Here is a 72,089-nt window from a genome sequence, read left to right as displayed (position 1 = left end):
TTTTTGGGTGAACTAATAGCCATTACCTCAAGGAAACAGAAATGATTAATGTTAGTTCACCTCTCGATTCTTCGGGTCTGAATGGTTCGTACATTTGTCACGTTACGTGACAGACTTGACGTCTTGTATACAGAAATGAGTGTAATTTCCAATCTTCCTTACAAACAAGTGCGTAGTTAGTTTTTTTTACTCTTACAGTTACGTGATGTGTTCTTACAATTTATAAATTTGTGAGCTGCCAGTGTTAATATATATATATATATATACTTTTTTTTTTTTTCTGGAGACCTAAAGATTCAATATCAGACAGTTTGCTTCTGCCAAGAAATAATGTAGAGTAAATGGAACCATAAAGTGATTTTGCAGCCTGATGGAACATGGCCAGACTGGATCTTTAATTTAAGGAGGTGCTCATTGTATATTTTTCGGGGAAAACCTTCTTCTGTAATCTTTATAATGGGTTGAAGTTTTTGCAGATAAGCAATTTGTGATGATGCATTAGAATAATTGGTCTTCCGTACGTAAATCACACTGCTTAGGGGAGCCAGCCAACACAGAGAGACTGCTGACTCCAAGTCTAACCCTCCTATTCGTCTTATTTAAAAAAACAAACAAACAAAAAAACACTCATTCATATGCATTTCACAAATCTAATGATGCATCCATCTAATATTGCAGTGAAAAGCTAGATAATGACCTTATTTAAAACATATGACAGTAAAATGCACTCTGGATAATGATTCTTTCCACTGCCACAGTCAACAAGCCTCAACCCCACTGAAGAGGCAGTAATTCATCAGCATCTGTTAAATATGATCATTCAATGCAACTATGCTACTTAATATATGAACAGATATCAAGTTAGGTTGCGTAAGTTTGTCCTGCATCATAAACACCGTTTGAGAGATCAAAATGACTCAAAAGGTTTCAGCATGCACTTCCCACATTCTGCATGAATGCCGAGAAAAACTTCTGCTGCATGTTTGGAATTCCGAGCCATGAGTTCTTATCGTGAGAGGAATGCTGACTCACTGCTTCCTGTTTCAGCTGCGGACTGGCAGGCAGGAAACCACAGGAGCAGCTCTTGGGTGGTGGTTGCGTTCTCACTCACTTATCTCCAAACATATAAAAACCCCAGGGGTGAGTTTAAGGATGGCCATTTCTCATATTCATCTGAGCAACCAGAACCACAGAGTTACACTGTGAAACAGGAGAGACGAGCACCAAAGCATTTTAAATTAAAATATCAGTTTTAAAGTCTATAATTACATTCTTTCAAGAGAACATTTTGAAAAACATGCATTCTTAATAGCTTTCCAGAACTATTTGGATATTATGTACTTATGAAATTGCAATATTTTTCCTCAGGATGAACACATTTCATTATATGATGATCAAACTAATGCTATACACTACACTTAAAGTTGGATTTTATTACTTTATTTTATTCAATTTTGAAAGAAATCAATGCTTTTATTCTGCAAGGATGCATTAAAATATTCTAAAATGGCAGTAAACACATTTATAATGTCATTTTAAGCAGCACAACAGTTTTCAACATTTATAATAAATGTTTCTCGAGCATCAAATCAGCATATTAGAATGATTTCTGAAGGATCATGTGATGCTGAAGATTGATGTGATGCTGAAAATTCAGCTACATGAATAAGTGTCATTTTAAAATATATTAAAATAAACCGCTATTTGAAATTGTAATAATATATCACAATATTACTGTTTTTACTGCATATATTTGATCAAATGAATACAGCCTTGGTGAACATAGGAGAGTTTTTCAATAGCATTAAAAACCTTTGAACAGTATTCTATGATCAGATAATCACAAACTACTTCACTGTGTTATCTAACTCTTTAATCTATTCCTGATTAACGGAACATTCACAGTCCGTTATCTCAGGAGGAAGTCTAACTAATGGCTATGCTCATTTTATGGTTTCCTGTAGTCAGTTTATTTAAAGCACATTCACATCACTTCAGAGTGTAATGTGCAATAATAATGTTAAATATATGTGCATGGTTTGACTGAAACTTCATATAAGAATATTTCGTTTACTGACAGTAAAAAGCAAATGTGTCATAATTTTTCGGAATTTTCCAAAAGCTTTATCGGAGATTTTTTTAATTAGTGTAATTTCTGTGTGACTAGCATCAGCAAATTTAATTGCATAATAATAAAGTGTAAAACACCCTGTCTTCAAAATGATTGGATAAACATAGCTCCGCCCCAGTCTCATGCCATTGGTTGAGCCAGTGCTCAAACAAATAGAGCAATGTTTTTACAGCACCACAGTTCATATTTTTTGGAATTAAACAAATGGCTTACAGTTTTATATTAGGATGTGATAGTTTTTTGCATTGAAAAAGGTACACACTTCTCCTTTAAAGTTGGCATGAAATGGAATTTGCTTCCCTATACATCCAAGTGAAACAGTTTCATGAACAAGAACAAATTGTTCAAATATGATCCAAACAAATATGATTGGATCATAGTGGTTTGCTATTTGTGTGATGTCACGTGAGTGACAGGTTGCCCCGCCCTCGCGCACATCATCAGAGAAAAGAAGTCGTTGCAAGAGGAATGGGATGTTATTTTGATTAAAGATTACGAGGGCACAATAATAATATGTGCAGGAAAAATCATTTATAATAAATACTGCAATATTCCAAAAAATAATAAGAATTGTCCATTTTGATTTCATGGTGACTTATAAAATAAACTAAGACAACAACAAAACAAAACACTTGAAGGATGACAACATTGATATAAGTGTAAAAAACATATTTACAGATACACAATCTTGTTGTTGCTCTAGTACAGGGTTCAGCACTAATCAAACACACCTGAACCAGACAATCGAGGTGTTCAAGGTTTAAAGGCCCGTTCACATTAAGGACCATAACTAGAACGATAAAGATATAGTTCCAAAAATCTAAATACAAGAGAATAGCAGAGTTCACACCACAACTTTAACAATATAGAGGAATGACAGGCCTATTATTGGGATCACTTTCAGAACGATTTTTTTCCAGCTGTTGAATGATTAAACACTGTTTATGTCACAAGCTTCTAATCGGAATTGATTTTTTGACATGCACACAATTTCAGTCAGATCGAGCTCGATCGGATTGATTAAGATGTTTACATGAAGGTTTTTCAGTCCGATTAAGCAGTCAATCCAACTACGGATTATGCCATGAATGAAAATGAAATGAAAAATGAGTAGAATAGATAAATAGATGAATAACAAGAGTTCAGTACATGGAAATGACATACAGTGAGTCTCAAACTCCATTGTTTCCTCCTTCTTATGTAAATCTCATTTGTTTTTTGTTTGAAAAACAGGCGAATCTCAACATACAGTAACACCGACTGTTATGTAACAGTCGGGATCATTAATATGTACGCCCCCAATATTTCCATATGCCAGCTCATGTTCAAGGCATTAGACAAGGGCAGCCAGTATTAACGTCTGGATCTGTGCACAGCTGAATCAACAGACTAGGTAAGCAAACAAGGACAACAGCGAAAAATGGCAGATGGAGCAATAATAACTGACATGATCCATGATAACATGATATTTTTAGTGATATTTGTAAATTGTCTTTCTAAATGTTTCGTTAGCATGTTGCTAATGTACTGTTAAATGTGGTTAAAGTTACCATCGGTTATTACTGTATTCACGGAGACAAGACTGTCGTTATTTTCATTATTAAACACTTGCAGTCTGTATAATTCATAAACACAACTTCATTCTTTATAAATCTCTCCAACAGTGTGTAATGTTAGCTTTAGCCACAGAGCACTATCAAACTCATTCAGAATCAAATGTAAACATCCAAATAAATACTATACTCACAGGAATCGATGCATGCATGCAGCATGAATGACGAACACTTTGTAAAGATCCATTTTGAGGGTTATATTAGCTGTGTGAACTTTGTTTCTGCTGGTTAAGGCAGTCGAGAGCTCGGGGGCGGGGAAGCGCGAGATTTAAAGGGGCCGCAGCCTGAATCGGTGCATATATAATTATGGCTCAAAATAGGCAGTTAAAAAAATTAATTTAAAAAAATCTATGGGGTATTTTGAGCTGCAACTTCACAGACACGTTCAGGGGACACCTTAGACTTACATTACATCTTGTTAAAACTGGTTCTAGGGCACCTTTAATTGCATGTAGCCACAGCCAATCAGAATCCATTGTAATGTAGGGGCTCGTGCATTTAAAATTGCAGACGACATTGCCGAGGTCCAAAAAAAAAAAAAAAAAACACTGTTTGACAAGTCAAACCCCCTTTTACAGGATACTTTTAAAGAAAATGAACATATGGAAAACATAAAATTACCTCAGGTTTCCAGCGCTAGTTTCAACAACATTGTCTTACGTCCTTTGAAGTTGCTGTGAAAAACACTAGGTGTTGTTTTTATTCCACTATATTGACTTCTTCAGCTAAATTCACTGTTAGATTAGATCGATTACACTAGCTATTCACTCGAAACATAGCATGCTGAGGACATCTGCTGGATAAAGCTGTGTAAATGCAACAAGAACCCAAATGACATGTTGTACACACTTTGAAACTGCAGCGCATGAGCAAATATAGTTATAGATATAGCCCTATTTTGTGTTTGCAAACAGCAATGATGTGTTTTGTGGGCGGAGCCTATCTGGTGGCAAAAAATGACAGTCAATTTCGGAAAAAAAAGTTAATTTCGAGTTTATATCTCACAATTCTTCCCCCTAGCAAATCCGAGTTTATATCTCACAATTTTTAGAAGGAAAAACGGAATAGTTATTCTGTCCTTTTTCCTCATAATTGCGAGTTTATATCATGCAATTCTGACTTTTTTCCCCTCAAAATTGTGATATAAACTCACAAATGCGAGTTATAAAGTCCAAACTGGGGCATATAAAAATGCAAATGCAAGAAAAAAAGTCAGAATTGTCAGATAAATAAGTTATCTATGTAAAATGTTACATTATTTCATTCTTTAACTGTCCCCCTATGTGACTATTATGTAGACTTATAGTACTAATAGTAGACTAGGCTTCATCAGTCCAGTCTGTGACTTAATGAACATCTGCGTTTAGCTTCAAAGGGCATCTTCAACGATGGTATTCTATAAAAATGGAGATTATATTTTTTGCATTCCGATTCTGACATCCAAAGGCACAACAAAACATTTTTCTCTTATTCTGTGGATTTTGCCCATTTTCCTCCACTTGTTACTGCTGTTTTTACCGCTGACGTCTGCTCCAAATTGGTCTGTAATCTTTATAGTTATCGTTCTTGGTGTGAACGGGCCTCAACAGGCTGGATTGGAAGTGAATTCAGGAAGGGGTTGGCTACCCCTGCTCTTAGCATATTCCCCATAATCCATGGTCCGGGGTTTAGTCCTTTCATTCCAATGTGTTTTTAGTAAATCCCCTTTATAGTTCATCTATTCATTCGCACAGTTTCTGAATGGAGGTTATGGTTGCATCTCATACTGGCCCTCAGTAGCAATGAAAAAGTCATTGAGTGTGTCCTGCAGGTGCTCAAAGGTGGGCCTGTCCTCAGGCCTTTCCTTCCAGCACTTCAGCATGATGTCATAGAGCTCTTCTGGACATCCATCCGGACACGGCATTCTGTAGCTCCTGTCGAGGTTACGGATCACCTCCGGATTCGTCATGCCTGAAATTGCGAGGAAAGCACAGCCAGGTTGTTAAAGATCTACCCATCTATCCTTCACAGCTCTGAATGGGAAGAGAAACCCAAGAGGGAAGAACCCATTACCTGGATACGGTACTCTGCCATATGTGACAATCTCTGTCAGAAGAACTCCAAAGGACCAGACGTCTGACTTGATGGTGAAAGTACCAAAGTTGATGGCCTCAGGGGCCGTCCACTTAATAGGGAACTTTGCACCTGATTGGTAAATAAACACACAATGACAGGCGACGGTAAACGTGATGTGGATGTAGAGAGGCATGCATGGAAAACTAATTCATAATTTGATGGTATCAGCTACCAAAAATGACTATAAATAAAGCCTCGGGGACAGAAAATTCTGCCTTCAAGTGGTAAAAGTGGCAAATTTCAACACGGAAACAAGCTATTTTTGAACGTCAGCAGCTCGCACCCAACATTAAAGGTCAGATATGTCAGTTAGAAACGCTGACTGGTGCCAATTCATTTGCGGTAGTGGAAAAAGCACTGCACTGTGGGAATAAATGAGTGTACTCACCTTCCTGTGCGGTGTATTCAGATTCGATGATCCTGGCGAGGCCGAAGTCTGCTATTTTACAGTGCAGGGTCTCCGAGACGAGAATATTAGCGGCACGCAGATCTCTGTGAATGTAGTTTTTCCTCTCTATGTAAGCCATGCCCTCCGCAATCTGTTACAAAGAGAGAGTTAAGTGTGGATAACAATATTTGCCGTTATAATCATCATTTTTTTTAATATATATATATATATATATATATATATATATATATATATATATATATATATATATATATATTTATTAGGGATGCATGATATATCTGGGTCACCATATTAAACTTTTGTTTTCGTAATCAGGCTCTCAAAATTATATAAAAACTTTGATTTAGATTTATCGGCCAATATATCGGTTATCGGCTTTCAAATAGCTATAAAGAATTATCGGTTATCATATCGGCCAAAATGTTCGTATCAGTGAATCCCTAACATATATATATATATATATATATATATATATATATATATATATATATATATATATATATATATGACAACAAAACAATATATATATATATATATATCTATGTGACCCTGGACAACAAAACAATTTTTAAATTTTTACAAGATTTATATATCATCTGAAAGCTGTTTTTTCGGTTTTACGTTTAAATAATTTATGTGCGTTTTATTTTCTCCGAATTGACTGTTTGTGTGTGCCTGTAAGTCTACGAGTACTCCTCCCCGTGAGTAAATATTCAATCACTATGCTCTAAAGTTAGGGGCGCTGAACCATCATTCCACACTAACATGGCGAGCGGCGGGGAATGAGGCTACAGTACGAGGAGCGCCGGCGTCTTTCAAATCCGTGGTGTAGAGACATTTCGGTTTTGCCGTTGAGTATAATCAAAGACTATATAATAACACAAGACGCGTCACTCGTATGTTTTGAATGGGAGAAAGTGAAACGCGCAATATGGTGGAATAAGTCCCGCCTTCTAAATAAGAGCCAATGCTGACTGAAAAGTCATCGCGTCACTGCAGCGGCCGTTAGAAGCACCGGTTTCTATAGAAACAGCCAGACGAGTGTCTCCGAAATGAGAGACGCGCATTTAGGTCTGCGCATGCGCATTAGCTTGATCCAGCCTGAAAAGTACAGATTTTTTGTCATGATTCCAGCGTTTGAGAAAAAAAATAAAATAAAATGAGGCAGTTGTTGTCAGATTTTATTGGTGATTTCAAATATTAAATTTAATCGAAAGCTTGGTAAACAGCTTTGGAGAATGTACAGTTTGTACATGGGCTCCACAGCTGTGAGAGTCAATGAAATTACAATACACTAGAAACTAGTGGACTTTTCTTTGCTTTTAAATAAAATAAAGGATATGCAATAAATTTACTTTTTCTACTAACCTCTTACTGTTCCTATCATAGAATAAATACTGTGGTTAAAAAACCGAGGTATGTATGAACCGTGGGCTAACTGTATTGTTGCATCCCTAATATATATATCCATGTACAGTGGCATGAAAAAGTATGTGAACCCCTTGCAGAATCTGTGAAAATGAGAATTATTTTAATAAAATAAGAGGGATAATAAAAAAAAAAATGCATTTTATTTTTTATTTAGTACTGTCCTGAGTAAGATATTTTACATAAAAGATGTTTGCATTTAGTTCACAAGACAAAACAATAGCTGAATTTATTAAAATAACCCCATTCATAAGTATGTGAACCATTGATTCTCAATACTGTGTGTGGTCACCTGATGATCCACGACTGCTTTTATGTTTTGTGATGGTTGTTCATGGTTGAGTCTCTTGTTTGTCCTGAGCAGTTAAACTGAGCTCTGTTCTTCAGAAAAATCCTTCCAGCTCCTGCAGATTCTTCAGTTTTCAAGCATTTTTGCATATTTGAACCCTTTCCAGCAGTGACTGAAGGATTTTGAGATCTGTGTTTTCACACTGAGGACAACTGAGGGACTCAAACTCAAACTATTAAAAACAGGTTCAAACATTCACTGATGCTCCAGAAGGAAACACGATGCATTAAGAGTCGGGGGTGAAAACTTTTGAACAGGATGAAGATGTCACAATTTTTCTTATTTTGTTTAAATATCATTGCTTTTCATTTAGTACTGCCCTTCGGAAGCTACAGAAGATACTTGCATGTTTCCCGGCAGAAAAATTAAGTACAATTTACCTTGATATTTGAATTCAAAAGTTTTCACCCCTCGGCTCTTAATGCATCATGTTTCCTTCTGGAGCATCACTGAATGTTTGAACCTTTTTTAATAGTTGAGTTTGAGTCCCTCAATTGTCCTCAGTGTGAAAAGACGGATCTCAAAATCATTCAGTCACTGCTGGAAAGGGTTCAAATATGCAAAAATGCTTGAAAACTGATGAATCTGCAGGAGCTGGAGGATTTTTCTGAAGAACAGAGCTCAGTTTAATATAATTCTCATTTTAACAGATTCTGCAAGGGTTTCACATACTTTTTCATGCCACTGTGTATATATATATATATATATATATATATATATATATATATATATATATATATATATATAAGGAGTTTCTTACACAATTAAATACTGATTTAATAACTTTACTTTAAAAGCAAAAACTACAATAAGGTTTTATTGTCTATGATATTATTAAAATAAACCCCAAAATATTTTATTTATTCATTTATTTATTTGGTTGTTTCATGCCATATCAGCATAAAAAGGATAGAAACAGGATAGAAATTATTAGAAAACAAGTAAAATAAACATAAATTAGTTCACACTTTATTTTAAAGTGCATTTGTTACACAGTAATTATACAAATAAGTATATTATTTAGTATATAGTATATAGTTAGTTTTTGGTTTAGGGTTAGTTGATCGTAATAATTCATAATATAATGTTCTTACTATAGTATGCACATGTAAGTTGTGTAACAGTGACAAATTTATCTACACTGGATTTTTAGGTCTACTTCAGATTAAAATTCTAGAAGTTCTAGAAGAACTCAAAATTAACCTTAATGTGGCTTCGCTTTTCGAACACATACATAAAGCATTTTCATTTATATATCATTGGCAATGCAGACCATGAAAAACTGACAGCATCAACAAAGTGGTCTCTAACAGGAAGTTGTTTTTGCATAAAGAGCAAGATCACAGTCATGCACGGCAGGGGCTTCAGGTCGATGGAAAAACGTACGTAATATCCTGCCCGGAAGATATTAATCTAAATTTGTGGCGGTTGTTAGGAGTATTCAGATCTAAAAATGTTCAGACCATGAGCTTTCAAAACCAAAGACCGTTTCCTCTTCGTGTCCCTGAGAGTGCAAAACAGTTCTTAAAATAGTTACAGAAGTTGAAATCTGTGTACAGTAGGTGCGCACGTTTACATGCCCTGCGTTAACATGTATCCTGTTCCATAAAGCTACAAATCTACAAAAGTCCGGAGGGGATATGTATATACATAATTTATTTTCTTTTTTTAAATATGAGGGAGGAACAAAACATTAAACTGAACAAATTATTTGGGAAAACCATGCAAAAGAAAAAATCATACATTGAGTACATCATATTCAGTTATTAATATTTCATTGGTTCTTCTATCTTGCTTTTGGATGTATTCATAATTTCTTTGTATGACAGCCTGGTCAAAAATAATATCCGCACAAATTGGCATATTTCATTGCGTTATTATCACAAATTAAACAATTGACTCCGAGCACAACTATGCAATAGGCTTATAAAATTGTTTATAATATTTGGATAAGGGGTGAATATGTCAGTTTTCCCAGACCGGACATCGCTTTTGCAAAAGAAATATTAATTATTTTGGTCACACTTTAGATTAGGGTCCAATTCTCACTATTAACTCCAACTTTTAACTCCTAATCACTGCTTATTAATAGCTAGTAAGGTAGTTGTTAAGTTTAGGTATTGGTAGGATTATGGATTGTAGAATATGATCATGCAAAATAATGCATTAATATCTGCTTTATAAGAACTAATAAACAGCCAATATCCAGTAATATGCATGATAATAAACAACTAGTTAATAGTGAGAATTGGACCCTAAACTAAAGTGTTACCCTTAATTGCTACTATAAGCAATGAGGTCAATCAAGAGAAATCATAAAAATGCAATTATTCTTACTTGAGCACCCATATCAATCAGCTTGGGAAGTTTTAATTTATGTCCATCATCTGTCTTCAGAAAGTCTAACAAGCTTCCTTGAATAAGAAAAGAACGAATGTATGGTTTGCACAGTCACAACATAATTTCACTTTTAAAAAATGGTTATGTTATGTTAATACTAACCATTAGACATGTACTCTGTGACGATCAGGATGGGCTCTTTGGTGACGACGGCGTATAGTTTCACCAGTCTGTCGTGCTTGAGCTGCTTCATCAGATTGGCCTCCTGTAGGAAGGCCTCTGGCTCCATGGTGCCTTCCTTCAAAGTCTTGATGGCCACTTTCTGGCTGTTTTTATAATAGCCTACAATTAAGAGCCACAGGCAAACGCATTTTTATTAAAAAACCACATCGATATACGGCAGCTCAATGAACACAATTTTCATGACAGATATGCAATGGATATATGGTTAGATTCTTGAGAAAGGGCCTAGAATCAATAATTCATTATCAGATATGCTGTAAAAAAAACAGTATAATTATGTAAACATCTAGATACATTTGAGAAACAAAATTGTTGTTTTCAGAGAATATATCAGCTTGCAAACCATTTGTTCTTGTTTTAAGCACAAGCCTCGCTAAATATAATTATTTAAAACAATTAAAAACAATTTTAAATTGAATAAAAACAAAAAAATCAAAAAGATATATTGTAAGAAAACAAATATTATGTCCGTTCTTCTCAAATACACTGCGTTCCAAATTATTATGCAAAAGACAAATCAGTAAGAGTTCTGTACAATAAACATTCAGATTTTAGTTTTTCTAAGAAAATGTTTGTTTGTTTATTTATCCATGTCTTTTTAACTTCTTATCTTGATAACTGGTATCAATCTCAGACAAAATAATTTGCCAGATCTATGGAAACCCTACTTAGAGGTCACAGTTCTCATGCAATATGGGAGGAAGAAAGATCTTTCTGAAGATGAAAAGCATGAAATGGTCCAATTTTGTGCAAAAGGCGTGAAAACAACTAATATTGTGTGAAACTGAATGGAGATTATCGAATTATCATAAGATTTGTGAGTGATTTAGAGCACAGCAGAACTCGGTCAGATAAAGGCTTATTAATGAAAGTTCCTGTAAAAAAACTTAATTGCATTAAAAGGGCAGCTATAAAAAAGCCAGTGTTGAGCAGCAAACAGGTATCTGAAGCTGCTGGTGTCTCTGGAGTCTCAAGAAGCTCTCCATGCTGGCTGGCAGTTGTGCGTAAAGATGCATTTCAGCCATCACTAACCAAACCTCACAAAGAGAAACATTTACAGTGGGTTTAGAAATACATGAAGACTCATTTTTAAATAGTTTTATTCACTGACTAATGCCGTATTACAATGGATGGTCTAAATGGATGGATTTCTGGATGGTTGGTGAATGGCCACCACGTTCCAACAAGACTGCAACGTCAGCAAGGAACTGGTGGGTGATGATTTGGACTGGAATACTGGGAAGTGAGATGGAGGGTATTAAAATGACTTTTGCAAGATATGTGGAGTTCTTAACTGGCCATTTTCAGCTATGGTATAAAAACGAGGATAGTGCATAGTACAACGCACTATTGTACAATGCACTATGCACTATCCCATGCTGCAAAAAAACCTGACAGCAATAAAACTACTTGAAAATGTATTTCTACACCCACTGTAAATGTTTCTCTTTGTGAGGTTTGGTTAGTGGTGTCTAAAATGCATCTTTACGCACAACTGCCAGCCTGCATGGTGAGGCTCTCAATACTCCAGAGACACCAGCAGCTTCAAATACCTGTTTACTGCTCAACACTGGCTTTTTTATAGCTGCCCTTTTAATACAATACATTTTTTTGATAGGAACTTTCCTCAATAAGCCTTTATCTGACCGAGTTCTGCTGTGCTCTAAATCACTCACAAATCTTATGATAATTCGATAATCTCCATTCAGTTTCACACAATATTAGTTGTTTTCACGCCTTTTGCACAACATTGCAACATTTCATGCTTTTCATCTTCAGAAAGATCTTTCTTCCTCCCCATATTGCATGAGAACTGTGACTTGCTTAATAATGTGGAACGACCTCTAAGTAGGGTTTCCATAGATCTGGCAAATTATTTTGTCTGAGATTGATACCAGTTATCTAAAAAGACATGGATAAATAAACAAACAAACATTTTCTTAGAAAAACTGAAATCTGAATGTTTATTGTACAGAAATCTTACTGATATGTCAATTGCATAATAATTTGGAACGCAGTGTAAAGTTATAAGAAAGATTAAGAGAGAAATACAGGTTGTGAAGATTTGCAGAATCACAGATACAGTAGAGGAAATCAGGCCAGAGGTTTCTGAGTCTTCTGATTAATGTTGACTCTGGTGGTCAAAGCCCCAGTGAGATGCAAACAATTTATCATTCGTGTGGCTAAAATATGACAGTATCACACAAAGCCACATCACACACAGACACATGCCCATCAACAGACAAATTCAAGGCCAGTATAATTACAATTTTACCCTGAAGTGAGGAGAATACCAGGATATTTTCATTTTTTGTAAATTAAATCTTTGATTAAATTTAGTGCCTGATTAACTTACTTCCTGCAACATTGACTTCCACAAAGACGTGTGATGTCAGAATGCTAAAAACAGAACTGGCTTTAGATTCCATCTTAATGAAGTTTTAAATCAAAATACATATTTTAGAATTAGTGCTCCAGAACTCCAAATATTGTGCCATGCCAGATTTTTTTTTAAATGACCACCAGGGTGTAGTGTGACCAAACTTGCATTGGTTTAATCAAAGGTATCCCTTCATAATTATCAGTTTAATGATCGTCTTATCCAGGGCATCATCTTATAACTCTTTTGCTCACTGTGTCTAGTGGTTTTCCAAACTTTCTAGCCACTCAGCATTTCCACTGGCCACAATTTTGACATTGATACCATGGGGAAAAACTGCCATATAGATATTTTTAACATTATCTCATAATTTGGCAGCAGGTTTATTAGGCTGCTGTCACTTTAAGACAGTGTTGCCAAGTCTGTGGTTTTCCCACGGAAATGGGCTACTTTAACAGTGTTGCCGTGGGTTGTTTTTCATGTCCGTGTGTTGAAGCGACCCCAATAATGTGATATTTAGCCTCTGGAATGCGAATTTTACCAGGGGAACCGTGATTGTGCTAGTTTTGAATAGCAATTGGGTGGGTTTTGTTGTAAAAATCTGGCAACCCTGTGCACAGATCCATTATACTCTTACACATGTGCTTTCTTTCTCAACTGTTTACGTTCACTTAAAACATCAATGTGTTTACATGAAGACTCGCCAAGACCGGCATTATTTTGTGTGTATTTGACTGTTTAAGTGCAATAAATAGCAAAAAATAACTCAATTTAGTACAGAGAGGCGACTTTATGTGTGCGCACTTTGGGTGTGAGCACAACATCTGTGGGAATGAGTAAAATTATGTGCAATATGCGCAATCCCACACCGAAAAATCTATATTTTTGCACTTAATTTATCATTTCAGATGCCTTTTTAAAAGACTATAATTGAAAAATGTATATATTATATATAAAATTCAGCCCAGAGCGACTGCGTCCTGGTCTTTTATGATCAATGTGCTTGCAAAGGGAAGAATAAGGATTTTTTTCTTTACCCAAAGGCAACATTGCACAACTGAACTTTCTTCTGCTTCTTACCCATCCACACTTCTCCAAACTGGCCAGCACCAAGTTTATTGACCATCTTCAGAGTCTCTCTGGGAATCTCCCACTCATCTTGAGCCCAGGGTCTCTGAGGGGTGGTGGATTTACAGGGACTTCCCAGCCTCTGGCACAAACCATCCGCCGTCCCTATAGATACGATACAGAAGTTTGGGAAAAGAGCAAGAATGAAGAGTCAAAAACTAAGACTAGCATCACTGACAGAAATGAAACCATGCCCAAAAGCACAAGATGTGCCCAAACCAAAATGTGGAAAAAAGACTTTTGTTACTTGTAAACAGTTCTATAAAAAGAAACAACAAACCAAAATGGGGGCGAGGGTGTGGAATACGAACCGAGACCAAAGCTGACCTATTTATCTGGTGGTTGAAGCAACTGTTTGTCTCGTTTTCACAGCTACAACCACAGGACGCATACAGTGGAGGAAACAGACAGGGTCCGTGGTGCAGCAGCAGTACTTACTGGAGTAATACTTCACTAGATCCTGAAGAGAAGAAAAGGTCGTGGAGGGAGAGATGTAAAAGCCACCGTTATCGAGGGCTCGGATCTTATAGTGCTTGACCACATCGCTTTGCTCTGGAGTGGAGTCTCTTACAGACAGAGAGAAAGCACCTGCAGAGGATCATTCAGAGACGGCAGTCAGATAACACGGCTGATCATTATCAACCATCACAACCAGATAAAATCTACTTTGAGGTGCTGAAATAGTCTGCATACAATTTCCCCATGATCTGACAGGGCACACATGATTTCATCAAGTACAACATGTTCCTGGATCAACAATCCAATCAACCAATCAGATTTGAGGGACAAGTTTACGGTTTATGTCAAGTTTAGGCTTACAACAGGGTTAGGTGTTCTTCACCTGTCATTTCACTCTGATTTTAAGGATTAGTTATGGGTTAGGTTTAAGAGTAGGACAAAATTATTTTCAGACAGGAATGTTGTTCAGAAAAACATGCTGATCAGAGAAGAGCTTCACGCCTTTAAGAGAAACTGATCATTCTGAATGCTCGTGATTTCTCACATCAGGTTTTTGGAGGGCTGAAGAAAGTAAAATGGCACAGCACTTTAAAAAACAACTTATATATTTAAGAAACAATTAACAGATATTTTTAATTTATTTTCTTTTAGTACAGTGCCTTACTGTTCAAAAAGAAATTAATACTTTTATTTAGCAAACATGCATTAAATTGATCAAAAGTGACATCAAAGACATTTATAAAGCTTAAAATGCTGTAATAAATGCTGAAAAAATGTATCAGTTTCCATAAAAATATTAAGCATTAAAAACATATATTAAACTGTTTTCAATATTGATAATAATGATAAATGTTTCTTGAGCAGCAAATCATCATATCAGAATGATTTCTGAAGGATCATGTGACACTGAAGACTGGAGTAATGATGCTGAAAATTCAGCTTTGATCACAGGAATAAATTACACTTTACCATATATTCACATAGAAAATAGTTATTTCAAATTGTAATAATATTTCACAATATTGCAATTTTTACTGTATTTTTAACACATATTTAAAGCTTCTTTAAAAAGCATTACAAAATCCTTCCAAAAAATATCCAAATTTTTATCAATAGTATATACAGTATATATAAAAACAAGCTTAACAAATTTGAGTGTTAATGCTTCATGCTTATGGATCACACCAAATGAAGCATTACAAGGTTTACTCAGAAAGGTCTTAAAAGTTTCTGCGCTTCCCCTTGCTCTACATGTACACAGATAAAATAATAAAGGCTATTAATATCTCCTCTCATTCTCAGAGCAAAAGCACGTGCAGATCTCAGCAGATAGTCTGGCATTCATTTGCTCTTTCAGCTCTCTGCATGATGTGAACTTGAAAAAGAGCTGCAAAAGTTCAGGTTTGCACACTTTATCAGTTTTGTGGCTGTGGATCTTCAAATATTCATTTAATTTGACTTGACTGAGGCAAAACAAAAACTGAAAATACAGTAATAGTATATTATACCAACAACTGTTCTTTGGTTTTTCTTTTCTAATGCCATCTGCAGTTCTTGACGCACTACATCGTGGCTAGAAAAGTTAATAGTGATTTACTGAAGCAGTGGAATTGGTTGAAATGTTGTGTAATATTGTTAAGCGCCCTAAGTGAAATGCTGATGTAATTGCATTCAGTGATTGCATGAAACATATTGAAGGGACAGTGAGAGTTACTGGCATCTGACCTTTGGTTGTTTCACTTTCTCTCACAAGAAATGAACCAGGTTTGTTTCCTGGCGCCAACAGAAGACGCTCTGTGTCTCTGCGACTCATGCCCTTGAAAAACCATCTGGAACAGAAAACAGAGTCTTCATTATATCATTCTTCACAGATTCAGATTGCAAAGCAAATGTGGCAATCCGAGAATGCTGATATTATTAGGAACAGTTTAACAGCAGTGGATTGGATCTGGCTCCTCCCAGCTGACAAAAATAAGAACATTTTGCCAACTTTCACATCAGGTTATCAAAACGTGTGTGTGTTCTTTCTGGATTGTACGAATGTTAAGGGAACATTCCATTTTATAATTTTGCGAATATTATGGGAACGTTACTTTTCTGAAACAAGTTGTAACATTTAAAAAATGTTAGACGATAAAAGTTCCATGAATGATGTTTAAATAATGCTTTTATTCAAGACCAGATAACTTTGATCGAACCTTCTGTTAAATTTACCGGAAGAATATTTGTTCATAACTTTTGAGAAAACCTTGCCAGAACGTTAGCCATGTGATATTGCTTAAATATATGCATATTACAAAAATGCTGGGTTAAAAACAACCCAAGTTGGGTTGAAAATGGACAAACCCAGCGGTTGGGCTAAATGTTTGTCGAACCTGCTGGGTAGATTTATTTAACTCAAATATTGTTTAATAATGACTGTATTGCTCGCTTAAAATGAACTATGTTGGAAATTGACATTTATTAATAAGTTTAATGCATAATAATTAAACAATAAACATTTATTAAATTGCTTATTAATTTTGATTATTATTGTTGCATCTAGTAATTATGTGTCTGATTTTTAATTTACAACCTATTTTGGGTTCATTTTAAGCCAGCCGTATAGTCACTTTTAAACAAAAGTTGGGTTTGTCCATTTTCAACCCAGCATTTTTAGATAGTAATTATATATTTTCCTACCTCTCCACCTCCAACGTTTGCGCTCTTGCCACGTATGAACTTGGAATATATCCCTCATATCCTGTGTCCAAAGACTTCGCCAACCACCATTCACCGGTCCTGACAAAAACACGGGACATGTTAGTTAATGTAATCATTTGGTTCTTTAAAGTTTTCTTTTGTCTTATTTGTGTGTGTGTGTGTTTATATATTATTTTAGCTGACGTTTAGCATTTATCACTTTAAACTATAATTAATACAAATATGATCCACCTGGAACAAAGTGAGATAAAATGAGAGCAAAACGGATTGACGGATTTGCCCACTATGCATTCACACTTTTTCACAAAGTTCTAACCGATTTTAAGAACTGTGATTAAATACCCAAGTGGAGATCTTCTCTTAATTTATTTTAATTTTATACTCATATTACACAAAAAAAAAGTACTCACTCCTTAATAACCTTGAGTCTGTCCCCTTTTTTGAATTGAAGATCATGATCACTCGCAGGCTGGAAGTCATATTGAGCAATAACAATGTCTTCATCTGAAAAGAAAGTTAAATCTGTTCATATATGCAATTCAAACACATAATAAATCTCTTTCATCTGTAACATTTCCCTCTTTGGCATAACCATAACATGTTATGACAGTTTCTAGCCTTTTATTTTCTTTAAGGTTTTATTTGTTTTAGTTTGAACACAAGATCTGCACCCAGCAGGACTATGATTTTTGATCAACGCATAATTAGTGCTCAAAAAAAAAAACTTTCTCCTGATGCCCAATTCCACAACAACAAATTCATATGAATTACCTTGACTGCTGCTTTGCTTCCTGTGATCTCTTGACAACTGTAAATAAAAGTATTCATTTGCTTATTGACTAAGATCTTTTAAAAAAGATAACATAATAGAAATGTCTAAATTTGAATGAGCATAATATTCAAGCAATATAACACAGAGAGAAAACGATCTTGTTTTTCACAGTGAAGCTCAAATACTTACATGAGATGCGTTAGAGTTTGATGAATTATGATGTCCATGGCCTTTACTCTTTGAGTCTTTGCGATGTTTCGGGCCACTACAAGCACAACCCATCCTTAAAAAATGAAATGTAATAATCTTCTTAATCAGTGTTCACTGAGCTTTATTTCATACAAACTAATCAATTTGTTCATTGCAATCGCACCTATATTCACCGCTGTCAGTCTCCGCTGTTCTCGACTCGGTCAGTAATAGTCCAGAAGAATTTCAGAACGGTCCTCATACTGGGAGCTGATACAAGACCAAAACATTTCAAACTTATAATGATATCAGCACAGTTTGGTGGTTAATAACCTAATCAGTAATGTTTCCATTGGTATAAATAGATCACATGATGTGCTCCACTAGACAATCACTGACAAATGCAAATCTTAAACCAATCACACATATGAAATATAACATAAAGAGTGACTGCTTACCCTTGTGATATGAAAACAGATTCCATTGGATGAAAATATTCACTAGTGGGGAAAATAAACAAGATTTTTTGTGTGTGTGTGATTAGGAGGTTAAACTAAATCAAAGAAAACATTTTTAATACAATATGATGTTATCATATTGTCATTTTTCTTTTTAATTAATTGCACTCCAAAAAATGCTGGGTATGCTGGGTATCGAATATGGACAAACCTAACCGTTAGGTTTAAAAATATAATTTAAAAATTGAAACCAAAGGCTGGGTTTGTCCATATTTGATCCAAACATGCATTACAAATACAAGCATTTTCTGGAGTGTATTTCCATTTAGACACGGTCAAAGCATCATCATGTATTATGTATCTACACTGAAAAAAAGAATTGTCGGTTTAACTTAAAAAAAAAGTTACAATTTTGAGTTCATTGAAATTAAAATTGTAGTTAATACAATGAAGGCGATTGGTTTAATCAACATAAACTCAAAATATGATGTTATCTGAACTAGATTAAATTTCTAAGTTGATTTGACAAAAGAAAAAATGTTATGATAACAAATCATGAAAATAATTTTTTACAGTGTGAATTAATGTCAAAATATTTTTAGTTATAAAGAAGGAAAAACTACCAAATGTTACTACTATATAGTCAAAGCACATCTAAATGTAAAATATAAAAAAACGTACGTACTTACATTTTGTGTGGCCTATATATATTCAATAATCCAATTTCAGCAGATTCTGAACTAAATCAAGAGTACTTCTGTCTTTCAGACACACACAAAGACATATTCAGTCAGACCATCTCGCACACACACACACACACAATCTGCATTCGAGGCCCGTCATGTGCCCTTAGAGACCACATTAGTTGGACGAGATTAACAGAGATCAGTAGTTGTGTTTATTTAGCGTACCCCTCCCTCCCTTTCCTCTGTCAGTGCTTAATTCACAAACTGCAAATGCCTTAGCATGCATATGATGAGCATGTGATGCCAGACACTGAAGCTGTAGACAACGGCATGATTTAACATCCTCATTTTTAGTAAATGTTTCACTCAGACAAATTCATGAGGTGAATGTTATGCTATGCTGTTGGCGAATAAGGAAGCCTGAGCATTACTTAGAAATACAGAAATAACATTTCCGAGTATGTAAATGTGTTTCAAGAAATGAAACTTTCTTTGAAATCATTTAAATTAATGTGGAAAGTGTTTTAAATTTGGTTTTCTAATAATATGCATGGATCATAATGTTAAAAAAAAGTTGCTGAACCAGATGTAAGGGTAAATATTGAACGATACAGGAGACTGAGCTGTCGGCAGCAGCAGCAGCAGCGGGGTTGTCACAGGATGTTGTTGACTAGCCCCAAACAGACAGTGCTTCCCTTTCAGGCACTGTGGTTTTCTTCAGTTAAACTTCAGTTAATCTGATCTCTACGTTTTGCACGTTCATTTACTCTGCAGTTCTATCATATAACTCAACGTTTGGATTGTATGTGTTAACAAATCACATGATTTTGTAGTTCCAGTCTTGTTAAGTCTTAAAGACTCAAATAAAAATGTGTCTTTTAGTCTTAGAGCTCATTTATATGATAAAGTGCTCCTGAACTTTGATCAAATTCATGTTTACTAGACAGAATTTTGCTTTTTAGAATGAGAATGTCCCTCACCCAAATACCAAACACCAAAATTACCTAAATTGCTTAAAACTTTTGGAACACAGAGAATGATTTATTTGTTATTGCAATGATTGTGTGCAATATGTATGAAAAATAATAATGATTTGACTTTGGATTGAGACACCTGGAACAGCCGAGAGAAGCTCATCATGTCTTCTCACAATCTCTGTAACTAAGATAATTTATACAAGTTACTCTGAAATGTAATAAAATATATCATAATAAATAAGATAAAATACAGCAAGTAAAATGAAATATTTTATATTGTGGAGAATTTTCTCCTCCGTATATTATTAAAGATTATTAACACTAATACAATAAAATATAACACTGAGGTTTTAACTGAAATCATATGTTGTAAATGCTTTGTTGCACACTATAGCTGACCCTTTTCACATTTACAGGTTTCTCAGAAGCGGAAGTCCTCATAGTTCCATTAACTTTTATAGCGGTGAATGAGAAATATATTTTTTTTGTGTTTCCATTTTGCACAAGAAAAAATCCACAAGTGTTTTCACAACTTTCAAAAAGAGGAAAAAATAGAGAGCGGTTGATAATGGCAGTCAGAAGAGAGAAAGATGTCATTTTTACCGTCATATCCGCTGTATTAGAAACACCCTCAAAGCAGCATTAACTAGTTTTTTTGTAATTTGATGCAAAGGTAATATAATACAATGTATAGTGTTATAAATGTACATGCATTTTTTTTTAAAAAAAAATGAAAATGCAAAGTTTTTTATATTTTCTTTTTTTTTTTTTTAAATGCATGTACATTTATAACACTATACATTGTATTATATTACCTTTGCATATTTCACTGACGAATTAATCAGGAAATTAAGCAGCGCTGACGAATTAATCAGAAAAATAGTTTAACAACTTATAAGCTACATGACATTTCTCACCAGTGAGGTAATAACTGTGCGGTTCTTGAGGTAGATAAACTTAGGCCACGTTCATAGTTTCGCTATTAGTAGAGACACGACTGCTGAACACTGTTGACAGACGTACAGACTCAGGTAATATACTTGTTCTCTCTCTCTCTCTCACACACACACCCATAACTGCTTTAATAACTGTATTAGTATGCCATTAATAGCTCAATCCTCCATTACTAGTTCTGAAATGACGTTTTGGAATTAGTAACGGAGGCGTGGGATGAGATGCGTAAGAAATTAGTCCACACACAAGAGTGTTTTAAGGACAAAACCTGACAAATTTCTTGAAATGCAACATCTGAATAGTGTCTTGAAACCATAGCGTAAGCGGAATAATTGACTCCGGGCCGTTGAATAATAATTTGCGTCATGGCCGCATTACCACCTCGGGTGTGCATTATTTTCTAATAATTCAACGGCCCGGAGTCAGTTATTCCTTACTTAGACATTTATTGCAAATTATAAACCTATATGAGTTTTGTGTCAGTGAAATATTGGCAGGGCAGGTAAAACTGTTAGGCCTACTGTAAGTTTGAACTATGCAACTTTACTTGAAGACCGGAGGTGATGATTGTAATGCTCGAAATCTCCCCAATCCATCTGAATTAGGCCGCAACCGATGGGATTTAAGGTGTTATTCGCTCAAAACCTCAACTTCCGACCATTTAAATATGGTGGGAATGTTTTGTGCATGCCAGACACTCCTGTGCTGATAGTGTCAACACGGTCTGAATGTGTAAAAGTAAACAAGATTTGAGAACTAAAGGAGTCTCTTAAAATAAAAAAAATAAAAAAACTGAATAAAAATAAACTTAGACTTCTTATTGATGGTAATTTTTTACTCTATGGAGAAAACTAAGATAACATTTAATCTATGATAGGGTACTTCCAGAACCAAGCCTGCTGAAAACGAGGAAAGTCAATCGTAGAATTAAGAACCGCATACTAGTATTGTACTCTTACTAATTTTAGCATATCTTGTAATTCTAGTACAAATATAACAAATGTTTTGCTCTAATCGAATACATTTGTATAGGCCCTATTATGTATGTATAGAGAGACAAAGAGAGAGTTTATATTATATTATATATTAATTGTATTCCATATGTTGATAATGTCATAACTTAATTTCTTCAACTATAATTCTTCTGTAAATGCATTTGATATAGGCTATTTAGTCTATTCCTGTTCTGTGTCCGTCACTTGACAAGCTTCATTACAGGCTAATTATGAATCTCTGTACTTCACAGTCCCTCTACAGAAAAGCGGATATAACATGAGTAGGCCTGTGTTAAAATTGGCAAAATTGTGTCCATTACAAAACGCCCACTAGAGAGCAGCAAAGCTTATTTTTTTTAGACAATATTTCTTAAACATATTGGAAATGAAAATCAATGTGCAGTTAACACCGGAGAATGAGTGTTCCCTGAGACCTCAGTGAATTATTATATAACTATAATTAGATTATTATATAATTAGATTGTTATTTTTACAATTTTAATTAACCTCATTTAAATTTTGCTCATTTTTTAATTTTTTTCTTTTTTAAATAATTATCCTCATATATTCATGATTGCTTAATACAATAAATAATAAATTCTCTTATTAAACATACTACTTGAATATCAAAACCCAACCTAATATTAAGTTAGCTATTTTTTAAGTAAGCGGAAAGGTTTAACATTTATTGTTTTCTTTTTAATTTCCATTCCACCTAAGATCTTTTTCATCTTTACATTTGATTTTAATTATGATTGTTGTTTTGAATTTTTTTAATTCTGCTGGAAATTTGATTTTAAAGAATTTGTAGCGCATGTCAAAGACGTCAGAAACACTTTCTATACAGTATGAGTAAAATTCTCTGTTATATGACAATGCCGAGAATATGAGACTGAAAATGAGATCATTCCACTTGATCATTTGAAGAATTCTGAGTAACAAAGGAAATGAACGATCATAAACATCAAACAATAGGTTGTTGATTAATCATTTTATCCAAAGTAAACTCTGGTTTTCCCATATAATCAGGAAGACATCTATCATATTAATACGAGAACTACATAAACAATGATAACAAGGAAGTACAGTAAACTTTAAATCACTTCAAAGTTGTTTCCTCTCAGTTCCTGTTTTCCTGTCAGAATCACTCTTTGATTGCACATAAATGGAGAGTAACAATGTCACTCCGTGGCCATGTTTTTTGCGGACCACCTGTGTGTGTGATGTGGAGTCCTCGAGCCGCTCTGACATGCGGTGCAGGTGTGTGATGGGAGTTTGTTGAGGGTGTCCTGGTAACACATTCATCTTTTTCCCACTCTAGTTTTCCCAGAGATTGCGGATACTGCGTCCCCACAACCCAGGTCCCCAGACACTGCATCCTGTCCAGCAGTATAACCTGAATAACAGTGGAAACGAAGGAGCGGAGAGAGAGAGAACCTCTGTGCCCTGCCCATATTCACCATAATGTGCTAACCCTGCAAAATTCCTGCTGCACCATCTTATTGTGTTATGTGTGTGTGAATATACATACATGTGAAACGGGGGCTAGTTGTCACACTTTCCACTCTGGTGATAATCACGATATGAGTCAATATATTTCACAATAACGATATATTATATATATATCATGACAATATAGTTATTTTTGCTTTAAATGAGGTTTTTATATCAAAATTTTTGATACCATAAAATTTCATAATTATTGTCACAATTTTCAACATCACAAAAAACTAATACAGCTAAGTGTAAAAAATAAATTAATTATCAAGTTTACTGAAGACATAAAGAAAGAAGAAAGAAACTAATTACAAGCATATTGGAAAACAAACTACAATAGAACAAAGACACAAATGAAATAGACCTGAAAAAGGTCAAGCACTAGATTTTAGAAATAGCCTACTACATCAATTGTTAAGTAATCAAATGTATAATTGACACTGCACAGTCTTCACCTTCACCTAAATGTACATTCTTATTAAAGTTACAAAAGAGCAGTGAGAGATCTTCTCTTTTTTTGTTCGATTAACACAATATATTTAGATGCTGTCCCTTTAAGACTGACGTCATGGATTTAAATACTCGTGTGTTTTCTTTGTGCTTAATAGATAAGTGTCTGTTTACTTGCAAAGACTGTCCTTTTCAGACACATAAATGTTAAAGCGCTCAGATATAGCGAAATGAGTTGTCTTTCGCTGCTTATTGCGCATCAACGGGGTTAAAATCGCAAGCAAATGATAAGCTTCCATGACCGCGCAGCACAGCAACGTTACGTGAGCGTAACCGTGTTAGAGAAGATAGTCCAAAATCTCTACCGGTTGACAAATTTCTAATGGATACACAGAGTCCTAACCAGACGTGATGCTATAAGATTACAGCGACAAGCATTTTGTCTGTCCACACCAGACGCGATGCGACAAAATCAATCAAAAGCCACAGCGTGTCAAACCGCCAAACTGTTGAAATCACGTGACTTTCGCGCTCCGAACCGCTGATTCGACACAAAAGATTCATAAGGCTCCAAAGCTTCTTGAAGTGTTTTGAAATCGGCCATCACTATTTAAGTCGTTATTTTGTTTTTTTGGCGCATCAAACATATTCTCGTCGCTTTATATTATTAATATTGAACCACGTACTCACATGAACTGATTTAAATATGTTTTTAGTACATTAATGGATGTTAGAGGAAATGTCATTGCTCCCTATGAAGGCCTCATGAGCCATCGGATTTCAACAAAAACATCTTAATTTGTGTTCTGAAGATGAATGAAGGTCTTACGGGTGTGGAATGACATGAGGGTGAGTAATTAATGACAGAATTTTCATTTTTGGGTGAACTAACAATTTAATCTTGACAGCACTCGCTAAGTAGGCCTACATAATCAAATTCACAAATATTACACCATTTACAATATTAAAAAATAATACTGCGTTACTAAAACAATCCTTGTCAGAATACACGTGTTTGTTCTCAGTTTGAACGTTATTTTTTTCCATTTGTTTAATTTCAAGATCTAACGTGAATATCCATTGTTGGTTTTAATACAAAGCTGCGAGCACTAAATGACAACGTTAAATAATGCACATAAACATTACCTGAGATTATCATTATCATACTTTGTGTTGTTGTTATAGCCGCGATGTTGCAGAAAACTAACGTTCCTAAAATAGAATCCTTAATAATCATTTGAAATGTAACTGGCAGCGACAGTAGTAATGAAAAGATTTATTTTGAACTCTGTCATGGAAACTATGTATAAACCTTAATTAAACAATTCAAAAATCAATTAAAAAGAAATTTATGCTTGCCTCATTGGACCAGTGCGATGGATGGATAATTCAGCTGCGGGCGCCATTTTCTGGCAAGACACGGGCTGCGTCCGAAATCGCGTAGGAGGTAATGTTTAGGAGGTACTACATTTGAATTTAAATTTACTTCATGACCGCTGAAAAAGTACATTCTATATAGTATGAATGCGTGTAGTATGAATGAATGACGTACTACATCCGCTATGTTGTTACTGTCACGTGACCTACCAACGTCAGTTACGTTACTTCAACTCCATTCACAAATCCTCTCCTGTGGCCTCATGGGATAGTAAATTGTCCATTGTATGCAAACTTCAGAATCTCGCCGGAAGTAGTAAGTCATCCGGGTACTTTTCGCCTACTGTTTTTCGAATTAATTTGGACATAGGCTACTACTCTGTTCGCGTACTGTTTTTCACGTATATAGTAGAGTAACGTTAGTATTCGATTTCGGACACAGCGGCGGGATTTATTCGGCACCACTGCCACAGTGCATTATGGGTATTCTCTAGCGGTTGAGTGTAAATCAGATGTACACTCGTTATTGCAGGGCATTGTGAGATTGAATGAGTACACTTGATAACATCCAAATTAGTTTTGGACACCAGTACAAATGGCTGTCCCCTCAAATAGTGCCCAATTTAAAGGGATAGTTCACCCAAAAATGAAGATTTACTCACCCTAAAGCCATCCTAGGTGTAAATGACTATCATCTTTCAGATGAACACAATCGGAGATTTATTAAAAATATCCTTAATCCTCCAAGGTTTATAATGGTTGCGAATGGTACCCCAAATTCTGAAGACAGAAAAAAATGCATCCATCCATAAAAAATGAATCCATACGACTCTCCATAGGGGTTAATAAAGGCCTTCTGAAGCAAACTGATGCATTTGTGTAAGACAAGTAGTCTTATTTAAAACTTTATAAAGTAAAATAACGAGCTTCAGGCGTGACAGCCATAAGCATTCGACGGACAGCCAAAAAGTGTTAACTTCCACAACGTAGTACACAATGATATGACATACAATGTATAGTAGTAAATCATGGAATCATTTTCGATTTCGGACACAGCCCATGGCTTCTTGGGGCTTATTGCTTTATTATATACTGCAGGGCTTTTGAATGCTTGAATCTGATTGGTTGATGAACGTTCTAAGCTGTTCTTAGGCAATTATTTTCAGGGAAACGCACAGCTAAAGTAGTTCCAGGCAGGTCTTGACCGCATTACAGTTCCATATCACTTCGCCAAATGATTTGAGTTATTTCAAAGGTCCTTACAGCCGAAAACAGCAAAAGAACCAAAACCCACAACGACACCGACCAAGAAAATAAATCTAGTAAACAAAAGGATAAAAACGACAAATTATTTTTATGTTTTTGCCACAAAATTACGTTATTATACGGAAATCTCACACTCTCTTTCTCCCACTCAAACGCACACACATACTCACACAGAAATGTGCTGTCAGCGCTGTTCTGGTGATTTTATCAGTAAAATAATTTAGCAACATAAAAGCTACATGACATTTCTCACAAGTGAGGTAATGACAGCGCTGTTCTTGAAGCAGATAAACTTACATTTTCACTGTTAGTAGAGACGCACAGACTCGGGTAATTCACACACACTTACCTCTCCCTAATTTAAGAGGGTTTTGAACTGTTTTTAAATCAAGTCGCTGCTTGATAAAAACACATTTGTCTCATTGTTACTCAGATAAAGTAAAAACATTCCTGTGTGACTAGAGTCTTCATACACATCTAAGTGAAAACTGCTGGTGCATGTGTAACTCAGATGGTGCATCTCAACAATTAACTCTTAAAACAACAGGTAGTCCTACAGTAGATTGAAGTGAGAGTCTGCTCTCTCTCTCTCACTGTTCGCGTGCACCCAGTCCCAACCGTGCCAATCAAGCAGCACCTGAGGACAAAAGAGAGAGAAGCCCCCATTCACAGCCTTGTAGGGTGCTTCCTCAGTGGAAGAGGGGAAAGCGGCGTACTGTGAGAACATTTTCTCTCTTCCTCTCACCGTGTGGGAAAACTCCTCTGCCCCTCTCACACATCAAGCCGGACAGGGGCTCACTCATTTATTCGTCCTTTATTAAATGAGACCATGGACACATCAGTTACAATAACACTGAACTGAACAATGCTCTCAAGGGCCTGTTGTTTAGCCCTGGCTTCCAGGACTGCTTTATACATGGTACTTCCTCTGTGGAATCGGTTTTTGTCAGGAGTTGGTGGTCTGAAAAGACATGTCCTTGGCACTGGAGCCATATCCTACTGTAAAAAGACATGCCAGGACTGATACAATGATCAATGATTGGCTCATTCTCAGATTTGTGTCCTGTTTGTGTTCCCAAGAATTACTACCTGTAATTCATAATCACATAATTCACATATTGTTTGAAGAGTTAACTTTAGTATGTAATTTTAAAATAAAACTTATTTTGTTTTTCATTGGGCAATATGTATGTTTAATAATATTTATAGGCTTTGGGGAATACAAAAATCTACTGAAATTTAGCTTTTAAAAATGATATATCAGCTTTTTCAGGATTTGTCTCTATCTGTTCAACCCAGTGCTGTGACATTTATAATAATAATAATGGTTTGATCTTTCTGACGTTTTGACCTTTTAAATGAATATTATTTTTCATTTTATTTATATCATGACATTTGGCAATGTCAAGTTCAATGTTATAACTATGTTAAGGAGAAAAAATAATAGTCAGTTTGTGTTATTATTATTCTTAAAGGTGCCCTCGAATGAAAAAATGAATTTATCTTGGCATAGTTGAATAACAAGAGTTCAGTACATGGAAATGACATACAGTGAGTCTCAAACTCCATTGTTTCCTCCTTCTTATATAAATCTCATTTGTTTAAAAGACCTCCGAAGAACAGGCGAATCTCAACATAACACCGACTGTTACGTAACAGTCGGGATCATTAATATGTACGCCCCAATATTTGCATATGCCAGCCCACATTTCCAACATTATAAAAGGCATTAGAATATAAATTAGATTATAAATCTCTCCAACAGAGTAGCATTAGCCGTTAGCCATGGAGCACTATCAAACTCATTCAAAATCAGAAGTAAACAATATAACAGTATACAATACTCACATAATCCGACGCATGCATGCCGCATGCATGACGAACACTTTGTAAAGATCCATTTTGAGGGTTATATTAGCTGTGTAAACTTTGTTAAGGCACTGTTCAAGGCAAGCGTGAGCTCTGTGGGCGTGGACCACAGGATTTAAAGGGGCCGCAGCATAAAATCGTCGCGTTTATAATGATGCCCCAAAATAGGCAGTTAAAAAAATTAATAAAAAAAAATCTATGGGGTATTTTGATCTGAAACTTCACAGACACATTCAGGGGACACCTTAGACTTATATTACATCTTTTAAAAACATAATCTAGGGCACCTTTAAAAAACAAAAATAGTGATTGCGAAAAGTGTATATATTAGAGATGCACCGATAATCGGCCAATAATCGGTATCGGTTGTAGTTTATAAATAACTGATATTCAGGGTCAATATATCATGTCAATTAAAAGAGGGCAGGAAAATGCACTGCATTTGGGCTTTGTGGAAAGAAAATGCTAAGAAACCAGATTGATGTTCAATATTAATAGTAATTATATGAATTAATAACATTCAGGAAGTTAAGAAATATTAATTGAATCTTCAGAATTTAGTTAATGTGTGTTAATATTAATTTCAGTAATGTGTTTATGTTTATAACTGATACCAGTTACTCTGAAACAAATGGAGAGAGTATAAAAATATAATGATTAGCCTAATTTTTAATTATAATGAAATTATCATTAATTCATTAATTTAAAAGAAGGTATAAAAGACAGAACCCCCAAACTATCGGTATCGGCAGAAATCACTCTGAATTATCGGTATCAGTGGAAAAAATTAGTACTGGTGCAACTCACAAATATATATATATATGTATATATATACAAATAATAATGTATACTGTACCCTGAAATGTTCACCCATTTCAACTTATTTTTAAGTAGAATCAAACTGGCTGTACATTTAAACTTAAATTATTTAAAACTGACTTAAAAAATTAAGTTGAAGCTTGTATGACATAAAAAAGTTTCTTAAATTATTTTGATGAAATTATTTTGATGAATGTAAAAACATACATCATGACTTACTGACTGTGTACTATTGTATATAAATTCCACATTAGGATAATATTTACAGAATCAACCATTAAAAATATAGATATTAAAAAGAGAAAGGCTTCAATTACACTTGTAAAATAATCTTATTTTGTAAAAATAATAATAATAATAAGTGATTTTAGATTATTTTGTGAACAATGGGTCTGAATGCTTGGTGCTCAGACAAGTGTCCTCTGTTACACTTGTAATAGACATCCACCTGTGTATGTGTGAGACAGGAAGTCCTGGCACACAGCTTAAAAATGTCTCTTCTCCTGACCGACAGGCTGGCACACTTGTTTTTCCTGGAACATCTGGAAGCATGAGAGTGTGTCACACTAAGCAGGTCTTTGCAGCTGGCTACAGGCATAACACTCAAAGGTAAACAGGGAAAAACAGGGAAAAACCCCTCGCATTATCCTCCGGAATAGATGTCTGTATATCCCAGTGTTGAGGGTGGAAATAGCCCCCCCGTCAGGGAGCAGGTGCTTCCTCCAGCAAGTCTTCTTATTTATCCACATTTACAGCCATGTTTGGGCAACCACGCTCAAGTTCAGGCCCTACAGTCTCTTAATAACACCCAAAAAGTGTTTAATGATCTGATGTGTCGCACAGGTGGACTACTGAATGAGTTCTGAATCATGAAAAGGGGAATCGAATTCACCTCAAAGTAACTCCACCTATTCTTCATTCGGCTTTCTATTAGCCTTCAGGAAATGCTTTTTTATTATTATTATTAACTGGTGATTTTGTGGTAATATGGCAGATTTGATCCCTGCGAGAAGCAGTGAGCTTCTGTATCACTGTACGCTTGACTTCTAGAGGGACACATTGATCTGTCGTCACTTTTTAATTAAAATGCAAATGTGAAATGTCAGCTTATGAATACCCAGGATTAATTGTTAACCCCAGATAAATTGTGTGCAGTATGAAACATGAAGCAAGATAACCCAGGATTCCATTTAGCCTGGGGGTTAGAATGACCCAGGGTTAACTATTTCAAGTGTGAAAAGCCCTAATGTGGGGTTAACACTGCAAAAGCAGTTTCATAACCCCAGATAAAAAGCAGTGCTAACCCCACTTCTGAATTACAAGTGTGAAACGTTCCTTTACCTGGGGTTAAAAGCGGTGTTTAGAACAACGTTAACACAGGGTTGAGCGCAGTGTGAAATGTGCTTCTTGAATTTGATTTATTTATTTAATTCTGATTTATGTTTTTTTTTTTTTTTCACCCTCAGTGTTGGTTGCACACTTTTAAGACTGAAAGCTTATAAAGCAGTTCCTGTTTCACCATTTGACTAGCTTTCAAATGATTACAGTACTATTGCAAATAAAGTTAAAAAGCAATAACCTCAGAATCAGTTCTGTATTCCTTGCATACTGGCATGCAAACATAATTATGTATAATCTTCCACTGGCCGTCTTTACATGATGCAAACATGCTCATTGTGTCTCTCTGTGTATAGAGATTGAAGTCACTCTAGGACATTGTGAGAACTTACGAGATTAGACAGCTGTGTTTTGTCGGCTGCTTCAGCCCCGCCTTCGAGTGTGGCACTCGGTCGATGGGAGTGACACCAATTATTTATGTCACATTCCCTCCGGAAGCAGAGGATGGAAACTCAACAAGAGAGGACCATCCATCAGACTTGTCCAATGGGGCTGTATACCTATGACTCCAGCACTGCAAAGGCAGGGAATGAAGTCTCTTAGGATGCTTTCAAATAACCAGCCACACACTTACCCTGTCAGAAAGAGACAGTAATTAAAAGTCCCAGAATATACATACCATTTAGTTAGCAAATATAAATTTTAGACTAATGGATTGGAAAGTGACGCCATTTTAGGGGGTGTTAACTTGAGTAATTGAGTTGTCGTGCAATCCTTGGGCTCTGCCCCTGTTCGGTGAACTGGCCGGCCTGTTAAAAACACAGCAAAGTTAGGATGGAAAAACAAAATGCAGGTTGTTTCAGATGTCTCACTGGCTGGGAATTGACTCTTAACTAGGTGGTTGATGGATGAGGTGGGTCAGGTTATTAATAGTTTGCTGATTTTCACCTTCAATATTTTCAGGGGGCATTTTTTATTGTGTCATGAATGTCATGGTATGATCTATTGAAGGTTCAGAGACAAAGTCAGCTCCCTTGAAATAATTTTCCTCTTATTCAAAACTTCTGAAAGACACAGTGACCAAAGCAACAGGGTATTTGTAATGTGAGTGGACAGCAGATTTACCGAAGAGTAATAGAGTGGCAGATCTCTGTCATAGCACATGCATTTTACTGGAAGAAAAATTATATTAAGTGAATACTAAGATTAGCATACTAAATATAGCTGCGAGCAGCGATTATGGGGGTTTTAGCACACGTGTAAAAAGGTATTATGTTTTCTTTAAAGGGATACTCCACCGTTTTTTCATATTAAACTATGTTATTCCCTTAACTAAGACGAGTTGATACATACCTCTCTCGTCTCAGTGCGTGCACTAAATCGCTCTGTCTTGCGGCGAAACTTTGTTAGCACTTAGCTTAGCCCAGTTCATTCAATAGGGGCCAAGCAGAGAAGCTACCAAACACCTCCACGTTTTCCCTATTTAAATACAGTTACTCGAGTAGTGTAACTCGACCTAGGACGGTGACACAAAACAAAACGTTGCACTTTTCTAAGCGTGTAAAATGGATAACTATATTGTATGGCGGAATACCATAGCAATTGCTCGGGAGCACTTTGACTTGGCACAGTAATATCTTCACTCGTGAAAAGTCCTCTCACCGGCCCCCGCTCCCTCTCCTCCTCCCTCTCATTTCCGTCAATAGAACCAACGTGACTTTTACCACCTGTGCTATTAGCAAACTGCAAGATATCATTTGCAATGGCGGACTTGGTAGATGATTATGACTTGTTTGTAGCGGACCCAGAGCCATATCTGTTTGAACCCGAGTACACGGAGGAGGGATTAGCTCTTATGGACCGTGAGAGGAAAAAAAGATACGAACCAGAACAGACCGGAGCCGGCGAAAGAACACGGGCAAACAGCAATTGGTGGTGCAAGTGTGACTGTTGCGAACAGCAACGGTGTTTTTGGATTCTTGTTCAAAGCAGCTAACCAAGCTCTCCGCTGTATGTGGTGAGTTGGAATTCTGTGAAACATGACGGCACTATATACATTCTCCTTGTTATCACAACCCTTTACGATGCACGTTATAACCATGATTGTCCACAAACTATCTTCCTACAACCTGATACTTCGTCAACTCTGCTCAAACTATTACTACTGGTGCAGGTCACGTTGGTTCTATTGACGGAAATGAGAGGGAGCGGGGGCCGGTGAGAGGACTTTTCACGAGTGAAGATATTACTGCGCCAAGTCAAAGTGCTCCCGAGCAATTGCTATGGTATTCCGCCATACAATATAGTTATCCATTTTACACGCTTAGAAAAGTGCAACGTTTTGTTTTGTGTCACCGTCCTAGGTCGAGTTACACTACTCGAGTAACTGTATTTAAATAGGGAAAACGTGGAGGTGTTTGGTAGCTTCTCTGCTTGGCCCCTATTGAATGAACTGGGCTAAGCTAAGTGCTAACAAAGTTTCGCCGCAAGACAGAGCGATTTAGTGCACGCACTGAGACGAGATAGGTATGTATCAACTCGTCTTAGTTAAGGGAATAACATAGTTTAATATGAAAAAACGGTGGAGTATCCCTTTAACAATTTACAGCCAATACAGGCAATTTACAGAGGAAAATATGTTTTTTAAAGCTTTTTAGCAGTTATAGCCCCACCTATGAGCTGATCTCCATAAAAGGTTGCATGCTTCTTTAGAGTCATGTGCCCATGATGCTCACCAAATGATGCAAAGTTCTGAGTTTCGTTTAGGAATGACAGGCTTTTGTAGACTTAGTAGACTTGGCCATGCCTGTTTTCTAACTGATCCTGCTTTAGCTATCCAAAGGCCAAAGTTCAACATTGTTTTGATAATTATTGATCTAGAGAGTCCTGAGAATTGTGCCACAGTGTTTTTAATCAAGGTTGAGCCAAAAACCTAGGACTAGTTCGCCAAAGTTGGTTTTTGAAATAATCTCCAATATGGTAATGAACGATTCGATGGACAGCGGTGATCCTAAAGGCAAAGTTGCTCAGAATGAGGAGTTCTACCATGTGGTATGAATGTCACAGGTGTGTGCAAAAAATATCATGATATACAATCCTTTACGCACATCAATATAGTTTCATTCCAATCGGCCTCCGTTAACTTTGTCTGATAGTTGCTCAACTTCATTGGCCACCTTCGGAAACACATTTTTCGAGATACATAAATGTCCTCAAAGACACTGCATGCCAATTTTCAATCCATTTTTAGATTATTTTCATGTTATAGCGCCATCAAGTGACCAGTCGCCACGTCCTTTTTCACGTAACCACAGAATGAGCTCTTACATATGTGTGCCAAGTTTGGTGAAAATATCTCATTCCGTTCACAAGTTATAGCCATTACAGTAAAAGCGGCTTCCCCTACTTCTAATGTTTTGGTGCCCCTTAGAGACTGAATCAAATGTAAACTTTTTTTGATAATTATTGACAATCAGACTCCAGAGATTCTCGCTTCACTGGTTTGGTTCTGACCGAGCCAAAAACCTAGGACTAGTTTACAAAAGTACATTTTTTCCCAAAAAATACCCAACAATTTTGCGCCAAACAAATCTTGAGCCAAGGATTCCTGTGATATAAGACACTTGAGCCTACGCCTAACGCTTTAGGAGTTATGAGTATTTTCGTAGTTTTGACCATTGTAGTGCCTCAGTCAGGCCGATCGGGGTGAGCCTTGCTTACGTTATAGATGGTGAGAGTATTACCAGCCCTCAAAGTTTCAAGTCTCTATGACTTACGCTTTGGTCTGCCCAATCACTTTAAGGGGAGAATGCTAATCTTTGGAAATGTGAACAATTACAATAGAGTCAAGAGTAAAGTCTATTTCAGTATCTTACAGAATCTTTCAGGATAGGTAGGTCAAAAGTGTAAGCATGGCTGACAGGGTCATTAGTGCTTAATGCTTCAGCCACACGTTGACTTAAATAACAATGACCTTGTAATTCAATTAAGCAAATTCCCTCTGGAAGGATTCTATATGTAGACATGAAAGTACATCCTAGAGATTTAGACCTTCTAAAACTGGAAAGTGTTCTTTTTTTAGAAATCAACCTTTTTGTTTGACAAATTAGCCACACATCTCCAACAATCTTCTGTCATTTGAAGGTTAACAAAAATAAATAATTATACAACAGACATCTTAATTTTAATTTTAGTCACACTAAATAAGCGGCTCTTTAAACAGACAGTAACATGCAGATGATACATCAGAGATTACTACTTGCAAAGCAAAGTGGCCTTTCAATACAGCAAATTAACAAAAGCCCAACCTAAATGTAGTTCTATATTGTTTTTAGATAACTAATTTTAAAAACCAAAATGATGCATTTTAGCAAACAAGTCATATTTAAAATGGTGAAAGGCACTCCCAAGAAAAGTTACATGACTTTTTCAGGCTTGTTGATTATTTTCTCAAGCCAAAAAAACTATAAAAAACAAAAAGACCATTTAAGCTTAAATATTTTTATTTCCAGCAGGAATTTAGTACATTCAAGTCTCAAGGAATTGATCATATTTAAGTTAACCATTACCATTTGCCCAGCAGAAAATAAACTGCAATGAAGGAACCACATTTGCATGTGCATCACTTCACTTTAAAGTTTTGTATGAACAAAACATGACCATATAATGCTTTAGATGTACAATCCATTACGTATTGTGGCAAAACATCTAAGGCATGTCTTAATGTATGCACCTCAATCCTTATAATACACAATATGTGTGATTTTTGGTGTGGTAATGTCAATCCTGTACATCTGCATTTAGTGCACTTAAAAGTAAGCATTACTGTACATAATCTGACTAAGCCCGATGGTGACTTCTGTTATGTGATTTAGCAGGGATAAAAATGTTTTTCTTTTACCTTTTATAATGATCTCCCACAAGTAACCTACAAGTAAATGAGATAATTTATCCACATTACTAAAATGAAAGAAACATTCAGAATCAAATATGAAGCCATATTAAACACTGTCAATTCAATACACATTCATTCTCATGCACTCATACTCCGATTTCCCTTACATGTCACCATGATATGTGATTGTCCATTTACAGTGTATTTAAATAAAGGGATATTTTAATACATTTGTATAGCAGCACACACATATATGATATATATATATAAACCTATATCAGCAGTCATTTATTCCCCATGCATGGCTAAGGCTTACAACCAAGAGTTTCAAATAAATAACTGCAATTAAATACGTTGTTTTGACATAAATTTAATAAAATTCTAAACAATTTTCTTACCATCAAGCTAAAAGAGCTTCCTCTGCTGTTCAAGTTTCACCAGTTCCCTTTTTACAGTACCTGAGCAGTAATTATGTGCATTTGCATATATAATCTGCATATACAATGGAATCGTAAGTAAAGTGCATAAAATTTTTTATAAATAAATATTGCATTAAATATATAAGTCTAAAGGGCCTATAAGAAAAAAAACTCAATTTAGGATTTATAGACTTTATAAGGTCTAAGTATAATAGAGAAATAACCTCTCTGGAACCATTTTTACATGCTTCAAAAGCATCTTTGGTTCTTTTCTCTGATGTTTAGGAATGATTTTGCCAGTTGGCTTTCAGATGATTTGAACCTTTCTGATTTTTTGTAAGTTCCTCATGAACTTCTTCAAAGGAACCTGGCTGAGATTCCAGGGATGTCTTTGTCATCTGCTTTTGCAAGGCATTTTCAGATGATTCCCATTCACTGTCCTTTGAATCATCATTAGTCTCATTTGTCTGGCCCTCCTCTTCTTCTGATGTATCCTCTGTAATATCTGAGAGTTTGCCCTTCTCCTTTGTATTCAACTCTTCGACCTCGTCTTTTTCTCCTGCATCGTCACTCTCATCCTTCTGTGGTTTGCCCTCTGATTCAGAAATCAAATCCACAACTTGGTTGTGTTCCTCTGTTTCAGAGTCTTCTCCATCAGCATCAGCCCCATCCTCAGACTCTGAGTTGTGCTTTACCAAAACATTAAATGAAGTTGCCCCATCTGGTTCATCATCTATTTGTTTAGGCTGTAACACAGGCTGTAAAGCTGGAGCACTGCCATTATGTTCCCCTTTCATCTGTCTCCATATCTGGCTCGGTATCATCCTCAGCTTCATCACCGGCTTCAGCTGATTCACCATTGTTGGCCACAAGAACACCTTTATTTGCAATAATCTCCACATCACCATCTTCACCTTCATCATCAACACTATCTAGAACAACATCACCATTATTAGGAGATGTTTCATCCTCAACCACCTCAAGATTAGTCACAACATCAAGACACTCTGTGTCTTCAAGGTTAGAAAGAATGCCTGCCTCCTCTGCTGCTTCACAACTGACAGATTCCTTGTCTTCCTCAACATCTGATTGACTTTTGTCTGTCTCTTCTCCAGTTCTCTCATGATCAGGTGTTTGCTTTTGCTCTTCCAGTTCTACCTCAGCATTCTTGTCTTCTGCTGTTGTGCCATCTTCAACAGTAGATTTCTCTTCAGACATCTCAGCTTCAGTGGTCCCTTCATCTGCTGCATCCTTATCACCTGTATCATTATCTCCTGCAGTTTCAGATTCAGCAGTCTGTCCACCTTCTACAGATTCATTCTCAGCCATCTCACACTCTTTTACAGTGTCATCATTAGCTGCCTCACCCTCTTCTGCAGTTTCATCATCACCTGTATTGCCATTTTCCACAGCTTCAGCATTCTCTACATCTTCTACAGATTCATTATTAGCAGATGTCTCATCCTCTCCAGCAGTTTCTGCTTCAGTAGTTTGTCCATCTTCTGAAGTTTTATCTTCAGCTGTTTCACCATCTTCTGCAGCTTCATCTTCTGCAGCTTCATTTTCAGGTGCCTCATGCTCTTCTGCAGCATTGTCATTTACTGTCTCAACCTCTTCCCCAGTTTCTTCTTCTGAAGTTTGTCTTACAGATTCATTTTCAGCAGTGTCATGCTCTTCTGCAGTGTCATTGTTAACAGTCTCACATTCTTCTCCAGTTTCATTTTCAGCACTTTGTTCATCTTCTGCAGTTTCATTTTCAGCTGCCTCATGTGCTTCTGTGGTGTCACTGTTTCCGGTCTCACCTTCTTCTCCAGTTTCATCTTCTGCAGTTTCATTTTCAACCACCTCATCCTCTTCTGCAGTGTCATCATTAACTGTCTCACCTTCTTCACCAGTTTCATCTTCAGCAGATTCGTTTTTAGCCATCTCATGTTCTTCTACATTGTCATCATTAACTGTTTCACCTTCTTCTCCAGTTTCATCTTCAGCAGTTTGTCCATCTTCTGCAGTTTCATTTTCAGCAGTCTCATCCTCTTCTGCAGTTTCATCTTCAGCAGTTTCGTTTTCAGCCGTCTCATGTTCTTCTACAGTGTCATCATTAACTGTTTCACCTTCTTCTCCAGTTTCATCTTCAGCAGTTTGTCCATCTTCTGCAGTTTCGTTTTCAACCACCTCATCCTCTTCTGCAGTGTTGTCATTAACTGTCTCACCTTCTTCACCAGTTTCATCTTCAGCCGTTTGTCCATCTTCTGCAGGTTCATTTTCAGCCATCTCATGTTCTTCTACAGTGTCATCATTAACTGTTTCACCTTCTTCTCCAGTTTCATCTTCAGCAGTTTGTCCATCTTCTGCAGTTTCGTTTTCAACCACCTCATCCTCTTCTGCAGTGTTGTCATTAACTATCTCACCTTCTTCTCCAGTTTCATCTTCAGCAGTTTGTCCATCTTCTGCAGTTTCGTTTTCAACCACCTCATCCTCTTCTGCAGTGTCATCATTAACTGTCTCACCTTCTTCACCAGTTTCATCTTCAGCAGTTTGTTCATCTTCTGCAGTTTCGTTTTCAGCCATCTCATGTTCTTCTACAGTGTCATCATTAACTGTTTCACCTTCTTCTCCAGTTTCATCTTCAGCAGTTTGTCCATCTTCTGCAGTTTCGTTTTCAACCACCTCATCCTCTTCTGCAGTGTCATCATTAAGCTGTCTCACCTTCTTCTCCAATTTCAACTTCTGCAGTTTGTCCATCTTCTTCAGATTCGTTTTCAGCAGTCTTATCCTCTTCTGCAGTTTCATCTTCTGCAGTTTCGTTTTCAGCAGTCTTATCCTCTTCTGCAGTTTCATCTTCTGCAGTTTGTCCATCTTCTGCAGTTTCATCTTCAGCAGTCTCATCCTCTTCTGCAGTGTCGTCATTAACTGTCTCACCTTCTTCTCCAGTTTCAACTTCTGCAGTTTGTCCATCTTCTGCAGTTTCATTTTCAGCAGTCTCATCCTCTTCTGCAGTTTCATCTTCAGCAGTCTTATCCTCTTCTGCAGTTTCATCTTCTGCAGTTTGTCCATCTTCTGCAGTTTCATTTTCAGCAGTCTCATCCTCTTCTGCAGTGTCGTCATTAACTGTCTCACCTTCTTCTCCAGTTTCAACTTCTGCAGTTTGTCCATCTTCTGCAGTTTCATTTTCAGCAGTCTCATCCTCTTCTGCAGTTTCATCTTCAGCAGTCTTATCCTCTTCTGCAGTTTCATCTTCTGCAGTTTGTCCATCTTCTGCAGTTTCATTTTCAGCAGTCTCATCCTCTTCTGCAGTGTCGTCATTAACTGTCTCACCTTCTTCTCCAGTTTCAACTTCTGCAGTTTGTCCATCTTCAGCAGTTTCATTTTCAGCATTCTCATCCTCTTCTGCAGTGTCGTCATTAACTGTCTCACCTTCTTCTCCAGTTTCAACTTCTGCAGTTTGTCCATCTTCTGCAGTTTCATTTTCAGCAGTCTCATCCTCTTCTGCAGTGTCATCATTAACTGTCTCACCTTCTTCTCCAGTTTCATCTTCAGATATTTTATCTTCTCTAGCAGTTTCTGCTTCTGGAGTTTGTCCATCTTCTAAAGTTTCATCTTCAGCTGTTTTGCCCTCTTCTACTGTTTCATCCTCAGCTGTCTCACCTTCTTCTACAGTTTCATTACCAGCTATGTCATCCTCATCAGCTGCTAGTGCTTCAGCAGTCTGCCCGTTCTCTACAGTCTCTTCACCAGTGGTCTCACCCTCCTCAACAGATTCTCTTTTCGCAGTTTGCCCTTCTTCTGCAGTTTCATCATAAGCTGTTTCGTCCTGCTCTTCTGATTCTTCCTCAGTGTATTCTTCAGTTGCTTCTTCCTTTTTTGTTTCAGCCTGCATTATATCATCAAATTCACATTCATCTTTATCTAATTCATCATTAATCTTAGAACTGCTTGCACTTTCTTTAACAGTCATTAAATCAGAATCAGTCTCATCATTCTCCTCTTCATCTTCATCTTGTTCTGCTTCCTTATGTTGTGCTGTCAATGTGTCATCAGACACTTCCCCAAATTCATCCACATCTTTCCTTAAATGTTTGGATATATTTGATTGTTTCACAGAACCATCTTCTACGTAAGTGCTGGAGGCATTGTCTTCCTCATCACCCTCCTCACTTTCTAGTTTCCCCCCCTCTTTCTCATCCTCCTCTTTGACAGCCTCAAGCCCCACATTTTCTCCCTCCATCTTACTGGGTATAGATTCACTGGCAATCTCCCTGATGTTTTCATTGGTGGGAGATGATTTCTTCATCTGGAGAATCTTTCTCAAATCAAAGTCCATCATCACAGGGGCGGTATTCAGCATTTCCACAGGTAACACATGTTTGGATGCCATTTTCTTTTTCAAGCATGTGTCACAAGGACAATATTCATCATCGCTACGTTGATCACTGAAATCAGTCCCTGTCATTGTGTAATCATCATCACTTTTAGCAGGTTGTGGATCAATTGATTGGTTGCGCATCACTTTCAGGCGTCTCCGCCTTTGCTCTGTTTGAACGGTAGATTCACGTGACATTGTCTCTTTTGGTGGTCTTGGTTTTCCAGCTCTGCCTTGAATTTTCCTTAGTTCCCTGTCTATACTCGATTGTATCCGTTTGCGGACTTCTTCTTTCAATTCACTTATCATGGAGTCAAGCTGCTCATTGTCATCCAGATTCCATCGGACTTTGAACTCAGCCATTGCATCAACATAATGTGTCATAAATTGCTTTTCTAATTTGTTCAATAAATTCAGAACCCATATAGGATCAGGGTCTTGAGAAAGCCTTTTTGATAGTTGACCTTTTTGTTGTGTTGGTGCACTGCTTGAACTTGTGTCCTCTTGACGGTCTGATTCAGTTTCCTTATTATTCCCAGAACTCTTGTTTGAAAGAGATGTTTCAATGAGTTCCCTTGGACTATCATTATTCCTGATAGTCTCGTCAGAGCCTTGGACATCATCTTTTAGCTTCTCTTCAACAGTGTCCTTTGTCTCTGGGGTCCACTGATCTTGACTGGCTATATCTGGAGTGGCTGAATCATATTTTGATACTGGTGTTTCTGAAGCTTCCTCTTCCACTGTTTCATCGACTTCCTGTACCTTTGTCAGGGTATCCAGGCCTTCACATTCTGTATTGATTTGGACTTGGGTGCCATCATTGACACTACTTTTCCCAGAACCTGTTGAGCCACTGTTAACATCTACCCCTGAGGATGACCTGGCTTTGAGTTCCTTGTCATGATGCTTATTTCTTTCCTCAGATATCTTCTCGCTGTCTTTTGGGTCACAAAGCCAAAGAGACTTAAGCATGCTCATGAGCTCCTGGTATTTTTCTTTGTTACCATCTTCATCACTAGAACCAAAGTCTAACAACTGAAGATTTGCCAAACAATCCAGAAGACCTTGCGCTGATGTACTGAGCTTACGTCCATATACAGAAGACACCTCTGGTAAGCTGTTGCATCTGTCGAGTTTGGGGCTTAGCAAGACTTTCATCACCAGAACTGAGGAATTAAACATCTTCGGTTCATCCCCCCTCTGAGAGTGATCACCCTCAGCAACTTCAGGAGATTTTTTGTCAATAGCTCCCTCTGCCTTCATCACATGAGCATCTTCCATCTCATGTTGTGTTTCAAGCTTGGTCACATCATGTCGCAATGTTTCCTGCTCATTTTCTTTTCCAGAAGGCACATGTGATGTGCAGTGTGGCTCTATTGAATCAAAGTTGTCATGGAATTCATCACCTAAATCACACAAGGCAGTGTCTGATGGGATTTTCCTCAGCCATTCATTTACCACCTCAGTTGGAGAGGCATTTGGCAGGCAGGAAGGACTCAGCTCAGATATGTCTTCATTCATCTTGTGGCAAGAAGAGTCACTACCAATCCTTTTCCTACATTTGCTACTTTTTTCACTCTTAATGTCACTGACATTTGTATCAGATTTACATGATTGAGCTTTTTCTGATGCTGTATTCAAATGGTAAGTATGTTCTTCTCTTGGGTCTGGAGCAGGAACGGTCTGTGATAACATGCTATCATTGGAGCCGGCAAGTAAAATAACAGGTTTTTTGGATTTTTTGGGAGATTTTGGTGGGATAGGACTGAGTTGGTTTCCTGAGGTAACAGATAAAGCCGCAGAATGACACCTGGGTGTAGTTTTAAGATCATTCTTTTGACTATTTACTTTCAAATGAGATGATGAACTGGATAAATTACTCTTTGGTCTGTCAGTCATTTCTGCAGTATCTCCCTCATTGGTTTTAGATTTCTCAGAGTCTGAGATTGGTGAGGCACTTGAAATTTGTATTTTCTGTTTTGTAGAACTGCATTTTGAACAGACACTTTGAGATTTATGGGTAATATCTGGACTTTCAGTTTTCTCTTGACCTGTGTTTTCAGTGTGTACAGATGTACCAGAAGCTTTGCTAGATGGACGTATCTCTTCATTTGGAGAGCTCTGCCTTACTGAACCAGTGGCAGATGGTTGACTATCAGATGCAATATTTAAATGCTTTGTTTTTGAGGATTTATTGCTTGCAACATCATCTCTGTCCTGGATTGTGTCTCTAGGAAATGTAGAGCTGCAATGAGAGCATTTGGACTTAGATTTACTAGAGACATTTGACTTAGATGATGCAAAACTTTTAGGTCTTTCCTCTGGGGTCTGTGTTGTTTCAGTTGTTATTTGTACTGGAGATTTTGAAAAACACTGGTCAGATCTACCACATATTTCAGTCTTCGATGAAGCAGATGCTCTTGAGTTCATTGAAACAGCGCCTTCATCTATTTCCTCAACATCATCAGCTTCATGGTCTTCAACTATCCCAATAGATACTGAGGTGCTTGTTGGTGTTAAAACTCTTTCAGAGGCGGAACAAATTGAGCTGATTTTGGACTTTGCTGACTTTTTAGAGAGAGGACTTGCAGGTAATTCTTCATGTTCAGAGTCTTTTTCAGATGATGCCATTAGACTTGATGACTTGTTTATTGCACCACAAGAATATTTATTTGAGTTCTCCCCTTGAGATACTTTTGATCGATCAGACACAGGACTCTCACCTCTGTTCAGTTCCATATCTACAATGTTTGTGGCTGCATCAACCTGACCCTCAGAAACCTTAGACTTCCTGGATCTTGTAGATACGTTTGACTTAACTGACAATTTGCTTGGTGATCTGTTTGCTTTTTTATCCACACCTGCTTTAGACACTTCAGATTCTGCAGATGCATTAGACACCACACTTGTCGATCTTCCGTCAGGCTCTTCAGCTTCTGAGAGGAGGGACTTTGCAGAAGCATTTGATTTGGTAGGCACAACACTTGATTTAACAGTGGCAGTTGTAGATGGAGTTGACTTTACTGACAAAGAGCTTGTTGTCCTTTCTACCACTTTATTTGCTTCTTCATCTTTAGCTGTTCTTTCTGAATTATTTGATTTCTCAGATGCACAAGATTTTGCAGACATTGCACTTGATGATCGAACATCTCCTAAATCTGTGTTACCAGTTTCTTTAGGAGCAACTCCTGAAATATTTGACCTCTTAGATCTTGCAGATGTAGCTGATGCTGCACTTGGTGCTCTCTGCTGTACATTTTGAATTAGCTCAGAATCTTCTGACTTGTTTGATCTTGCAGAAAGATTAGAAATAGAGGACAAAGCGCTTTCTGTTCTCGCTTCCTTTTGTATATCTTCATTGACAGGGTATTCTAGACCAGATCTTCCAGAGACATCAGATTTCAATGACCTCGAACTTGGTGCCCTCTTATCTGGTTCATCTCTTTCTGAAATTTTCGATGTTCTGGATCTTACAGAAGATTTTGATTTTGCAGACACTGCACTTGGAGCCCTTTCTTGAATTTCTCCCTCATTTGAGATCTCATTTTCATCAGGTATGGCTTCAGACATTATTGAAATGGCACTTGGAGGTCTACCTAGACTCTGAACCTCTTCTTCCTCTGTATGCTTTGACTTATTGGATCTTACTGAATTTCTGGATTTAGTAACACTTGGTGCTTTCACTTCACTTTCTTCATCATCAGGCTCTTCATCATTATATCTCTCTTCTTCTTGGTCTTTTGCATCAGGCTCTTCTGCATGTATTTCTGCAACTTTTGATGCTTTGGATTTTGCAGAGATACTGGTTTTGGTAGAAATATCAGATCTTCCCGACATAGCACTTGGTACTCGGTCCCCTTTTTCCTCGTTATCAGTATTGACATCTGTTGCAGCAGCATTTGACTTTTTTGACTTTGCAGAAATGTTTGACTTTGCAGACAAAGCACTTGAAGCTCTCTCTTCTTCTTGGTCTTTTGCATCAGGCTCTTCTGCGTGTATTTCCGCAACTTTTGATGCTTTGGATTTTGCAGAGATACTGGTTTTGGTAGAAATATCAGATCTTCCCGACATAGCACTTGGCACTCGGTCACCTTTTTCCTCGTTATCAGTATTGACATCTGTTGCAGCAGCATTTGACTTTTTTGACTTTGCAGAAATGTTTGACTTTGCAGACAAAGCACTTGAAGCTCTCTCTTCTTCTTGGTCTTTTGCATCAGGCTCTTCTGCGTGTATTTCCGCAACTTTTGATGCTTTGGATTTTGCAGAGATACTGGTTTTGGTAGAAATATCAGATCTTCCTGACATAGCACTTGGCACTCTGTCCCCTTTTTCCTCGTTATCAGTATTGACATCTGTTGCAGAAGCATTAGACTTTTTTGACTTTGCAGAAACGTTTGACTTTGCAGACAAAGCACTTGAAGCTCTGTCTTCTTCTTGGTCTTTTGCATCAGGCTCTTCTGCGTGTATTTCTGCAACTTTTGATGCTTTGGATTTTGAAGAGACACTGGTTTTGGAAGAAATATCAGATCTTCCCGACATAGCACTTGGCACTCGGTCCCCTTTTTCCTCGTTATCAGTATTGACATCTGTTGCAGAAGCATTTGACTTTTTTGATTTTGTAGAAACGTTTGACTTTGCAGACAAAGCACTTGAAGCTCTCTCTTCTTCTTGGTCTTTTGCATCAACAAGCTCATCAGTTAAAACATCTGAAATTCTGGACTTATTGGATTTCGTTGAAATGCTCGATCTTGCTGACAGCGAACTCTGAGCTCGTTCCTCTGTTTGGTGTTCTGCTCCTCGAGGCAAAGCAGATGGCACATTTAAATTATTAGACTTTTTCAATCTTTCAGAAGCATTGGATTTAGATGACATGGCACTCAGAGCCCGTTCCTCTGCAACTTCAACTCCATCAGACTGATTTGATTCTTCCAATCCATCTCTTATTTCTGAGGCCGTTGTTTTCACAGATCTTGCAGATATGTTAGATTTAGAGGACAGCACACTTGCAGATCTCAAATCATCTCTATCTTCAGCCACAATATCTGCTGCCATATCAGATACTTTGGATTTCTTGGATTTAGAAGAGCTATTGGATTTTGCAGACAATGCACTTGGTGCTCTTTCCTCTATGTCTGGTGATTTTTCTGTGCTTTTGCAGGTTTCTTCAGGTTCTGTTCTGCATTCATTTGATGTTTCAGAGTAATGTGATGCTGCATAATCTTCAGATAATCCATCATCATCTCCTGCCACTTCTGACATTTTGGACCCTTTAGATCTTACAGAAACATTTGATTTAACTGATATTGCACTTGATGCTCTTTCCTCCAGTTGCTCTCCGTTTGACAGATTCGATTTTTTTGACAATGTGGAAACTTCAGATTTGACAGACAAAGCACTGGAGGCTCTGTTTTCTGTCTCCTCCTCCTCCAACTTGGACTTATTTGATTTCAATGAAGCATTTGATTTGATTGACATAACACTAGGAGATCGTTCCTTCATTTCTTCTCCTAATCCTGGTGTTGGTGTTGTCTTGGATTTCCTCGCTCTTGCAGATGAAGTAGACTTTACAGAAATAGTGCTTGATGCTCTTTCCTGAACATCCTCTTTTTCCTGTATTTCACTTTGGTCTGCCTCTGAAATTTTGGATGTTCTGGATCTTTTAGAGATATTTGATACTGATGACACAGAGCTTGGCGATCTCTCCCCTGGTAACTCCACTTGAGTAGCTGCTTCAGCTTCAGAAGTACTCAGTGAATTTAAACATTCCCCTCCTTCTTGATGAGAAGCTACTTCTGAAATGTCAGACTTAGATTTTTGTGAGACATTTGATATAATTGAAATGCTACTGGGAGCTCTGTCTTGCTCATGATCCTCAAGCTCGCTCAGATCAATTGACATTTCAGATCTAGCAGAAATCTTTGATTTCATCGAAATGGAGCTGTGAACTCTCTCCTCTGTTTGATTATCATTTGTCAGCTCTTCAATCCCAGACTTGTTTGATGTGCCAGATTTAACACTTGATGCTTTCTCTTCTATTCTCTCCTCAGATGCCCAATCAGGTGCAGACTGTGGCTCTTGAAACTGACTAGATTTAGCTGAAATATTTGATTTGGATGACACAGCACTTACAGGCCTCTCCTCAACACTGTCCTGTGAATTAGCAAGCTCTTCAAAACAATTTTCTGACAGTCTGGATCTCACAGATGTATTTGATTTAACAGACATGGCACTTGATGTTCTTACTTCAGAATTTTGTTCCTCAGAGATCTCAGTTTTTCTTGATTTGTCAGATCTATGAGACTTTGTTGACATGGCACTATGTGCTCTTCCATGCTGTTTGAGTACTTCTGAAACATTTGTTTTATTTGATTTTCCAGAAATATTGGATTTTATGGAGATAGCACTTGAGGATCGCTCCTCTATTATTTCATCATTTACTTCAGTATTCTCTGGAGCATTTTCATTTTCATAAGGGGCCGATAACTCAGACTTTGTAGACATTTTCGATTTGGCTGACATTGCACTTAGTGCCCTTTCTTCTGTTTCAGTATCTTGCACATCAATGTCTTCTAGTTGATCATTTGATTCAGAGGCCCCTGGAGTCACTACGTCCTTTGAGACTTCTTCATCGCCTACTTCTGGACTGGCAAACTTTCTGGACGTTTTAGACTGTCTTGAAGATGAAGCTTTGCTTGGTGGTCTTGGTGATAAACGCACTGGAGATGCAGGAGATTTACAGGGTGTAACAGAACATGGGTTTGGTTCAGCATCTTCCTGTTGGCCACGGGATGCTCTCGAGATACTCAGAGGGAGGTCGACATCTTCATCATCTTGATCCTCCTTCAGTGATGCTAAAATTTGGGAAGAACAGCTCACGACGGATACAGACCTCTCATCTTCCTCTTCTGGCTGAGTGATCTGAACACTTAATTGATCTTTAGGGAGGTTAGAGGATATGACATAAGGCCTGTTCTCATCATTATCAGATGCTTGAGTGTTCTCACACTTGTCTTCTATAGCACTTGTGCTCTTTGTTTTAGGGGACACTGAGCGCACTTCACTTCGACTGCAGCAATGGTTGATGGTACACTGTTCAATCGTGGTGTCGCCCTGCTGCCCGATGGTCTGTTGAATGCAAGTTGCCTTTTCCACTACATGCTCTGTGTACTCTTCACTGGACATAGTGCGCATGCTGTCAGTAGATGCCTTTTTGCACACTATTCTCCGCGAGGATGCACTTGAGCTTGAGGATCTGATGCGTCTTACAGATTTTTGACTGGGAGGTACAGGATTCTTCCAGATGTCGTACTCTTGACATTGAGCACAGCAGTGCTGGCAGTGTGGTTCTTCGAAATGCCTTTGGTAACATTTGGTGCTATTAGTCTCTGCTTCACCAGCAGAAAGAGAGTCGGCCTCTGAGCAGCTCTCTGCACTGCCATGAGAGAGTGAACAAGCATCATCAGGTACGATATGGGAATCATTAAAAGAGCTCTTTGACTTCTTGACTTCTGTGGACCAGTGCAATGTCTCGTTGTGCAATAGCCGAAAGCGCACTTTCATTTCCATTGACAGGCTTCCATCTTGGTTGACCAGAACTCGCTTTTCAATGTCATCATCCATCATGTTTTCTCTTGTATGAGGACAGTCGCCTCTGTGCCCTGGAGGTAGTGAGTTAAGTCCATTTGGAAACAACTTTTCAGATGAGATGGACAGTCTTGCTGATCTGTTGCTTGAATCGCACCTTGGGTGGATGACGCTTCTCTTGGTTTCTAGTCCAAAGTTGACTACAAGTAAGAAAGTAACCACAGTAAATAAGTATAAGAATAAATATTAAACAATATGAAGTTATAATGTAATGAACGTAAAAAGGGGCACAAATGCAAAATTGCAACAACAAAAAAAAATCATTATTTTCATAATCATTGGTAACGATGGTCCACTTTAGACATTCTACTAACTACAAGTAACTTCGCAACTACATGTCAACTAGCAGTCATTAGAGTATTAGTAGACTGTCTGCTTAATATCTACTAACACTATTTTGATGTTCCCCAACAGACATTCTACTGACTATAAGTAACTGCAAATACATGTCAACTTATTCTACTAACCCTAACTTAACAATCTACTAATACTCTAATGAGAGTTAGGTGACATGTAGTTGACAAGTTACTTAGTAAAATGTCTAAAGTGTCTGTCCAATTAAAGTATAACCTCATCATAATTTTTTCTTCATTATTAAGTCTTAAAGGGTTAGTTTATCCAAAAATATTACTCACACTCATGCCGTTCCACACCCGTAAAACCTTCATTAATCTTCGAAACACAAATGAAGATATTTTTGTTGAAATCCGATGGCTCAGTGAGGCCTGCATAGCCAGCAATGACATTTCCTCTCTCAAGATCCATTAATGTATTAAAAACATATTTAAATCAGTTCATGTGAGTACAGTGGTTCAATATTATTATAAAGCGACAAGAATATTTTTGGTGCACCAAAAAAACTAAATAACGACTTATTTAGTGATGGCCGATTTCAAAACACTGCCGATTTCATGAAGCTTCGGAGCATTATGAATCTTTTGAGTCGAATCAGTGATTCGGATCGCGTGTCAAACCGGCAAACTTCTGAAATCATGTGACTTTGGCGCTCCGAACCTCTGATTCGACACGCTGATTCATAACGCTCCGAATCTTCCTGAAGCAGTTTTGAAATCGGCCATCACTATATAAGTCGTTATTTTGTTTTTATGGCGGTCCAAAAATATTCTCATCGCTTTATAATATTAATATTGAACCACTGTACTCACATGAACTGATTTAAATATGTTTTTAATACATTAATGGATCTTGAGAGAGGAAATGTCATTGCTGGCTATGCAGGCCTCACTGAGCCATCGTATTTCAACAAAAATATCTTAATTTGTGTTCCGAAGATCAACAGAGGTCTTATGGGTGTGGAACGGCATGAGTGTGAGTAATAAATGACAGAATTTTCATTTTTGGGTGAACTATCCTTTTAAGTAATGTAGTAAAGGTATTAAGTAATGATGCTGAAAATTAAGCTTCACATCACAGAAATAAATTATATTTTAAAGTATATTAAAATAGAAAAACATTATTTTAAATTGTAATAATATTTTACAATATGAGTCTTATGTTTACGTAATTTTTCTTCAAGTAAATGTATGTTGTTTTAAGGATGTTTCGATATTTTTTACCGTGAAGTAATAGAAAAATTAATGATTAATGATAAAGAAAATGTCTTTTTGCAGAGTGACCTACCATTTTTCTTGGCCCCCTTTTCATCACTGCAGACACTAGAGCGTGACTTTACGTTCAGCTTCGGAAGTTTGTCGTAAGAGTTCTTCCTGAAGCTGTCCAACAGCAGTGGGTGAAAAGGCTCACGTCCGACACAAACCAGAATGCTCGGGCACTGCAGGAGACTTTGCACACTGTCGATCTGAAAAACATGCAAATCGCTCCCAACGTTAGAGAGACTGTGCTTCTGATTGATTACTACATGATGGACTCAGATTGATTGAGATCAGCAATATCTGGCTGAAATTAAATCAGCAGGGATTTTTACAACTGCCAAGTTCTGAAGAGGAAATGTGCTATGATGGATTGAAGCCATACCAATTAAAGGTTAATGGCCATGGGAAGTCAAACCATCTGGTGTATACATTTTCCCACACTAATTTTTAATCATGAAAACAGTGATCTGAAAATGTGTGTGATCTATTATGCAGGGTGTTTTCGGTGCACGAGTCAGTACCCATGGGTCAGCACAAATAACAAGCGTACAAACAAATAGGTCATAGGCCAATCAAAAAGGCTTCATCCTTAATTAAAAAACTATTGTGGCTACTTTAATATTTCTTTTAAAAAAAATAAAAAATTCAACATCAGCAAATCAGTATCAAAAGGTTCATCTGAGGTCAATTCATTACAGCTGAAATCTGCATTAACTTATGTTTCAAATATAGGGGATGTTAAAAAAAAAGAATTATTGTTATGTTAAGACAGTTTAAGGTATTTTTCCCCCCTTTTTTTGGAAAAGGAATGCTGTGGTGCTTAAGTGTTGTCCAAATAACCTTTTTAATCATAGTGCATGTTGAACTAGGTTTCAAACTCATGAAATCAGAATACATGTGTATAAATAGAGGGAAAAGTACACACATCAACATCACACATCACTCTTTAACGCAATACTAACTTTAAGCTAAATCTGCATGCTCTGCAGTTTTAGATCTTCAAAACTGTTCAATTTTGCAGTGGATTTGAAGATAATTAATTGGAACTGTGGAGGATGCGAGTATCTCAAACTGTATGTTTTCATGGCATTGACCTGCTTCTGCTGGTTCAAAATAGCTCTGATTTGAGCAAGATTAATAGTTATTCTCTGGATGCTGGTGCATCACTGCTGTGCAAAAATACAAGCAAAGGAATATCCTGATCATATCTAACAAGAACAGCAGGAAAGATTTATTCAAAGATGTTTAAAAAGAGTGCATCAAAGATGAGAAGGCAATCGAGAGAATGCGATCTTAAATGGTACACAGAAAATAAAGAATAAAAACAAACAAATAATAATTAATGTAATTCTGTTATAATAAATTATGTTACAAACAGTCTGTATGCAGATTGCAAATGTGTATATCCAGTTCAAGAAAGATAGCCATCAGTTATCATCAATTTGATGCTCACTTTAGTGATCCTGACCGTATTTGTGCAAAGTAAATGTCTTGTTGTGTTTTGTTCACTCTAAAAAATGGTGGGTTGAAAACAACCCAAGTTGGGTTGAAAATGGACAAACCCAGCAATTGGGTTAAATGTTTGCTCAACGTGCTGGGCAGTTTAAAAATGGCTATATGACTGACTTAAAATGAACCCAAAATAGGTTGGAAATTAAAAATCAGACACATAATTACTAGAGGAAACAATAATAATCAAAAGGTGAACATTTATTAATAAGCAATGTTCATTTATTAAACATATTAATAAATGTTAATTTCCAACATACTTTGGGTTCATTTTAAGCAAGCAATACTGTAATTTTTAAATAATAATTGAGTTAAATAAAACTACCAAGCCAGTTGGGCAAACATTTAACCCAACAGCTGGGTCAAAACAACCCAATTGCTGTGTTTGTCCATTTTCAACACTGGGTTGTTTTTAACCCAGCATTTTTTAAAGTGTAAGAATATTACTGCCTGTTTGAAAAAAAAGTATTGAGAATATTTTTTATTACTAGTAATTGTTGCTGGTTCATTTGGAATCTAACATAAATGATTCACTATTCAGTGAGTCACTAATTCTGACTCAGGCTGCATCCGAAAGCTTAAAAATGCTGCCTTCGGAGGATGCCTTCTTTGGAAGGAAAGTATGAAACATGAATGTCCGAATCCAATTTTAGCTTCACTTCTTGTCTCCAGAGATACCCTCATCTGATCGACTGTCTGCAGCCTTAGTCACAGAGTCAGAATCAAACCACTGATTTGTGAATGTTTTTGACTAAAACATCAAAAGAATCGCCTCATCAGAGTCATTTACATGCTGGTCATTTACATGCAGATTTCATCTGGTACATGCAGGAAACGTTGTCCCTTACTGTAAAGATGTTTTTAGAACTAATGCCACTCCATTAGACATATCTGACGAAAACTACATATTGACACATACAGTTTTCATTGATAGAGACAAGATTGTAAATGACATTAAAAATAATTATAATTATTAAAATCATTTTGTTTGCAATCTGAAACCCAAACAATATACTAAAATAAGCTACTGATGTTTTTGCATTTGTCTTTGGGATAGTTCACCCAAAAATTAAAATTTACTCACCTTCAAACCATCCTAGGTGCATATGATTTTTTTATTTCAGTCAAACACAATCAGAGTTATATTAAAAAATCTTCTAAGCTTTATAATGGGAGTGAATAGTAACCAAGATTTTGAAGCCCAAAAAAGTGCATCCATTCGTCATAAAAGTAATCCATACGACTCCAGAGAGTTAATAAAGGCCTTCTGAAGTGAAGCAATGGGAAAAATATCCATATCCGTAACTTTATAAACTAAAATATCTAGCTTCTGGTAACGTACAGTACAGTCCAAAAGTTTGGAACCACTAAGATTTTTAATGTTTTTAAAAGAAGTTTCGTCTGCTCACCAAGGCTACATTTATTTAATTAAAAATACAGTAAAAACAGTAATATTGTGAAATATTATTACAATTTAAAATAACTGTTTCCTATTTGAATATATTTCACAAAGTAATTTATTCCTGTGATCAAAGCTGAATTTTCAGCATCATTACTCCAGTCTTCAGTGTCACATGATCCTTCAGAAATCATTCTAATATGCTGATCTGCTGCTCAAGAAACATTTAATGTGTACAATTGTACAAAATATTTGTGTACAATATTTTTTTTCAGGATTATTTGATGAATAGAAAGTTCAAAAGAACAGTGTTTATCTGAAATCTAATCTTTTGTAACATTATAAATGTCTTTACTGCCACTTTTGATTGATTTAATGCATCCTTGCTGAATAAAAGTATTCATTTCTTTAATTTCTTTTCAAAAAAATAAAAATAAAAATTCTTACTGACCCCAAACTTTTGAACGGTAGTGTATAATGCTACAGAAGCTTTGTATTTCAGATAAATGCTGTTCTTTTGAACTTTCTATTCATCAAGGAATCCTGAAAAAAAAAGTACACAACTGTTTTCAACATTGAAAATAATCATAAATATTTATTGAGCAGCAGATCAGCATATTAGAATGATTTCTGAAGGATCATGTGACACTGAAGACTGGAGTAATGATGCTGAAAATTCAGCTTCGCATCACAGGAATAAATTACTTTGTCAAATATATTTCAAATAGTAAACAGTTATTTTAAATTGTAATAATATTTCACAATATTACTGTTTTTTACTGTATTTTTAATTAAATAAATGTAGCCTTGGTGAGCAGACGAAACTTCTTTTAAAAACATTAAAAATCTTAGTGGTTCCAAACTTTTGGACTGTACTGTACATCCGCGCATTCATGAGAGAGTCGAGTTCTGGCGTAGGATGTAGCGTAAGTTTAGGTGAGAGCAGATGCATCTTGCGGTTCAAACAAATAGGGCGGGGCAACAAACTTAAGTTCCTCCCACATTTCTCTTTAAAAATGCTCATTTTAGACTTCTAATTCTGTTGTTTTGCTCTACCCTCTGCGTTTCCACATTCATCAATACGTCGGGTCAGCGTCACTCTTCTGCCAGAACTAGACTTGCGTACGGTTATTTTAGTTTCTAAAGTTATAAATATGGATATTTATTAACCCCCTGGAGTCGTATGGGTTACTTTTATGATGGATGGATGCACTTTTTTGGGCTTCAAAATCATTCATTCCCATTATAAAGCTCGGAAGAGCCAGAATATTTTTTAATATAACTCTGATTGTGTCTGGCTGAAAGAAGATAGTCATACACACTGAGGGTTGGCTTGAGGGTGAGTAAATCATAATTTTCATTTTTGGGTGAACTATCCGTTTAAGTACAAAACTTTATATCTACTAAAACACCCAGCGGTCCTGCTGGATTCTGTTCTCGTTCTCTTACATGTTCAACTCTCAGCCAGTGACAAATAAACCTTTACTCCATTGCTTGTCGAGCTATTTCTGGCATTGTCTCGATGCCATTCGTAATGTTGTCCATGTATCAGTCAGGCCCCTGTGGAGGGGTGTGTGCCACTTTACAGCATGTTTTCTATGGGAAGTACATGCCTGTGGCAGTGCTAATAGGATGTGCCTGCTCTAGACCCACAGAGGACCAGCAGCGCTGACCAGAGTCAGCAGCGACCCGCGAGTCCAGCTCTGATGGGCAGGAAACGCCTGGATCGACTCCAGACATTCTGTGGACTCCAAGCCAAGAAGTGTTCCCCTTTTAAAGGAACAGCGCTTTCTCTGCGCATGATGCCACCATTAGCGCCGTGGCATACCGTCCCGTACCGTTGCGTGCGAACACAGAGAGACGTGTCTTGATTTGATGGGACAGCCTCTGGTTGCTCTCGGGGCTGTATAAACTCCTAGCCTCTCACCTTTTATCAGGGTTGCCATAGCTCAGTCCCAGAGGGGCTATTTCTTCCACTGCCCGGGCCACCCTGTCCACTTCTTATCTACCCAAACCACCTGCAGACTGTAATTCTTTATTTTTTCCTCTTCCGTGGTCTGTGGCATTTGCCCTTAAGCGCAAGTGGGAGTGATAGTGACTAAAATGAACTCTACGCTGACTGATCTGCTCAACTAATCTTGTTCTCAGCATTATGAGCACTTCATAAATCACACAACTCAATCTGTGGAGGTGTCACTTTCTTTGGTGGACTTGAATAACTAATGCACAAAAATCAAATTTAAGAGCTCAAAATCAGAGGTCCTACAGCTTTGGGACTTTCCAGTTGTCAGATGTGGCGTCGCTCACATATACTTAGCTTCCTGTAAACTTGTGTTTAACTAAAATGGGAGCTTGAAGATTGATAAAACATTTGCTAGCTTGTCAGAGCTTGATAGAAATGTTCCAGTTTCAACCACTAGAGGCCTCTGTGTCCTTAGCACATTTGCTTCTCCTGCAAACTAGCAGCTGATCTTACATCATTTAGGTCAATTTGCAATAAATGTAAATAGCTACATGTGCTTTACTTACAATATGAGGCATTTTATCACCTCACATAATTGTGTGCTATAATTAACACTATCTCATTACACAACTAATAAGCAAACCTGATAAATGTAAGCAGGGGCTTCATGGACATGGATTTTATTTTGCTGTTCTAAGTGAAATAAGACATAACTACACTTTTTAACTTCCTCCCTTAAAAGTGTGTTAAGTCTAATTGTGTTTTTATGTGCAAGGGAAATGTCTTGAAAATGTAAAAGCAAATGATCTGCAGAATGTGCAATACGCCATTGAATTGACCTGAACTAGAAAGTGAATTAAAGGTCTGCGTACCCCTCAGAACTGATCTGAGAATGAAGTGAATTTGAATTGAGCTTACAAACAAGACAATAATTTATATAACAGCAATAAGTGTAAATTTTGACTTCAAAAGAAAAGACAAAGCCTGACAGTCTTGTCTGAATGTTTAAAGAAGTTTGCTTGTTTTTGAGAAAACTCTAGAGAAAAGTCTAGAAGTTTGAAGGTTTTATACAATAGGCCCTACAGACATACATTTAACTCATTTAAGTAGAGTTAAAGGATTAAGTTCAGTTCAGAATTTCAGAATTTCTGAGGAAAACATTCCAGGATTTTTCTCCATATAGTGGACTTCACTGGGGTTCAACGGGTTGAAGGTCCAAATGTCAGTTTCAGTGCAGCTTCAAAGAGCTCTACATGATCCCAGATGAGGAATAAGAGTCTAATCTAGAGAAACCATGTCATTTTCTAAAAAAAAAAAAAAAAAAAAAAATTTTATATATATATATAATAAAAAAAAAAAATAAATATATATATATATATATATATATATATATATATATATAGTACAGTCCAAAAGTTTGGAACCACTAAGATTTTTAATGTTTTTAAAAGAAGTTTCGTCTGCTCACCAAGGCTACATTTATTTAATTAAAAATACAGTAAAAAACAGTAATATTGTGAAATATTATTACAATTTAAAATAACTGTGTACTATTTAATATATTTCACAAAGTAATGTATTCCTGTGATCAAAGCTGAATTTTCAGCATCATTACTCCAGTCTTCAGTGTCACATGATCCTTCAGAAATCATTCTAATATGCTGATCTGCTGCTCAAGAAACATTTAATGTGTACAATTGTACAAAATATTTGTGTACAATATTTTTTTTCAGGATTATTTGATGAATAGAAAGTTCAAAAGAACAGTGTTTATCTGAAATCTAATCTTTTGTAACATTATAAATGTCTTTACTGCCACTTTTGATTGATTTAATGCATCCTTGCTGAATAAAAGTATTCATTTCTTTAATTTCTTTTCAAAAAAAATAAAAATAAAAATTCTTACTGACCCCAAACTTTTGAACGGTAGTGTATAATGCTACAGAAGCTTTGTATTTCAGATAAATGCTGTTCTTTTGAACTTTCTATTCATCAAGGAATCCTGAAAAAAAAAGTACACAACTGTTTTCAACATTGAAAATAATCATAAATGTTTATTGAGCAGCAAATCAGCATATTAGAATGATTTCTGAAGGATCATGTGACACTGAAGACTGGAGTAACGATGCTGAAAATTCAGCTTTGCATCACAGGAATAAATTACTTTGTCAAATATATTTAAATAGTACACAGTTATTTTAAATTGTAATAATATTTCACAATATTACTGTTTTTACTGTATTTTTAATTAAATAAATGTAGCCTTGGTGAGCAGACGAAACTTCTTTTAAAAACATTAAAAGTCTTAGTGGTTCCAAACTTTTGGACTGTACTGTATATTATATATACTTTTTAACCACAAATGCTCGTCTTGCACTGCTCTGTGATGTGCCACATATTACGTAATCACGTTGGAAAGGTCATGCATGGTAAAACAACAATGTCGGATGATTTTGGGGATGGAAGATAAAATGAGATGGAGATTTACGCCCTACTGCGGTACTTCTGCCTACGTCACAAAACGTATAACGGCAAAATTTAGGCTGTCTGTGAAAATGTAATGAATAAGGAAATTAAGAAATGAAACCAAACACCTTGTAATCACTGTTGACTTTGCTTACACGATGGGATATCATACATCTCGCAATTTATTTTGGCAAAAATGAAACCAAATTCAAGGTAATTTCGGCTTGTTGATTAGTCATAGCCAGACTATATCGGGTCTATAGTTAACCAAGATGGTGAAATGACAGCTATTGATTGCTGGGTAATGACCAATCACAGTATAGCAAAAAAAAAAAAAAAATCTGATTTCACCTCAGGGTTTAATGACTTAAACTGTAGATCCAGGAAAACTGAATCTGCATCTATCTTTCTGGAAAAAAAGATGTCACGTCACGTGTGACCTTTCCAACGTGATTACGTAATGCGTGGCGCATCACAGAGCAGTGCAAGACGGGCATTTGTGGTTAAAAAGTTTATAATTATTTTTTTTTTAGAAAATGTCTGATGGTTTCTCTAGATAAGTCTCTTATTCCTCGTCTGGGATCATGTAGAGCTCTTTGAAGCTGCACTGAAACTGACATTTGGACCTTCAACCCGTTGAACCCCAGTGAAGTCCACTATATGGAGAAAAATCCTGGAATGTTTTCCTCAAAAACCTTCATTTCTTTTCAACTGAAGAAAGAAAGACATGAACATCTTGGATGACATGGGGTGAGTAAATTATCAGGAAATTTTAATTCTGAACTGAACTAATGCTTTAAGTTAATAATATTAAATGTAATAATATATTTGTTTCCTGAAATCTACAGTACAGCAGTATAAAACTGCTAATTCTGGAAGTGAGTATAATTCCCACATAGGTGATTTTGATTTATAAGTGAAATATTTTGTGTTTAAATTTGTTCTCAAAATGTTGTGATGATTACTTACAGCACAAACATCAGTGCATACACTACTGTTCAAAAGTTTTGGGTCAGTAAGATTTTAATGAAGTTTCTTCTGCTCACCAATGCTGCATTTATTTGATCAAAACAGTAAAATTGTGAAATATTATTACAATTTGAATATATAGTAACCTGTAATTTATTCCTGTGATCAAAGCTGAATTTTCAGCATCATTACTCCAGTCTTCAGTGTCACATGATCCTTCAGAAATCATGATGATTTGCTGCTCAAGAAACATTTCTGATTATTATCAATGTTGAAAACAGTTGTGCTGCCTTTTGTGGAAACCATGATACATTTTCATTTTCAGGATTCTTTGCTAACATAGAAGGTTCAAAACCACAGCATTTATTTGAAATATAAACCTTTTCAACATTATAAATGTCTTTATGTCACTCTTGATCAATTTAATGCAACCTTGCAAAATCTACTGACCCCGAACTTTTGAAAGTTTGTATATATTATTTCCAGAAGAGACTCACCTTGTGGCCTTGCAGTGTGTAGAGCTTCCTGATGAGACAGTGCATGAGTTCAGAGACCTCGTCCAAGAAGAGCGCCAGACTGCGCAGGCTCCTGCGGTGCAGCACGATGGTCCTCCGCACAGACGGGTCGCTGTTCTTCACAAGCACAATCTTCCTGGAGTGTCTGTGATGGTGGTGGTGGTGATCTTCACTCTGTCCAGGAGCTTCCTCAGGTCTAATGGGCCTCGTGTTTGTACACTGCTGAGTGTGCGGATGCGTCTGAAAATGATACCACGGGTTGGAGTAAGCTCCCGAGGCCTCTGAGGCCATCGTCTTGGCCTGCTGATGATCGGCACACAGATAACATCCACGATCCTCCAGCGGTTCCAGTCTAGTCGAGCCGGAGGAGCCTCTGAAGGATGTTGCGGAGCAGTGGCCATGAGGGAAAGTGGGCTTGAGAGACGGGTCGTCCGTGAGGGTGTCAAAGCATTGAAAGCTTTGCTTGTGGGAGGCCATTTTAACTTCATCCAAAGGCCTGTGGCAGATGTCAGATGACTGGAGGTTGAATCAGAGGATAAAGGAACCACAGGAGAACATAGCAGAGCTACCACACTCACTCATCCTCTCCTTCCGCTCTGAAAAAGACAAAAACACACGCACAGGTTAACATCACCAACAGAGCATTTCAAGTCATTTTGTGTCATGCTCATTATGACAACATTTGATATTAGAGAGCTTTAGGCATAAATGCAATTGAATTGTTTGGGCCTATAAAACAAATTTGCAATGAAACGTACTGTGTGTAAGAATGTGGGCAGTTTCTGGAATTCAAAATGGAATTTAAACCTGGAAATGTGCAGTTTTCCAGTTTTATTATTTAAAAAAAGTTTAAATGTAAATAAAAAATGTTATGATGTTAAATGAATAACAAATATGTAAGATTCTGCACTATTTCTATGTGATTTCCTTAATAGCTATGCAAACTTGTCAAAAATCAGATGTTCTTGATTCCATTAAAGATCACATGATCATCAGGTTTGACACAAACTTGTGCCAAACTTGAGAATTTTATTCAGTTATCACTCAAATTTTAGACTAAAATTATAATTTGTAATGGAAAAAAATAGTGCATAATTATAAATCATCATATTAGAATGATTTCTGAAGGATCATGTGACACTGAAGACTGTAATGGCTGCTAAAAAAAAAAAAATCAGCTTTGCATCACATAAATAAATTATAATTTAAAAGATATTAAAATAGAAAGCCCTTATTTTAAATTGTTATAATATTTCACAATATTACTGTTTTTTCTGTATTTTTGATCAAATAAATGCAGGCTTGGTGTACAGAAGAGACTTCTTTCAAAAACATTAAAAATAAACCTTTGACCGGTACTGTATATATATGGTACACAATGTATGCTTGCACTTGAATGCACACATTGCATACTACAAGAAACATAGAATTGAATATAATTGCAAACTAGTTTAAACTAACAAGCTTAAACAAGAGGATAAACTCAGAAGCTTAAACAAAAAGACGGAATGCTTTCAACTCGATCCTGTTCTTAACAGGATTTAAAAATTCTCTGCTAAGTGATCCAAACACAACACTAAGCATTTACATTGTCATGAAATTTAGATTACCAGCTGATACTTTACATTTAAATTTGAATTATTTGTACCTTAACCTACCTTTCTCCCACCTTTTCTACCAGAATGTCCAGATCCAGATCATTAAAATCTTTTCTCAGTCACTTTCTTACAGAATCAAGTTTCTTTACACAAGCAACTACTGAAACTGAAAGTATCTGTGGTGTTGATGTTGAACCAAAGCTACAAAAAATATCCAGATTTAACATGTGACCCTAAACCGGTACATCTGCAGGAATCCCACTGGCACATCATGACAGCACATTTGAGCCTGGCACACTCCACAGCTGAGGGAGCATTACTGAGCTCAAGACACACAAATGATGGACAGATATCAGAGACTAAGCAGGGATAAAAAGAGCAGACTTCGCCTGAATTAGACTAAAGAGCTTATCTACAAGTGCAGGGAAAAAATGGAAGCAACATGTGACAGGATGAAGCTGCAGTAGAAGCCTATTGTTATTTTTGATTCAAGCACAAATGTGAAAATTCAAAATTAGCAAGTTATGTGATTTAAGAAAGCAAAGATAGAAAGCGAGAAATGGACGATTTGTTCAAAGAAAAGGTAGAACTCTAAATCAGTCAAATCTAACACAAAACTATTAACACAATTTGGATTTCCTAACAGGATGTCAGATCAGTGAATACACTGCCTTATATTCTGATCCACATATACATGTTTTCTCTGGAAATAAATTGGGAAAAAAAGGGGGCACAAATCCTCAGTTCCAGCTCTCTTTTTCCACTTACACTATCAGAACAATAACAGGGAACTGATACAGCCTGTGAGTTTTACTGCATAACAGGACCAAACCAGACTCTTTAAGTCTTACAGAAGCACATAATAATCTGTAATATATGCTACCGCTTAAAAGTTTGAAAAACTTCAATCATTTAATTCGGCGATGATGCATTAAATTGATCAAAAGTGACAGTAAAGACATTTATAATGTCACAAAAGATCAACAATGATAATCAGAAATGTTTCTTGAGCAGCAAATCATCATATTAGAATGATTTCTGAAGGATCATGTGACACTGAAGACTGGAGTAACGATGCTGAAAATTCAGCTTTGATCACAGGAATAAATTACATTTTAAAATATGTATTAAAATAGAAAGCGGTTATTTTAAATTGTAATAATATTTCAGACTATTGTATTTTGGTAGAATAAATGCAGCACTGGTGACTTCTTTAAAAAAAAAAAGAGAGAGAAAGAAATGATTGACCCCAAACTTTTGAACGGTTGTTGACTCTACTGGACACAGTGGAGAAAAAATTGCATATGTATATATAGTAGAAAATGGCAAGCAATTTTGCATTTCTGACATCTAAAACATGGCAAAATTTGGGCTGTCAGTGAAAATGTAATGAATAAGTAAATTAAGAAATGAAACCAAACATCTTGTAATCACTGTTGATTTTGCTTACATGATGGGATATCATACATCTCGCAACATATTTTGGCAAAAATTAAACCAAATTCAAGGTAATTTCGGCTTGTTGATTAGTCATAGCCAGACTATATCGGGTCTATACTTAACCAAGACGGTGAAATGACAGCTATTGATTGCTGGGTAATGACCAATCACAGTATAGCAAAACTTAACTTAATAGGTGACATTTAAAGTGTCACTAACACATCTGATTTCACCTCAAGGTTTAATGACTCAAACTGTGGATCCAGGAAAACTGAATCTGCATCTATCTTTCTGGAAAAAAAGATGTTCAAATAAAATTGCCCAGAGGCCTGTTCCAATATCTGCTTTTGATGAGAACATTTGAAGGAAAGAGAATGTAAACAAATAATATAAATCATATGATGTCAATTATGTTACCCAAAACAAGTAAATTCCAGTGATGCTGCAGATGATCTGTAAGCTCAAAACACCATATGAAAAAGATGTTAAACAAACTTGAGTTAAGGACGTATATACGCACAGATCTCTGCAAATGCAGGCAAAAGCTTTGAATTCTGACTGGCACAATCCTATAATGCATCCTAGATAACTGCACCGGTGCTCCTCATTCTTCACTACTATATAATGCACCTGTTTTGATATTCTTGCTATTGAACACCAAGTCCATCAAAAACACAGACTGAAGCACAGAAATAGTAGATTCTTTACTCTCCCCATAAAGATTTTCTAAACCAATAAGGTCAAGGTGAAGAGTGTGAAAGCATTACATCCTCAACTAACTGCGATCCAAATGAACTGGGAAAGTCTTCAATGTGAACACAAACCATCCCTTACGAAGCACTGCAAAACACTCACCATCATAAGAACCATGATCACAATGTTGAGAAACCAAGAGCTCAGCAAAGCATCCTCTGAGTTTCCACACTCGAGCTGAGGAGGAGCAGGAGCTGCTGTGAACTGCCAGCTGAGTAGCGCCTGTCCCACCGGGGGCCTATCTGCTAATCGGTCCTTGGGAAGCTAAGGATAGAACGGAAAGCCTTCTTAATCACCCTGAGACTGCATCCAAATCTGCTGAGGCTTTGGACACATGACTAGAACATGGCTATTGCATAAAAGAACAGACAAACTTAGCACATTGTAAGTAAAAGACTCTTGAGGACACTGATAGTTGATTTAGGACATGGTTACATATTTGCAGGATCCACTGAACACATAAATAAAGCTTAAGCAGCCTTAGTGTGTCATAGACGGAGGTTCTGTTGAAGGTGGGAGTCTTCCAGTTCAGAAGACATAATGTAATCCATTTAGTTGTTAATTAAAAATATATTAACTAGGAGTGTAATGGGTTCAAATCCCGGACGAGCCCCCAATTTTATGTTAAGACCCGCTCGTTTAAAGTCGCAACATAAAAGAGCGATCAGACAACAAAGTCTAATCAATGCAAATTGTTTTAATGAATTAAGCTAATACAACAACAATCAGTAATGACAATAAACAGACGTCTAGAGATAATAAAGAAATAATGATTATAATTACAACAAAATCTTTAACTACATGAGTCAACAAGTTCTTACATATTGCAAGAGTCACTCCTGAGAGAAACCTTCCCACAGAGAGTGCCTACCCCAAATAATACACAACACTCTTATGTACTCCAACTAATTATCAATTAACACAAGGAACTCTAATCAAAAACTCCCACACTCAGCCCAAAATGATCAGAAAGAGACTCAGGGTCATCACAATGTATTCGTCCCGAACCATCACGGTTCGGTGCATACAATCAGTCACAGGCGATCCACACTCCAATCCAGGAGGGGGCGCACTAGGCAATGCAATGCTGTTTTCTAACCACCACAACAGGAAAAAGCACAGAAAATGTTTAAATGTATTCTCTCAACCAGTGGTTTAACCGTAGAAAGACATCAATAAAACAGCTTGAGAATAATATCTCACATAGCATTGCATTTACCTCAGGCAAGTCATTCAGTGTCCACAGCATGTTAGTTCACTAGAGAAATGAACTCTAGAGGAGCATTTCACTAAATATATACACTATATTAGCTTATATATTCATTATATTTACTTCACCTGTTAGTAATGTCTTAATTATTGAATATGCTTAAATACATTTGTCAAGAAAACAAGTTATGACAGTAACTGTGTAAATGATCATATTTCAAAAATGAATTGGAGTAGAAAAATAATTGAAAAATAATTTTATAATTAGATTTAGAAGTTAATGCAAAACCTGCCTTATGTGCAATTTACATTTTTTTTTTTTTTTGTGTGTTAATTATTATATCTAAAATCTAAATAGCAACTGAATTCAATAGTTTGGGCTCTGTTGTTAATTGTAACCTTTAATATTATAGTAATGTGCAAGAAACGGCTTCCTGTATATAGTTTACAGCATTAGCTGAGATAGATTTTTTATCCTTAAGAAAATGTTAATTATAATTGAATTTATTTAAAGAGAGAGAAAATTTTTTATTTAGTTTTCTCCCCGTCATGTTTGTGTACCGTTACACCCCTAATATTAACATTTTAGTCAAAGGATAAGCTGACAATTATTTGCTCATAACTGATAAATGGCTCATATTGAAAGTTGATGCTATTTTGTCTAAGTATGAATGGTAATCTGGTATTCTAAATAGGGGACATGAAGATGAACAATTAAATATCTAATATCAATCGATATCGATAAATTAAAAAGTCTATAATACTGGGTAATAACTTACACCACTGTTCAAAAATTACAATTTAAAGTAACTGTTTTATTCCTTTGATGACAACTCTAGTCTTCAGTCACATGGTCCTTCAGAAATCATTCTACACTCTAATTTTTTTTAGCTTGTTTAAGATTTAAGCATTTCAATTAATAGTAAAATTCCAACAAATTGAACTGAATTTTCCTTATATATTACGAATTAAGAATTTTAAATTAGTAAAAACAAAATTAGATCTTCATAAATTAAATTAAATAAATTTCATAAATTAAAAAAAATTAAAATGTTTAAATTTATGAATACGAATCACATAAACTAAATGGTCCATTCCCTTGTTCCATTAAGATTTATACAAAATGTTTTATTAAGCTCTAGTTTTTTTACTCATTTAAAATTCTTAATTCATAATATGAATAATATGTAAGGTTTATTAAATCAATTTAAAATGTGTAAGTCTTAAAAAAGGCTTAATTTTTCTGAGTGTATGCTGATTTCAAGAAACATTTTTCTCAATATTTTTTTGGGATACTGTGATGTATTTTTTCTGTAATTAATAGAAAGTTCAAAAGAACAGTATTTATTTGAAGCAGAATTTTTTTGTATTGTCACTTTGATCAATTTAATGCATCCTTGCTGAATAAAAGCATTCATTTCTTTCCAGCCCCAAACTTTTGAACAGTAATGTCACGTTCAGTTTTAGTTTCAGTTTAGTTTTGATGGACTGATTTTAGTTTGTATTTCATCATTTCCTGTCTTTCCTGCTGGTTTCCTGTTGTGATAGGTATAGTGCATATAAACTCTGATTCATCTTACTACTGTCAGCAAGCTAGATTACTATGCTCTTTGCATAAAAAAATCATGAGTCTAGTGAGTCTACAGTAAGTGACATCTACAGTACCTCATCACTAAGAACAGAGCTCAGGAGGGTATCTAAGATGATCCAATTAACTTGATGGGTGGCCCAGATGGAAATGGATTAATGGCTCTTATTTAGCAGTAATTAGAACAATGCATATCACATCGCAGTCCTCAGGCATCAGTTCTGATCCAAACCAGAATTATTTTCATGAGGCTCTGCCAGCAATGCAAATTCAATTGATCATCTACTGTACATCCAGTCAAGAATCTGACTCACAATCTGTTGAACTGTGCTGAGTCAAAGCCAACTGGCATCAATGATGGCTGAATCAAGACAAATTTTATAAAAATGTGTGACTCAACTCTTCTCTTTGATGGTTGCTTGTACGTTTATATATATCCTGAACTCAGGCTATAAGACTTTTGGGAATCAGTATATCCAAAGCAGTAGGAAACAGCTTGTTGCTGAATGACGGAGTAAACACATAAAAAAGTTAAGTACTCGCTAGTCGCTCTTATCAGAAACAGCACCTTGTAAAGATAGCCTATCCCAAACCCCGTTACCACATACTTTCTGGGAATTGCAAGGATAAAATGCTTATTCATCCAAGAGAGCCTTCCTGCGAATGCAGCAACTCAAGTGTGTCTTGCCATCTGTCAGTGTGTCATAAGAAGCTTGGCGGAGCGGATGGGTGAGTAGGGACACGAGATTGTTTTTCTCCTGAGTCATGTGCCGTAAGACCCCTGTAGAGTTCACACCCCTGCCTCCTCCCTCTGGGTCTTTCCTGAGTTAAGGAACCTCCCTAAAGATGTTTTAAAACAGTGGAGCCAGACTGCAAAGCACTGCAAGAATTCCAAGGAAACCTAAATATCCTTTCGTGACTTCTGGACAGAAAAGATGGAAACTAATATAAACAAACAGTTGTTATTCAACAAAATATTATGGTTGTTAAAAAGTCATTATCTTCTGAACAAGAATACTGTATATAAAGGTACTGTGCCATAACTGAATCTAGCCGTTATAATAAAATGCTCATTGGCATTTCTTCTTCTTTCCGGCTCACACGTGAGTTCTGACACCTCGGCTTAACTCCTGCCTCCTGCACTGACATGTCAGGCCTGATTACTGCAGAACCTGCTTTGATTCAAGCTGTAGCTGTTTTTTAGACTACACCTTGTATATATGACTTTGAGTAAAATGCTATTCTTGAAAGACAATATGAAATTCTTAAAGCAAACACAGATTACTGTAATTACAAAATACATTTCAGATATGTAGTATGGCTTCAGAAAACTTGCAAGAAAAAATATGCAAGTGTATATTGGAAACATTACAATTTTTAATGTTTTTGAAAGAAAAAGCTCACCAAGGCTGCATTTATGTAATCAAACATACAGTAAAAACAGAAATATTGTGAAATATTATTACAATTTAAAATATGAAAATGTAATTTATTTATTTATTTATTTATATGATCAAAGCTGAATTTTCAGCATCATTACTCCAGTCTTCAGTGTCACATGATCCTTCAGAAATCATTCTAATATTAAGATGATTTAATGCTCAAAAAACATCTATTATCAGTGTTGAAAAGTTTTTGCTGCTTAACAATATACAGCAAAAAAACAAAAACAAATATACAGCAAATTATACAGACTACTTTTATGATTTGTATAATTTTTGATGCTGTTTTGATATTGCATTGAAAGGAGCAACCATGCGTCAGTCACAATCTTCAAAATTTGGGACAACATGAAGGTAAGTAAATGAAGACAGAATTTTAGTTTTTGGATGAACTCATTTTTTCACTTTTTTTTTGTGTGCGTGCAATAATACATAACAGCACAAAGTCGGCATGAAATGAAAATTCACCATCTATTTTTTAATGCATGTTACTGATTTTATTTTAAACGATTCATCAATGTAGGCCTATGTTTTTCTTTTTTTGACCTCAAACTTTTTATCAAAATATAACATTATTTTATCATGAAACGACACACTTCTCATCACAATACGGGAGAAAGGATCTGTCACTACCATTTCATTTTAACTAAATATTTTTTCTGTATAATTTTTACAGTTCTTTCCACATAATCAATGTGTGCCAAAAGTGACGTGCATTAAAGAGGATCTTATGCTTTTTTGATTTGACCTTTCAAAGGTTAAATCTAGTGTGTAACACAGCTGCTTGTGCATCTAAACACTCTGCAAAGTAATAAAACACAATGTCTATGCCAAAGGTGAATCTCTCCAACAGAAAACACTTGCCTGAAATGCCCTGTTTGTAGTCCTGCCATTATTTCTGTGACGTAGTAACATCACCATGTATCACATTTGCATGATGCCCATCTGCAGGATACAGACAAATGTAGTAATATAAGGACAGGAAGAAGAAACTAAAACAAAGCATTCAGACAGAGAGGAAGAAAACAGGTGCTGCAACCATGTAAATTATAAAAAAAAAAAAAAAGAGTAATAATCTTTTTTTAACATTAAATTATGTAAAATTTTAGAAGACCCCCTGAACAAAATTATAAACTGTAAATGCCCTTTAAAACACACTTGTAATACAGTACTTATTGTAGCAATATGAGCCACTAGGGGCATCAATCGAAACAAACACCACAACAAACCCAAACTGACCCCTCCCATCACTGTACATTTAACACACACATCCAAAACCTTCTAAATGCAATTTACACAAATTTGTATAGTCATTTAGTCAGTGCATCATATCATAACTTATATTCAGCTGTTTAAATGAATATCTGTAATATGTTTGCCAAATGAAAATCTGATATCCTAAACTTATATTCTGAGAAAAACAGCAATACATCTCACAAGGTACAACAATAGTTGGTGTGTTTTTAAAAGAAAACAGGAGAGAGAGAAAGATGAAAAGCAAGAGAAAAAAAGAGGTGGAGACAGTAGGAGGAGGGCAAAGAGAAATGTGAGCATCACAAAAAAAGGGCTGTGTGAACATGAGACACTTTATCAAATGCTAATTTCACTGTTTTTCCATAATCAACCTCTCTTGCATTAATAAGCAGCTGAATTAATTCTGACACATATGCAAGGTTGCATTCACACCGACCTGCTTAAGAGCACATCTTTACCTGCAGTACATGTATTAACATGTCACATGACTCTTTGACATCATTTACACCAACAAGGGCTCAACATTTTGCTGGTTTGCATTGCCTAGTTTGCCCCTGCTGGAACATGTCGAAACTACATCTTATGACAACGGCAAAATCACCTTTCTCCATTGACTGCCGTTCAAAAGTTTGCAAGCAATATTTAAATATATTACTTTAGCTTTTGTGGTTAGTGGTTTTCCAAAGTTTCTAGCCACTCAGCATTTTCACTGAGCGCAATTTTGACATCGATACCATGGGGAAAAACTGATATATAGATATTTTTAAAATTTTCTCATAATTTGGCAGCAGGTTTATTAGGCTGCTGTCACTTTAAGACCTGACGCACAGATCCATTATACTGTTACACATGCGTTTTCTTTCTCAACTGTTTATGTTCACTTAAACATACTGTGTTTACGTAAATACTCACCTGCAAGACCTGCATTTTGACATTATTTTGTGAGTATTTGACTGTTTAAGTGGTGAAAAAGAACTCAATTTAGGACTGAGAGGCTTTATGTGGCGCACTTTGGATGTGAGAACAAAATCTGCAGCAATGAATAAAATTATGCGCAATATGCACAATCCCACGCCGAAATTCAAGCCCTGTTACACCAACAATATTCATCCGGAGCAAATGAAACGAGTGAGTGAGGTGTATGTCGACTCGCTGTCGGAGAGATGAGAGAGAGAGAAAGAGCAGCTGGTATCGTGTATCAATTCTGAGGAAAATGAGTATTGGAAGTGTTTCAGATATTTCAGTACTGATATGTGTCAAAAAATGCACTTAGTTTATTATTTTAGAGGCCTTTTTAAAAGACTACAATTGAAAAATGTACATAAAATTCAACCTGCCAAAGTGGCTGTAGGAGTGACTGCGTTACACGCCACTGCTGAAATACACCCACATTTGGCTGGTGTTAATGTCAAGCCCTGAACATATCTATAAAATCAGCATCTTTGCTTCTACCGTATGATCACTTTAGTGAACATCCTGTTATGCACCTGTCAAGACGAACTGTCCAGCTTTAAGGGCACTATGACTCATTTCCATGATTTTCATTTGAAGTGAAGTCTTAAGGAAACAGATCTGACTATCCACCAGGAAAAGATGCCTTGCAAACTCATAAACAACATCACTCTAAAATGTTTGCGCACATGAGGGGAAATGATATGACTTTGTGCAGTGGCCAAGGTCAGCTGCTACTGATCCTCCCCCTGTTGTCACACTGTAAACACATGGGATCAAGGCATCGGAAATTCTCTTTTGTCAGAACAACATATTTGAGGATAAACGCAATGGTTTTTGGTATAGCTGTTGTTATGCAGGAGGGTTCAGAGGTGCTATGTGCTTCTATTGTCGTCACAGGCAAAACGCTTGAGCGGAGCACTTTCTTGCTCATGTGATTTGTCTAGAAAGCAGGTATAAAGTCTGCGCCAGACGTAACAGGACGAAACGGATTATAACATCTCTCATCGTAATCATTACTGTGCTTTCAGGAAATTGGTTGAGTAAACATAGACACAATAGTTAGGGACTTCAAACAAGATGTTAGTGGTCGGCTATGATTGGTCACAAGCATCATGTTGTGCTAAACTCCTCGAGAGGTTTCTTTGTGTCTCTCTATGAGCTGTCAAGCCTAATAAATATTTACAAACACAGAAGCAATGCTGACATTTCATTCTCAGAGACTGAGAAACCTCGAGTGTTGCTCTTTTGTATCTCATGATTCATACCGATATTAAATAAATGGCTTAATGCGTTTTTGCAGTTCATATAGGTCATAGATCACTGGAACAAAAAATTCCAGAGTGTTGGGCTGTCACCAAAACTCCTGCCAGCGGCAGGACAGGAAATGACGTGACTTTTTACACAGACTAAATGAAAGATCCACATTGCAATTAGGAAGCACAATAGGAACATCCTCCTCCACATTGGGGTTAAGAGTTATGACACTCCTGGGAGCTCCTGTGCTTTACAAAAACAAGCCTGTAGAGTTTGCAGCCTACTCACACTGACCCTGGTAGGATGTTCACAGAATCAAGATCTGACTATATATCTGACTCTGGGACACTGATTACACCTACAGTACATGTCAGATCCTTATGGGGATTGTGGGTCACAGGTGTGGAAGATCCTGGCACAGATGTCATGTAAACTGCTGAAACTATTCTTATAGCTTTGTGTTTTCTCAGGAGGCTTTATGGGTTACAGTGCAGTGACGAACCTGTGCTTTGACTTTTTAGTCATAAAAACATTTAAAACAGTCAAGAAACTCCACATAAAATGCTTAAAGGGATAGTTCACCCAAAAATGAAAATCTGATGTTTATCTGCTTACCCCCAGGGCATCCAAGATGTAGGTGACTTTGTTTCTTCAGTAGAACACAAATGATGATTTTTAACTCCAGTCTGTCAATCATATAATGCATGTCAATGGGAACAAAATCTATGAGAGTAAAAAAAAACATGCACAGACAAATCCAAATGAAACCCTGCGGCTCGTGACGACACACTGATGTCCTAAGACACGAAACGATTGGTTTGTGTGAGAAAGCGAACAGTATTTATATAATTTTTTACCTCTAATACACCACAATTTTATAACACAACGGTTTTTCAAATGATAATGAAATAGTTTGACTTTATATTGTTTTGCACATTTAAAAAAATAATTTACATTTGTCAAATTCCTGAAAAACCCCTTGACCCCTTCATCTGGTACACTCAGGATCTAAAATTAACACTCGCCAATCGCCAAATGCGAGTAGAAATCTGTGTTGGCGAGTATATGAAACGGTGTCACTCGTCGGTAACATTTTTATGAATTCTAGCAATGCATGAATGTGAACGATGCTTGGGACAGTTGACGGGCCAGTTTAAGCCTTGACAATTTAAATATTCAGGTGCAAGAAGACGCAAAAGGGCGCTCATTTTGTTACTCGCACGCTGTGTGGAAAGTTTTGTGTGCGCGCACAGAAAGCCGCTTCTCAGACAGCGTGCGAATACTAAACTGAGTTCTCTTTCACGTATTCTTGCACTTAAGCAGACAAATTCACACAAAAATAAAAAAATAAAAAAATATACAGAGTATCCAAGTAAACATAATCAGTTATATATTAAGTGAACGTAAACAGTTGAGAAAGTAAACGCATGTGTACAGTAACAGTATATTAGATCTGTGCATTCGCTCTTAAAGTGACAGCAACCTAATATTCCTGCTGCTGTCTGTGTTTTTAATGTTAATCGAACAACAAAAAGAAAAATCACTCACTGCTCTAGACTGAATAACTTTAAGAAGGATTAATTATGGAAGTTTAATCTATACAGTGAAGACTGCAGTGTTATTTTACATTTTCTTACTTTATTAAATTTCTGTACCTGAAAATTACTGTCAGACCAACCTGAACATACTATTTCATTTGTATCTTTGTTATATTGTATTTATTTGTGCTTTTGTTTGTAATTTGATTCATTTGTTCTTATTTCATTACTGACTGTTTATTTGTCTTTAATAATGTTTTAAATTTATCTTAGTTAGGCTAGTAGGTTTATCTGTAGTAACGAAATTAGAATAGACAATTCTGAATTTTTACTGGAATTTAAAATTTTGGCTTTCATAACGGC

At 36.4% G+C, this 72,089-nt stretch overlaps 2 protein-coding genes across 4 annotated transcripts; both read right to left on the bottom strand.

The window, feature by feature from the left end:
* Positions 1–4,098: 4,098 nt before the first annotated feature.
* blk (BLK proto-oncogene, Src family tyrosine kinase) lies at positions 4,099–19,679 on the bottom strand. Of its 3 annotated transcripts, none has more exons than XM_048208367.1 (15): positions 19,403–19,679; positions 18,718–18,759; positions 18,444–18,529; positions 18,260–18,353; positions 18,070–18,106; positions 17,709–17,802; positions 17,278–17,376; positions 16,321–16,424; positions 14,575–14,724; positions 14,089–14,241; positions 10,548–10,727; positions 10,383–10,459; positions 6,248–6,398; positions 5,797–5,928; positions 4,099–5,694 (listed from the first exon to the last, which is right to left on the bottom strand). In XM_048208367.1, the coding sequence occupies exons 4-15, from the start codon at positions 18,350–18,352 to the stop codon at positions 5,492–5,494; spliced, it is 1,473 nt and encodes a 490-aa protein (XP_048064324.1). In that variant the 5' UTR covers position 18,353; positions 18,444–18,529; positions 18,718–18,759; positions 19,403–19,679; the 3' UTR covers positions 4,099–5,491. The 3 variants fall into 3 exon arrangements, with proteins under 3 accessions (XP_048064324.1, XP_048064323.1, XP_048064322.1); XM_048208366.1 differs by having other exon boundaries at positions 18,444–18,532; positions 19,407–19,679; XM_048208365.1 differs by having other exon boundaries at positions 19,407–19,679.
* A 19,132-nt stretch (positions 19,680–38,811) lies between these two features.
* rp1l1b (rp1 like 1b) lies at positions 38,812–59,349 on the bottom strand. The gene is made up of 3 exons (XM_048208364.1): positions 58,679–59,349; positions 49,904–50,081; positions 38,812–48,402 (listed from the first exon to the last, which is right to left on the bottom strand). The coding sequence occupies exons 1-3, from the start codon at positions 59,171–59,173 to the stop codon at positions 38,951–38,953; spliced, it is 10,125 nt and encodes a 3,374-aa protein (XP_048064321.1). The 5' UTR covers positions 59,174–59,349; the 3' UTR covers positions 38,812–38,950.
* Positions 59,350–72,089: the final 12,740 nt, after the last annotated feature.

The sequence above is a fragment of the Megalobrama amblycephala genome, linkage group LG11 (assembly GCF_018812025.1).
Source record: "Megalobrama amblycephala isolate DHTTF-2021 linkage group LG11, ASM1881202v1, whole genome shotgun sequence".
NCBI lineage: Eukaryota > Metazoa > Chordata > Actinopteri > Cypriniformes > Xenocyprididae > Megalobrama > Megalobrama amblycephala.
This window is presented reverse-complemented; position numbering and strand designations above follow the sequence as displayed.

Excerpts from the sequence above, each read along its gene's own strand:
- blk (XM_048208367.1), bottom strand. The coding sequence starts at position 18,352 with ATGGGTTGTGCTTGTAGTGGCCCGAAACATCGCAAAGACTCAAAGAGT. Across the intron at positions 5,929-6,247 it reads TGAATACACCGCACAGGAAG|GTGCAAAGTTCCCTATTAAG; the intron begins GTGAGTACACTC and ends TTTACCAATCAG. Across the intron at positions 5,695-5,796 it reads TGGCAGAGTACCGTATCCAG|GCATGACGAATCCGGAGGTG; the intron begins GTAATGGGTTCT and ends TCGCAATTTCAG.
- rp1l1b (XM_048208364.1), bottom strand. The coding sequence starts at position 59,173 with ATGGCCTCCCACAAGCAAAGCTTTCAATGCTTTGACACCCTCACGGAC. Across the intron at positions 50,082-58,678 it reads ACACACTGCAAGGCCACAAG|ATCGACAGTGTGCAAAGTCT; the intron begins GTGAGTCTCTTC and ends CATGTTTTTCAG. Across the intron at positions 48,403-49,903 it reads AAAGGGGGCCAAGAAAAATG|TCAACTTTGGACTAGAAACC; the intron begins GTAGGTCACTCT and ends TCTTACTTGTAG.